Source organism: Telopea speciosissima, chromosome 3, assembly GCF_018873765.1.
Source record: "Telopea speciosissima isolate NSW1024214 ecotype Mountain lineage chromosome 3, Tspe_v1, whole genome shotgun sequence".
NCBI lineage: Eukaryota > Viridiplantae > Streptophyta > Magnoliopsida > Proteales > Proteaceae > Telopea > Telopea speciosissima.
Window position 1 is genome coordinate 25,475,854 of NC_057918.1, and position 72,089 is coordinate 25,547,942.

At 37.8% G+C, this 72,089-nt stretch overlaps 4 protein-coding genes across 4 annotated transcripts; 1 reads left to right on the forward strand and 3 right to left on the reverse strand.

The window, feature by feature from the left end:
* Positions 1–311: 311 nt before the first annotated feature.
* LOC122655972 lies at positions 312–35,286 on the reverse strand. The gene is made up of 10 exons (XM_043850377.1): positions 35,123–35,286; positions 32,890–33,065; positions 27,176–27,307; positions 27,022–27,072; positions 24,093–24,189; positions 22,555–22,601; positions 3,140–3,356; positions 977–1,106; positions 841–883; positions 312–620 (listed from the first exon to the last, which is right to left on the reverse strand). The coding sequence occupies exons 1-10, from the start codon at positions 35,175–35,177 to the stop codon at positions 543–545; spliced, it is 1,026 nt and encodes a 341-aa protein (XP_043706312.1). The 5' UTR covers positions 35,178–35,286; the 3' UTR covers positions 312–542.
* Positions 35,287–44,750: 9,464 nt separating this feature from the next.
* LOC122653926 (ELF3-like protein 2) lies at positions 44,751–54,796 on the forward strand. The gene is made up of 4 exons (XM_043847890.1): positions 44,751–45,027; positions 45,546–46,600; positions 53,533–53,584; positions 53,717–54,796. The coding sequence occupies exons 1-4, from the start codon at positions 44,803–44,805 to the stop codon at positions 54,740–54,742; spliced, it is 2,358 nt and encodes a 785-aa protein (XP_043703825.1). The 5' UTR covers positions 44,751–44,802; the 3' UTR covers positions 54,743–54,796.
* A 5,118-nt stretch (positions 54,797–59,914) lies between these two features.
* LOC122655013 lies at positions 59,915–62,408 on the reverse strand. The gene is made up of 7 exons (XM_043849265.1): positions 62,140–62,408; positions 61,682–61,768; positions 61,303–61,581; positions 61,024–61,185; positions 60,724–60,777; positions 60,383–60,529; positions 59,915–60,301 (listed from the first exon to the last, which is right to left on the reverse strand). Exons 1-7 carry the CDS (start codon positions 62,365–62,367, stop codon positions 59,915–59,917), a joined length of 1,344 nt encoding a protein of 447 aa, XP_043705200.1. The 5' UTR covers positions 62,368–62,408.
* Positions 62,409–65,009: 2,601 nt separating this feature from the next.
* LOC122655014 lies at positions 65,010–67,412 on the reverse strand. The gene is made up of 8 exons (XM_043849266.1): positions 67,171–67,412; positions 66,785–66,871; positions 66,404–66,682; positions 66,125–66,286; positions 65,827–65,926; positions 65,730–65,776; positions 65,522–65,668; positions 65,010–65,432 (listed from the first exon to the last, which is right to left on the reverse strand). The coding sequence occupies exons 1-8, from the start codon at positions 67,330–67,332 to the stop codon at positions 65,049–65,051; spliced, it is 1,368 nt and encodes a 455-aa protein (XP_043705201.1). The 5' UTR covers positions 67,333–67,412; the 3' UTR covers positions 65,010–65,048.
* Between the last annotated feature and the right edge of the window lie 4,677 nt (positions 67,413–72,089).

The following is a 72,089-nucleotide window of genomic DNA, read 5'->3' on the forward strand; positions in this document are numbered from 1 at the left end:
CTGAGACCTTGGCCCAATTTCTCCTATGGGTTGGCAATGGATTATAAGTGGGTCTGGTTAAGGTTTCAACATTGTGTTTCCCACAGGTTAATAGCTAAAGCACAACCTGAACTTGACACCATATGAACCAATACTAACTCACGAACAAGCCATGGGCTCTTATTAAGATGCCAAGAATTACCACTCGAAATTTCCCAAAGAGTGTAACCAGTCAGCTTGATTAAGCTTCTAACTGTAGGGACTTTGGTAGAGTCAAAAATCATTAAGGACCATAACTTGGATTTGATGCAAGTCGAATCAAGCTCTACCCATAACTTGTGAGACAACGCCTGATTCATCATCTGGAAATATGTCCAATAGCATTACCGATATTATCAGAGAACAGCTTCTCTACATGATTGATCATCATTTTACACAGATAATATGGTTGGCTGTGTTTAATCATCAAGCCCTTTATAATATATATAGCGTCTTAACGAAGAACCGAACATTTCAGCGTTAGCATAGATGAAGGGTGAAGAGAACCATTTCACTCGAGGCTGTCAGTACATTTCCAGCATCCTCCCCCTTAAAATAGCTTCTGCTTTTCTCACCTGCTTCACAGGTCCAATGATGAAGACCTACATGAAGCCAGATGTTAGTAACCTGATGATGGAGGATGAACTGATGACGTCGTTTGTGTAAAAATCATAGCAATAACAAAACAGCAGCTCATCATGCACCCACTTTTATAATTCCAAATTTACAGATGAGTCATGCAAGGAGATGAGTTCTGGATCAAATCAGAAAATGGTAGGTGCTATGTGCTTAAAAGTTGTTTACTAGTGAGATAAGACAAACCTTGTCAGGTGGTCCCTTGGCACCTCCGATGAGAATCTCTGCACTGTTAAGATGCAATTGAGAAAGTAAATGAAACGATTAGTCTCAACCAAAATGTGCACAAAATGGGGAAAGAAGAGAGAGAGAGAGAGCTTACTTGCAAGATTCCTTGATTGACATGATAGAAGCTCCTCTTTTTCCGATGACACGTCCCATTTTTCCTGGAGGAACATCTAACACTGACAGGATTTCCTCTTCCAGAACATTCCCTTCCACAATTAGGTAATCTGCCAGGACATAACCACATTAAAAAGAAGTACAACTTCCAGCAAATTGTCTTAATCAACCTAGGCAAATATTTAACAGCATAACCTAAAATCCCCTTGACATGTATTTCAATCACCAAATTTAAGCATGAACACAATAAATGCTATTGTTTTCTAGAAGGATATAATCAATTCTTCCCCAGCTCCATGGATAGAACTTCTATTTCTGGTTCCCCTTTGGCTCTGTTTGTTTCGGCGTAAAATTTTAACTTGAAAATTTTCCTTGGTAAATTTTACTTCGTAAATGTAAAATTTTATATGTTCAAAAATTTTTCAGTACTTTTTTTCATAAAAAAACAAGCATTGGAACACTTTTCAACATGTAAATTTTTACTAGTCAATTTTTTTGAAGTGAAAATTTTCAAGTAAAATTTTACACCGAAACAAACAGAGCCTTCGGAAAAAATTATATTTTAAGGAATATACCTTGACATGTATTTCAATCCCCGAATTTAAGCATGAACACAATAAATGCAATTGTTTTCTAGAAGGATATAATCAGTTCTTCCCCAGCTCCATGGATAGAACTTCTATTTCTGGTTCCCCTTGGGAAAAAAATTATATATAAAGGAATATGGCCACGTATGAAATACGGGACCAGTCTTCACCTGTCCATCCACTATGCCATGAATCAACCTGCTTTCCAGTGAAAAAAAACATTATGGCCGTATGTCTAAAATACGCCAACAACAGCAAAGTGGATATTCTTAAATTCAGAGAGATGTTCCCCTTCTAGTAAAAAAACTTAAGGAACTCATATCTGTAAAAGATTGATAATGCAAGGGAGAGAAGTTAACACTATTTCGTCTACCAAGGTGACTGCAGATATTCCAGGAAAAAGACGATATATTCAGAGCTGCAGTGGAATACTACAAACAACTCCACTAAGTGGATGCTTCCTATAGTTGAAGCTTAATCAGCTCAGTGTGCAATCATATTTGAAGCTTCTAGCATGTGACAGGGAAGGGATTTTGAGAAAGAAGAGTTGAAACCCTTCGGAGAGCTGAATTGAGAGTATGAACCGTGAATAAGAAGATGTCGTGTGAAAAAGACCATGAGACAGCATTTAATCTTTTTTTATATCGCATGGTAGCCATATTCACAAAGCAGAGATCCACAGTGAAGTATCTTGAGTTGACTAGTTATGGACAAGAGACAATCATATAGCCTATATCTCCATAAAATTGCTAATGCAAGTAGATAGCCTTAAAATCTGCTTTTTGAGTCATCTACACTACAACAGGGAATTTCTTTTGATAAATGAGATATCTGACTCATAAAATTTTTACCTTACCCTATGCAAAAAAAAAAATAATAATATAATACAAGTCAACTAATCATTATCCCAACTACTTAAAACTAAGCTACACAAAGTCCTGTTCTGCCATTTCACTCAATTCAGGGGCACAAAACCTGCTTTAGCTCAAAAGTACTCATGTCTTTTCTCACCACCCCACCCAAAGTCATGTTCAGCCTTTCCTTGTCCCTTTAATACCTTCAATTTGCACCATGTCAGGAGAGGTGCTTGCATATAACTTACCGGAAAGGTTCTTGGACACTAATACGGAAAGAGTTAATATTGTCATTTACAGCAAGTGTGAACCTTTCAATAGCGCATGTAAGTCTGAGTAATTTTTAAGGTAAATGGAAGAGAACCAATCAGACCCAAAGAAATAATTAATAGAAACCATATACCAATTAATGTCATGATGAATAATGCTATCAGTGTCCATAAGAGGAGGTTAGACAGAATTTACGAGGTTAGTACCAGACTACCAGTAAAATCCTTTGGTGTTTTTACATGTTTACTCCTGAACTGGAATGTAAAATGTCCTTTACATGCAGGTAACCTATCAGAAAAGTAAAGCCCATATTGACAAGCTTGCACAAAGGTTTCCCATCATTTTGATTTTAAAATATTTTTGTTTTCAGTTTGTGTCGCCAAAGCAAGAATTTCAAAAGTATTGGGACATAAATTTTTAAAAGATTGAGACCTGGAATAGGGGGGATAGGCGGCCAATCCGCGTACTCATTGTTATTGATGCAGAAACATCGGCAATAAAGTGCACCACGAACAGCTAGATGCCACAAGGATCGCTGGCTCAATTTAACCATCATCTTGTTGTAGATGCAGAGAAGAAACCGAACATCATCTGCAGCTGCACGGACCATCAGTTCAGACAATGGCCTGTACGTCCAAAACTCAGGATCCTGAAATGAATATTATAAGACATAAATTCTCATGATTATTCCAGGGAAGGAGCAGCAACCTTCTCATTAATCATTAATACCACAGAAAGATCCCAGATACAAAATAATCACCCACAAATTGGTCCTACATCTGGCTGTGATACAAAATCAATTAAATGGAGGGGGTGGGGGAGAAAGCAAACAAGCGAAAATAATCACCAGACCACAAAGTTCTTGCATTTGGATCAATCAGGACCATTCCAATCCCTTATCCTGATCCCTCAAGTTAATAATCTTGCATTTGGATCTTCTAACTATGTAAGTCAAGTACTCAACAACACAAAGATAACAGTTCTGCCCATGAATTATCAAAGACGGGTTTTAAAACTCATTAGGAATAAATTGGGAAACCCTTTGGTTTGAGGAAGACCAGCATATAAGCAGAATGTTAAGAAGTTATGAAAAGATAGGTACAAACTTTCTGACTCTTTAGTGGACAACCTCAAATTACTAATCTCGGAAATAACTTATTTCCCTCCCAAACATTAATGGAGGAACGCATTGTTCAAAAGATATAGAGATATAGAGGGATTCAAATAATTTATGTCTTTTAAATAAGGATATTTGACATTTTGATCTCCCTAACATTTTCATTAATGCAGGAACCTTTGCAAGTCCTCGTTAGAGACCTCAGAGCTGACTCCCCATTTAATGTCAAGGGATCCACACTCAATTCTCAATAAACAACTGGAGGCAAACAAGAAAATCAAGAAAAACTTTTTAAGTATGAACTGATCCCAATATGTATGATGGCAACCTGAGAGCGAGGCAAGCTGGGAACGAAAATCTCTTCCCATATGCCTCTGCTTTTACATGGATCAAATTTATCTCATCAAGCAAATAAAATTGTTGGAATATGTAATCCAGAATACCATGGGGGTATTCTGGTCTTTTTGGGGTAATTTTATTCTTCTTATATTATTAAGTTTATGTCCGCTATGTGGGTTTTAGTCTCACATCGCCTAGTTTAGTCACTTTGTAATTTTCCCTCTCTTTATAATAGAAGGGCTTACCTATCAATTAAATAATTCAAGTATTACAACTTCCATCTTCTGTTCTCTCTTTTCTCCTCTCTAAAGTTACTAGTTACAGGTCCTAGGTTTTCTACATGGTGTCAGAGCTAGGCAACCAGTGACTGATTCTCTCCAAGATTTGCAGTTTTGAGAGTCGTTTCAAAGTTCTCTGATTTATGGAGAAACCCTAGTTCATAGAAAGAAAAAAAAAAAAAGAACTAGGGTTTCTTGCTCATTTAATCTTTATCGATTTTTTTAATCTTCCACGGTCATTTGTTGGTCTTTCCTGGTTCGAAGAATTGTTCGATGGAGTTGATGGCTACTGATTTGGATTTCTGGTTGAAGAATCCTACTGCTGGTTCCTAATTCTTGTGGAATCGATTTCTGGTTCACGCTAAAGATTTATTCAGTGGATATTTCTGGAATCCTTTCTGGTATCGCTACTGCTATCGTTTCTGGTTTTCTGGAGTCGATTGGATTCCTGGTCTGATAGCTTGATCTGGAGGTGTTTACAAATAGGATTTCTGCCTCTGGTATGTCGTTTTTTTTTAATTCCTGCGTACTAGCATACCTTTAGTTTTCTATCAAGACAACACCGCCAAGGCGGCCTGGTTATCCCCTTGGTTTTCGCCGGATTTCCCTCCAGTTTTTGAAAGTGGGTTGGTATAAACCCTCTTCTCTCATGCTATTTTTCTGCCATTGATCGAGTTTGGGGCAGAAGACGACACTACAGGTGGTGTGGAATTATTTTTCTCCTTATGCGATTCAGCAGATTTGTGATATTATGCCCCTGGTTTGCTGCTGTGCAATCGAACTCTGGTTTCCTACTGTGCAATTTCCGTCTGGTTGCAGATCACCGCCTGTTCTTCTTCTCGGTTGCGAGGAGGAGAGTTTGGAGTTGTGGTTGGGTTTCGTAAGTTACTGAATGGGCTCTCGTTCTCTGCTGTTGGCTATTGACTTCTAGTGGTATCGATCCTTTGCTGGAATTTTGTTGCTGCAACTGCTGAGTCGAAGTGCTGCTGCTATTTGCTCATATCGATGTGCAATTGTCAACCTGCCTTGCTGAGTCGATTTTCTGAATTGAAGGATCTGGTAAAATAATCTCTGGTTTTTTTTGCTGATGGTGTCTGCTGCATCGATTACCCCTGCTACTGCTTAGATGGTTCTTTGCGACCCGCTGCTGATCTTCCCCTAACTTGGCCCGATGTGGCAACGTTGTCGCTGGGTTCTGTTTATTGTAGAAGGTTGGAGACGAATTTGGTTCTTCCTTTTTTACCAGATAATCTCATAAGCCCTCTTTACATATTTGTTCCTCCTTTTACTATTAATGCCCTCACATCCTTTGATGACTTTCAATTCCAAAATTACCCTTTTGCCTTTGGTGGTATTTGCAATTAGTTTTCATCTATATTACAACATGCACATTCTGGTTATTTACTAGAATGCCATTGCTTGCATAATTGGATTTCAATTTCATTGCAATTCTGCCATTCCTCAACCAATAAATGTTAATTCCCTTCATGTCCCCTTGCTTCATTATTTTCCAATAACCCCTCGAAAATTCTGGTTATTTACCAAATTGTCACTCTCCATAGCCATTATTTTACTTATTGCATCCCATTGCTTTTTGTTTACCAAAAAGCCCTTGCAAAATTCTGATTATTTACGGAACTGCCATTACTTTTTCATACATTCCCCTATTTGACTACCCAATTGACCCTTGAAAATTCTAGTTTATTACCAGTTTTCCCTTTGGCTTGGATTGTATTTAAAAGTGGATTTCCACCAAATTACAGCCATGCCATCCTTTTTTCCAACACCGTTCCCTTTCAATAATTCTAATTCCCTTCATATCCCATACATTTGGCATATACCCATAACCCCTTTGGAAGTTAATGGTATTCCCTAATTTGCCATTTCTTCCTTTTCCATTACCCTACGCACCTCTTGGAAAATTCTGGAATATTATGTTTTTGCCCTATCTCTTACATCATCTCTGTTATGTCCACATGTACTACACGTGAGGGGGGGATTATGTACAGTACACCTGCAGACATTGTAGAAGCAGAACTTATAGGACCACTTGGTGCAAAACATAGAAGATTAGAGTTTTCACCATTGCCAATGGGTATCAACTTTGTTATTGGGTTGAGTTTGCCGTAAGGGAGAGATTGAAGTATTGAAGATATTTGGTTGTTGCCTATTTTGTTCAAGTTGGGCATTAGTACCTTGTATGTGCCAACTTGAGGGGGAGTGTTAGCATTATTAGGAATTCTTTTTTCTTTAGTTCAAGCTGGATTTTACTTCTTCTCTTATTTGTATAATCCAGCTTGAGGGGGACTGTTGGAATATGTAATCCAAAATACCATGGGGGTATTCTGGTCTTTTTGGGGTAATTTTATTCTTTTTATATTATTAAGTTTATGTCGGCTATGTGGGTTTTAGTCCCACATCGCCTAGTTTAGTCACTTTGTAATTTCTATTATAAATAGAGGGGCTTACCTATCAATTAAATAATTCAAGTATTACAACTTCCATCTTCTGTTCTCTCTTTTCTCCTCTCTAAAGTTACTGGTTACAGGTCCTAGGTTTTCTACAAAAATCATTTTTATCTCCTGGAGGATATTAGAGCACGGCCCTTGGATCAAAACAGCATTTCCCACATTAACTCTTTCCTCAAATCACTAATCATTGGTAGTCCTTAAGCTTTGCCATAAGAGTAGTTGGAGATCACCAAGCCCCCAAGGACAAAGCCTTCCATTAGACATTGACCAAAAGAGCAACAGTGTATGCAACAAACATCAGCAAGGGCCTCAATCCCAACTGACAACAACAACATAGCCTAATCCCAACTAAATGGGTTGGCTATATGGATCCTTGCTCTCCAATCAGCTCTATTCGAAGTCATACCAGATACGAGACCTAAGGTATGCATGTCTTTCCTCACCACTTCACTTAGAGTTATTTGAGGTCTACCCCTGGCTCTTTTAGTTCCTTGAATCTGAATCAAATCACTCCTTCGACTGGAGCATCCCAAGGCCTCCATTGAACATGGTCATGCCACCTCAAACGACTCTCTCGTAGCTTATCATGTATCAGAGCTACTCCCAACTCAGCTCTAATATGATCATTCCTTATGTTAGCCTTCCTAGTTTTCCCACACATCCATATCAACATCCTCATCTTCGCTACACTTAGTTTATCTATATGATGCTTCTTAATTGCCCAACATTCTACACCATACATCATAGCCGGTCATATCGCAGTCCTATAAAATTTCCCTTTAAGCTTTAAAGGAACACGCCGATCACACAGTACTTCGGACGCACCTCTCTACTTCATCCATCCTCTTCTAATTCCTTGGGAAACATCATCCTCTATATCACCTTCTTTATATACAATAGAGCCTAGATATCTAAAATAATCACTTTGAAAAATCTCCCTCTCATCAATATTGACACCTTCCTTTGTTCTACTTATCTTAAGACCTTTTGATTCCAAAGTAGATCTCCATAACTCTAACTTGGAGTTAATCCCTGCTTTTGTCTCATCCATCAACAGATTCAACAAAATATCATCAGCAAAAAGCATTCACCAAGGAACCTCATCTTGTATGTCTCTAGTTAAATCATCCAAGATAAGCACAAACAAATAAGGGCTGAGATTTTCCTAACTCCCTGGGCTGGGACTCTTTCCTCTTACTTTCATTTCAGTTTTTCACACTTCTCATCTCTTATGTCTTCATTTCTTGCTTTTCTCTTACTTTAATTTCCTAGGATCCATGTAGCCAACCCCATTTAGATGGGATAAGGCTTAGTTTGTTGTTGTTGTATTTACGTGGCACCCTTCTCTTCTCTAGTATATGCCAAATTAGCTCTCTAAGGACTCCGTCGTAGATTTTTCAAGGTCAATAAAGACCATATGAAGATTCTTTTTGCCCTCTTTATACCTTTCCATAACTCCTAAGTAAAAATATAGCTTCCGTAGTAGATCTTTCAGGCATTAAACAATCTCCAAAATAGTAGTTTCCTTTCTCAAGTCGGTTTCAATAACCCTCTCCGATAACTTCATCGTATGACTCATTAGTTTTATGCCTCTATAGTTATAGTAGCTTTGAATATCACATTTATTTTTGTAAACCAGGACCACAATGTTTCTCCTCCATTCATTTGCCATTTTCTTTGAACTCATAATGTTGTTAAACAGCTTGATTAACCAGGCTAAACCACAGAGTCCTAGGCTTTTCCACACTTCTATTGGGACTCCGTTTGGACTTGGTGCCTTGCCTACTTTCATCTTTCTTAAAGCTTCTTTTACTTCAGCCACCCTAATTTTGTGTATATATCTACGAGACTACGACACATGGTGTCTAGATGAGATAGGCAGCCGTGTGGAGCACTATTACTCAAAAAGTATTCATTTAGTAGGCTGTCAAAATACTCTTTCCATCGCACCTTAATTTCCTCATCTCTTATTAGTACTTTACCATTTTCACTTTTAATATATCTAACATGGTCGAAATCTCTACTCATCCTTTCTCTTACTTTAGCTATCTTATAGATAGCTTCTTCCCCTTCCTTTGTATTCAGATTGTTATAAAGATCCTCATATTTTCTCGCCCTTGCTTTCCCACAATCTTCTTAGCTTCATTTCTGAAAAATTTATACCTTTCTAGGTCCTCTACTTTTTTAGTCCTTTACCATGTCTTAAAACTAGTTTGCTTAGTCTTAATGGCTGCTTGAACTTCATCATCCCACCACCAAGTCCCTAGGGGCATAGCTTAAAGTATCGCACCGTATCATATTGTATCGGCCGATACGTATCGGTATCATAGGGTATCGATACGATACGATGAAATACGTATCTTTTTTTTGAAAAAAAAAATGGTATTGATCAGTAACGCATTGTATTGGTCGATACGGCTCAAAACGATACGATACGAATGATTTAAGGTTGAAAAAAATTAAAGTATCGGGGCACACGTGACTTCAATTTTGTGACCTCTTCGTTCTCTTCTTTCAAATTTCATGCTTGGGGCTTTGATTCCTTGCTAAAAAAAGGAAACGAATCAAGGAAACAAACCGCACTTTGGTTGAATCAACACTCATATATTTCAAATTAAAGAGCTCCACAGAAAAAAAAAATTATGTTTCTGAAGAACTTATTTTTTTGCTTAAATCTCTACTTTTAGATGATTTAGGTAAAACTAACACTCTTCATGGCAATAGACTATTACTACAAAACCTCATCTTTTATAACAATTTAAATTTAATGCACTTGTTTGGTTATACCTTATTCTCTATTTTAGTGTTTATGCATGATACATGTTATATATTGCTTCTTTATATTGTTTTTTGCTCCAAAAGTGTATTGCCATGTGTATCTTCATCATTTCCATGCGTGTCTATAGCGTACAATACGTATCTCTAATACGATACACCATCTCTCTTAAAATCACCCCACTGATACGATACGTGATACTGATACTTTAAACCTTGCCTAGGGGAATGACGTTTACCTTTTGATTCCCCTAGTACCTCCTTGGCAACCTTCTTAATACACGTCGTCATCTCGTTCCACATCGTATTGGTGTCTCCTTCAAAGTCCCACTTTCCTTATTTGGCCACTTTGTCAATAAATGGATTCAAGGACTCACCTTTTAAGCTCCACCACCTTATCTTAGGGCAAATAGGCTCCTCCTCCCATCTTATGATTATGCATAATGAGGCAAATATCCAAGACCACCAATCTATGTTGAGTGGTTAAGCTCTCCCCAGGTATAACCTTACAGTCTTAACAAAACAATCGGTCGGACCTTCTTGTTAAGCAGGAATCAATTGGCTGGTATGATGCCCACTTTTGTAAGTCACTAAATGCTCCTGTCTCTTTTCAAATAAAGTGTTCACAATGGATAAATCATAAGCTATCGCAAAGTCTAAAATTGAGATCCTTTCCTCATTCCTCTCTCCAACTCCAACCTCAATGAACGCTTTCATAGCCTCTACGATCTCTCCCAACATGTCCATTTAGTTCACCCCCTATAATAATCTTTTCTCCTTGACTAAAACCTTACACTAATCCATTCATGCAATCCCAAAATTGTAACTTACTACTTTCATCCAATCTTACTTGGGGTGTGTAAACGCTAATTATATTGACAGTCTCTTTCTCCAACACAAGCTTGATGGATATAATCCTATCTACAAATCTTTTAATATCCACCATGTCATTCTTTTAATCTTTATCCACTACTATGCCCACTCCATTTCTTAATGCAAGACCAAATCTATAAGAATCAACTAGACCTAATCTCACAACAATATCTCAAGAACAGTCAAATCACTCAAGTCAACAGAAAAGTCAACCTTCTCAAATGAAGGCCAAACTCTAGGATTCAATCACAAACAATGAGGTTAGACACCGTTCAAAAGATCAGAGAGAGATAACGATTAGTTTGGGAGTAATTGAAGAATTTCAAATCTGCAATAGAAAACCCAGCAGATAATAAATATGAAATTAAATCCAATCCAAGAGCAGGATTGAACCCAAACTATCGAGTTTAGCTCTCAGTAGAATCAATCAAAACCCCAAAATTTGAGACAAATCCGATGGCTGGATATAAAGTAATTAAACAATCATTAAATCTGGAACTCAAAAATAGCAGGTTTGAGAGATTTTTACGTAACAGAAAATTGACTGATCAGAAAACCACCAAACCAAGGTCGAGTGGCACTCTAGGGGGACTCTTTTAAGTCCCAAAGATTGGCCCTGATCTGGCGGTTGGACATACATGGGGGGATCAAATCAGTTCAGGGAAATAGCACTCAAAAACAGAGCAATCGTAGGTATTAATTCAGGCTCTTCTATTGCAGACTGATAAGACTAAATAGAATGGGGATAATAATAATAGACAGAAGGATGATTGAACCAGTTAGAAACCCAGAGAAATAACTCAGCATTAGTATATCAATCAATTAAAAACTCAAAACAGAACCTAGCTGGCGGCAAAACAGAGTAAAGGAAAGAAGAATGAATCAATTAATCACTCGCAGGTCTCAGGTCTCTTACCCCTACCGTCTCTCACAGCTCTTGGCCAAAGGCCCAAAAGGCAACTCAAACTCAATGCATTAATCAAAATACTATGGGTTATTCAGCCTTACAATGTATTTATTGCAATGAAACAAACTGAAATCAGACTACTATTATGACTAGTGAGTATTGTTATTAGCTAAATCAAGGTTCGAGAACTCGCGAGATCTCGCCGAGATCTCGCCGAGTTTCTCGGTTTTGGGCAAAACCAAGTCGAGTTCCTAGTCGGTACAAAAACTACAATTTCTCGACCGAGATCTCGGTGATATCTCGAAGGTGAAAATCATGGTTTTTTTAGTACAAAAACCAATATCTCGCAGAGATCTCGCGAGATCTCGGTTGGGCCCAAAGATGCTAGTTAGTTGTATTTAGCCCAATTTTCACCCAAAAACCATTTCCAACATAAGAGAGAGCAGGAACAGAAGTTCTTAGGCTCTAAACCAAGGGGAAAAAACCAGTCATACATGCCTCAAACTCAATATGACAGTAGCAGTGGATCTTACACCTCATACCAACAGCCTTCCATGTACCCTAAGATAGGGAGATTGGTATATGTTGATCAGAAGACTTATATGGAAGCTGTGTCACACTATTTGCAACACTATAGCAATTCCATGACATGGGAATTATATGTGGATCGATATAGGGATGAATTTCTTGTTCAATCTCATTTTATGTAACAAATTAAGTGAACATTGATGTAATGTACATTTTATTTGAATGTTTTGATTGATGTGTGCTAATTAGAATGTTTTGATTGCTAATTTGCTATGTTTTACTAAATTATATATAGATTATGTTGTTTTAGACTTTTAGTACGACTCTGTCGCCTACCAACCTATGGTCCAAAGTGAAACTCATATTTGGACTTGTTTTTTGGCAAACTGGGCATGCCATTGTGTTTAAATGGCCTCGAAATAGGCTGGATACCAAGTTTCGGACCCAAAATATGTGTACAACCCACCGAGTTGGGGGTCCGAGTCCAAAAAAAAATTGCACCAACTCGCCGAGATCTCGGCGAGATCTCGGCTCGACTCGGTTTCTGGCCTAGCCGAGATGCCACCGAGACCCGAGTTCTCGAACCTTGAGCTAAATAACTACTGAAACCAAATAGGAATTAAATATGCTAAATCCTACTAGAACTAGGACTGATTAAAATAAACTAATAGTTAAAAACAACTCTCTGGACGGCTCCAACGAGCTGGATAATGGGCTGGGCCATTAATCTGGCCCCCTCCTTCTCTTGCGAGTATACTTGAGACCCACCATCCTATCTACATCACTTCTATTACTTTGGTCTCCTGTACACCAAAGTTTAAAGTCATCCAACACCTTAGCTTTTTTACCTTTCCATCTAGTCTCTTGAAAACAAGCAATATTAATCCTTCTTCTCCTAATAACATCTACCAACTCTAGACTCTTACCCATTAGGGATCCAATGTTCCAAGATGCTAATCTAATCCTACGTTTTTGGACTAGTTTCTTTACTCGCACTTGTCCACTATATGAAAACCCTTGCCTACTTGTCACCGCATCCGGGCATCTACATGGCGAGTCGCTTATAGTGGACGCCCTAGTAGACAGTCGATAGGACATGATAAACAATAAAATTACTCATAAAATAAGATCCATGCAAAAGTAATTGGCTGAATATATTACGGTGCCGGCTGCCTACCTGACGCACAACAATCCCAACCGACCCCCCTCCAAAGAAAAATAATTAAAGAATAATCTATATTATGAAAAAAATATATCATATACCTTTATAACAAACCACTTCCTGAAACTTCTAGTGTTTTCCCATTTGAGACAGTTGAGCTGATTAGATGGTGGAACAGGAGGTATTTTCAGAAATATGGCCAACATACTTTGAAAATCTACTTTATGAGCAACTCTTGGAAGCATCCAGGAAGTAAGAAGACCTAAAAGAATCTTAAGCCAAAAAGGTAAAGTGCCAAAAGCATTTGAAATTACATTGTAAAAGTGTCCGCTCTGCTCTAGCCATATAACTAGTGAGGTTGTCAAGCAATATATTTTAACAGGTGGGAGAGTGTTTGCAAATTTTTGAAAAGTAAATCTTGATAAATACTCTCTTAGAGCAATTTGAGCCTATCTAGAAAAGCATAACTTCAGCAGAGAAAGCAATAGTAATTATCCAACATCACTCGGCAAGGTGATGCAGATTCATCACCAAAATAAGCTTGCTTTATTAGGGATAAGTCTAGGGTTGGGTTATATACACGTTGGGCCTTTGATCCCAAGGGTTTTCAATGTAATAGGTCACTTTTATGGACCTAAAGTATGGGTAATTAGGTTGCATATGGGATTAGCTTCTATACTTATTTTATTTTCATGTTTTAGTGTTTTAAATTGAACCAGTCCAAAACTGGTTTGAACCAGTGGTTCAATTTAAGTGACTTGAGTTGCCTTTCTTTTATTTGTTTTGCATTATAATTTTGGGTCCACGCCTCGCCACGAATTTGAGAGGCTGTGATTTTTAATAGAGTCGGCTAGGGGCTTCTTAGTCTCCTAGTCTGATTAGGAATTTGGCTTTAGGCCTTTAATAAAAGCCATTTGTGGGACTCCTCTTTCCCCTATTGAATGTTTGAAAAATTATTCTAAGCTGCTGCTGCAATTTGTCTTCTCCATTGGAGTTTTGTCTTGTGTCTGATCAAGGCTGGTAGGATTGGTGTTTGATCCAATCAACACCTTGCGATGTGAAGCCCGGGTGATTCCTTTGAAGCTCTCTTTTCAAGTTCTGATTTTTATTCAAGTTTTCGCATTCAAACAAGCTGCCAAGGTTCGAGAACTCGCGAGATCTCGCCGAGTTTCTCGGTTTTGGGCAAAACCGAGTCGAGTTCCTAGTCGGTACAAAAAACTACAATTTCTCGACCGAGATCTCGCCGAGATCTCGGTGTCGGTGATATCTCGAAGGTGAAAATCATGGTTTTTTTAGTACAAAAAAACCAATATCTCGCAGAGATCTCGGCGAGATCTCGGTTGGGCCCAAAGATGCTAGTTAGTTGTATTTAGCCCAATTTTCACCCAAAAACCATTTCCAACATAAGAGAGAGCAGGAACAGAAGTTCTTAGGCTCTAAACCAAGGGGAAAAAACCAGTCATACATGCCTCAAACTCAATATGATAGTAGCAGTGGATCTTACACCTCATACCAACAGCCTCCCATGTACCCTAAGATAGGGAGATTGGTATATGTTGATCAGAAGACTTATATGGAAGCTGTGTCACACTATTTGCAACACTATAGCAATTCCATGACATGGGAATTATATGTGGATCGATATAGGGATGAATTTCTTGTTCAATCTCATTTTATGTAACAAATTAAGTGAACATTGATGTAATGTACATTTTATTTGAATGTTTTGATTGATGTGTGCTAATTAGAATGTTTTGATTGCTAATTTGCTATGTTTTACTAAATTATATATAGATTATGTTGTTTTAGACTTTTAGTACGACTGTCGCCTACCAACCTATGGTCCAAAGTGAAACTCATATTTGGACTTGTTTTTGGCAAACTGGGCATGCCATTGTGTTTAAATGGCCTCGAAATAGGCTGGATACCAAGTTTGCACCCAAAATATGTGTACAACCCACCGAGTTGGGGGTCCGAGTCCAAAAAAAAAAAATTGCACCAACTCGCCGAGATCTCGGCTCGACTCGGTTTCTGGCCTAGCCGAGATGCCACCGAGACCCGAGTTCTCGAACCTTGCAAGCTGCTGCCAAGGATTCTCTGCAACAACAGTGAGTTTGAAGCATCCCATCCCCTACAATTCTTCTTCTAATCCTCTCACAGCCCAAACCCTAAATTCCCCCTTATTGTTTTCAACTTTCCCAAGATCTAAAGTCTGCCCAGACCTAACCAGCCATCAAAACCCTCCCATATTTGGATCGAATTCTCCACTCACCAATTGGGGAACTCGATCCAAGTCTGGTTCACTTTTGACCACTCTAAACCCTAGATTCCATCATCTTCCACCTTTCAAAAACCCAAAACCCTAAACCTAACCTGTTGCCAATTCATTCCAACACACTTTCCACCATTAAAACTTAGCGTAACCTTCACTATAGACTCCCGTACATCAACTTGACCTAACCCTACCATCAAACCCTAACCCTAAGTTCACAATTTCACCTATTTTGACCTAGCCAAATTGCCTAGTTCATAGCAGATCCTGGTTATTGGCTTCTCGATGGTCTCCTACCAATCTAATCACTTTTGTGCGCCCATAGCAACCCTCAGTTTTGTTTTGAGATTTATGTGTGGGAAAATGATTTTCAATACATGTAAAATGTGCCTCTCATATTGCCATACTCTAGAATGAATTTTATTAAAATTGAGAAACCTGCTCGAGCCAATCCTAACCCAAGCAAACCCGAGCATAGCTGTTGGCATAAATGATTTTGATTGGCTTGGTATTGGGCTCAACAATCCCAAAACTGAGGTCAGGTTGTGCTCGGACCATCCTTCCAGCCCGCCCAATCGACCTGATGCTCAACCCTCAAAATTAGGGTCGACCATTCGAGTCGAATTGACCGATTCTGCCTATGGACAGATTTAAAATTAGGGAAAGCTTGGATGATCTATTCATCCCAAGCACTCTTTATTTATAAGAGTAATAAAACAGTAAACATCTGTACGGTAGCAATGTGGGACTAAACCACATAATACAAAACTAATAAAATAACAAAGAAAAGAGGTCCAGAATACCCCCACGGTATTCTGGCCATATATCTAACACTCCCCCTCAAGTTGGAGCACATATATCATGCATGCCCAACTTGACTAAGATAGGATGAAACAGCTTGCTACTAAGTCCCTTAGTGAACACATCAGCCAGTTGATCAGTAGACTTCACAAAGGGAACACAAATGAGGCCGCCCTCAAGCTTCTCCTTGATGAAATGTCGGTCAACCTCCACGTGTTTAGTACGATCATGCTGGACAGGGTTATGAGCAATGCTAATGGCTGCTTTATTGTCACAATAAAGCATCATGGGAAGATGGACAGCAACACCGATATCCTGCAATAATCCTCTAAGCCACAGAAGTTCACAAATTCCTTGGGCCATCGCACGAAACTCGGCTTCAGCACTGGACCTAGCCACAACATTCTGCTTCTTGCTACGCCATGTGACAAGGTTCCCACCAACAAAGGAACAGTAACCAGAGATAGATTTCCTGTTAGGAGAACCAGCCCAATCGGCATCAGTATAGGCTTCAATCTTAAGGTGACCCGTGGGAGATAGAAAGATTCCCTTTCCTGGAGCAGACTTCAAATACCTCAAAATACGACGGACTGCATCCATATGAGATGAATAGGGATCATGCATGAACTGGCTCACCAAACTCACAGCAACTGCAATGTCAGGTCGTGTGTGAGAAAGGTAGATTAACTTGCCCACTAACCGCTAATAAACACCCTTGTCAACAGGCTCACCCTCTTTCTCCCTAAGTTTTGTAGTAGCTTCCATAGGGGTATCTGAAGGATGACAGCCTAGCAGCCCTGTTTCAGTCAATAGATCAAGGACATATTTTCTTTAAGAAAAAAAGATGCCCTTTGAAGAGCGAGTACTTCTATCCCTAGAAAATATTTCAGAGGACCAAGATCTTTGACCTCAAACTCAAGGCCAAGGAGGAGCTTCAAATCCCTGATAGCATCACCATCATTACCAGTGACCACAATATCATCCACATAGACTATTAGAAGAGTTACCTTGTCACCAACTCGTCTGATAAACAAAGTGCGATCAGCATTACTCTGCCTATAAGCTGCTGAAATCATAGCCTTGTGAAATCTGCCAAACCATGCCCTAGGTGACTGTTTCAGCCCATAAAGTGCACGCTTCAGTCTACAGACCTTGCCCTTTGTCCTGTCATCAGAGAAGCCTGGTAGAATGTCCATATATACCTCCTCCTCAAGCTCCCCATGGAGGAAGGCATTCTTTACATCTAACTGTTGAAGATCCCACCCAAGATTTACAAAGACAAGATAATAGCACCGGACGTGTTGAGCCGCATCGGTGCAAAGGTCTCCGATAGTCAACTCCATAAGTTTGAGTGAACCCCTTTGCAACCAGGACGTGCCTTATATCGATCCACGTAACCATCGCTCTTCGTTTGACCACGAAGACCCATCTACATCCAACTGGTTTCTTTCCCGGAGGAAGAGTCACAAGCTCCCATGTATTATTTTTATGTAGTGCTCTCATTTCTTCCAACATTGTTGCCTTCCACTTTCCATCTGTAGATGCTTCCTGCCAAGTTTTAGGAATCGAAACAGAAGAAAGAGAAGATACAAAAGCACGAAAAGATGGAGAAAGAGAACTATAAGAAACAACAGGAGATATGGGATGTAAAGTACAAGTCCTAGTACCTTTGCGGTGAGCAATAGGTAGGTCGGAAGAAGAGGGATTACCAGGAGATGGAGGATATGGATCTGGAGCCGGCAATTGGATGGGTATTGGTGCTAAAGTGGATTGCAACTGCCCTCTGCTGGTTCTGCCCCTTGTGTAGGTGCGTATGTTGGAGTTGTCAATTCTCTTCTGAAATTCACCAATAGTTCTCTGGACTGGAGTCAACTCCCCCTGAATAGGAACATTAACAATACTATTTTCTATGGTCTCCCCTTATAAAGGATTCCCATTAGGTGAGGGAGAAACAGCCGGAGGAGGTTGGACATCAACCAAAGGAGGTTAGGCATCAGTCAAAGGAGGCTGGGCAGCAGCCGTGGGTGCCGTCAAAGGAGGCTGGACAGCAGCCAGAGGAACCTCTAGTGGAGGAATCTCAAAGGGCACATCTTCACTAGAACTCTCCCCTTGAAGAGGTGGTGAAGAATAATAAGAAAGGGTCTCATGGAAAACAACATCCATACTCACCAAGGTACGACGGAAAGGGGGATGGTAACACTTATAACCTTTCTGGGTTGGAGAATAACCCAAGAAAATACAACGGAGCCCACGAGGCTCAAGCTTGCCTGGAGATCTGGTATCCCTAGCATAACATACACACCCAAATACTTTGGGAGGGACAATAAAGGAGGAATGGCCCAGCAAAATATCAGAGGGGGTACGGGTATTAAGAACCCGAGAAGGGAGCCTATTGATGAGATAGGCGGCAGTGAGAACAGCATCCCCCCAATATTGAGAAGGAACATTCCTCGCAAACATCAAAGCCCGGGCCATTTCCAACAAGTGGCGGTTTTTTCTTTCTGCCACACCATTCTGGGCAGGGGTATCAACACAACTAGTTTGGTGAATAATGCCATGATCAGCCAAATATTTTTGAAACTGTGATTCAGTAAACTCGGTTCCATTATCACTTCTCAATATTTGGAGAGTAGCCTGGAACTGAGTTTGAATCATCTTATGAAAATGCTGAAAACATAAGAAAACCTGATTTTTAGTGTGCAAAAGATGTACCCAAGTGTTCCGAGAATGACAATCAATAAAAGAGACAAACCAGCAATGACCAGAAATAGAGGGCTTGCGACTAGGGCCCCAAACATCAGAATGTACCAAATTAAAACAAGAAGAACTCTTTTTATTTGAAATAGGATAAGTTGAACGTGTCTGTTTGGCCAGAACATAAGCCTCACAAAAAAAGTCATCCTTAGTATGTAGGGTGACCAAACTAGGAAATAAATGAGCTAAAATTCCTAAAGGGGGGTGACCTAACCGAGAGTGCCACTGGTAAAGTTCAGAAGAGACCAAGGAGTTCTGATGCAGCGGAGAAGGCAATGGTGGTGGAGAGAAGCGACCGTCATCAAGCAGGTACAAGCCACCATGCACTTTACCCAATCCAATCGTCTTCCCAGAGTCCAGATCCTGAAACACACAATGAGATGGAAAAAAAGTGACTTTGCAGTTAAGATCACGAGTAATACTACTAATGGAAAGAAGGTTAGTAGTAAAATAAGGAATATATAAAACAGAAGACAAGGGAAGAGAGGAAGTGCAGTTGATGAGTCCTTTTCCAGATATTGAAGAAAGGGACCCATCAGCCACTTTGACCTTATCTTTCCAGTGGGAGAATATCTGTGAAGCAGGACTAGAGGAACCGGTCATATGATCTGTAGCTCCAGGAATCTATGATCCAAGGATGGGAAGCCACAGAAGCACAATGACCTACAAATGGAATAACTGACCGGGCAAAGTGTGAACCTAAAGGAACCGAGGAATTGGCGATGGCGATGTAGTAGAGCGGCGGTGAAGTCCCGAGCATACGTAGGAGGGCCTCGTAAATCATCCTGGGATAGACCAGTGTCAGTAGTAGGGGCTGCAGTAACAGTCTCAGTCTAATGGGCCTTGGTCTTTGTCTTTATCTTTGTCTTGGCAGCCCGTTTAGCTTCAAAATCAGCCGGTTTCCCATTAAGTTTCCAGCACTTCTCTTTGGTGTGATAGGGTTTGTGACAGTGCTCACAAACAACAGTCCCTGTAGTAGAATCACCAAGAGAAGCAGTGCCACTAGGTGCAGAAGGGGCCGGGGCAGCAGCCTTGAGAGCTGATCTATCAGTAATAGGAAGGTGCAACATGACAGCCCTACGGTTCTCCTCAGATGAAACCAATGCATAAGATTGTTCGAGTGTGGGAAAAGGCTTATAGCCCAACACTTGAACACGAATTGGATCATACTCCACATTCAAGCCAGCCAAAAAATCATAGACCCTGATCTTGTCCACATGCTTCTTATAGGAAGCAATATCAGCAACTGTAGACGGGTGGAAGTCAAAGAAGTGGTCTAATTGCTGCCACAGACTGCGTAGAGTAGCATAGTACTTCGAAACTGAAAGTTCACCTTGAGTGGTATGGAGGACCTTCTGCCTAAGTTCATATACCGGGCATCATTGCCAAGCTACCCGTAGGTTTCCTTGCAAGCAGCCCAAATGCAGGTAGTGTGTCTAGAAGAAGAAAGTTGTGCTGCAAATCTGTAGTCATTGAACCAATTAAGTAGGACATGAGAACACCATTATTAGCAAGCCACCTGTCCTGAGCAGGGCCTGGGGCAGTAGGTTGAACACTAGTGCCATTAATATGGCTGGTGAGACCACGGCCAGCAATGGCAAAAGAGCCAGATCTGGACCATAAAAGGTAATTCGAGCCATCAAGTTTAATAGGATTTGGTGTGAAGTCGTGGTAGTCATCTTGTGGTGACCATCGGTAGGTGGCTCGATCTCAAGTAGTCAAGAATCGAGAGAGTCACCCATACCGCCAATAAAGAAGTCCAATAATGTCTTCAGTGAAGGCTGAACTAACTCCAAAAATCAGAGACAGCAGCAGTGAAGAGTCCTATATCGATAATGTCAGGGTTTTTTTGATAAAACCTGAATTGCTGAAATCGATGAGGATAATAAGGAGTCCAAAATTCTGCAGAAAAATTGCTTCAACTGAGGTCAATTAACCCTCTATACTGGAAGAAACAGCCTGCAGAAAAATCAAGAACACTGGGCTGCAACAACTCCAAGATCGATAGGTGTCAGGGTTTTGCAAAAAAACCCTGTGATAGTAGGATCGATCTCAAGGAGGTCTTCAAATCTGTAGATAAGAACTGAACCAATAAAAAAGGAATCCTGCTGCAGTTTGTGGTCTTCAAAGGAAGGAGTTAATGCCTTGTAGTTGTTGTAGAAGCAAGCTCCAAAAAAAAACTGAAGATGCAATATCGCAGACAGGCTTGGCAGGTCCTTATCGAGCAGAATTATAGTGCATAAAAGAGGTAATGGGGGCAACAACTGGATCGTATGATCACCTCATCAGTGCTGCCCTACATGGGAATGGAGAACAAGGGAGAAGAAAGAGAGAACTAGAAGAGAAGAAGATCGAAAGAGAGAGGGAGAAGAAAACTGAAATTTGAAGGAGGGGTTTTGTCCCTAACTCGAAATCTGCTCTGATACCATGTGGACAGATTTAAAATTAGGGAAAGCTTGGATGATCTATTCATCCCAAGCACTCTTTATTTATAAGAGTAATAAAACAGTAAACATCTGTACGGTAGCAATGTGGGACTAAACCACATAATACAAAACTAATAAAATAACAAAGAAAAGAGGTCCAGAATACCGTGGGGGTATTCTGGCCATATATCTAACACTGCCAATTCTGATCCAATCTTCAAACCCTCGACACTTAGGGCAAGATGCACAGGTAAAGCCAAAATGAAAGCATTCTGACATTGTTACAAATTCCAACCTTTAAATGGAAGGGGATTAGGTAACATGATTACTTGGGATTCGGGGGGCGGGGGGAATGGGGGAAAGCCGAAACAAATGGTGAACATCCCATTATCCTAATCCTATGAGGGAAATAGACAGATTTCTAGGACGCATGCATAAACTGTTAAACCATTTATCCCAAAAGCTCAAGCTGTTAAGGGCAACAACAATGTATATCAACACCCCCAGCATTTGTAGGCCAATACACACGACCCTGCACATGGCACGCACTCACGCAGAAACACCATCATGTGTCACTGAGGGGAGAAAGTGTCAGGAACGGGGAACCCCGTTGCATTTCCCAGGGATCGACCACTTGACCTCCCTGTTGTGATACTATGTTACAACCGCTTATCCAAAAAGCTCAAGCCGTTAAGTAAGAGAAACAACAATGTATATCCACATAAACACTAAACCATGTTTGTCATTGACATTGAACTACATAACTGAGGTTGTATTCTGTTCACCATTTAGGATTCATTTTCCTTCATTGATTAGTAAACTAAAAAATGAAGTTCTCTGACTGCTCTTCAAACTAAATAGAAACCTATGCTCATGGCATTAGTGGAGATTAAAAGGAATAATCACATAACCTAAAAGACTAGAACTCATTTCAACATGAATGACCATTATGAGCTACCTATTATAGTCTAGCAGCAAATCTCCTACAACAGACTCACCGTGATGAGAAGAAAATACTGCTTTGGTTTCCTTGGATCACATCTCAAGCAACAAACTGAACCAATTTCTACTAATATTCTTTTCAAAGATGCACCTTTATGAGCAACAATGTCAAACGTAACTTCCAGAATATGTTAATGCTTACCTGTCTCAGAAGGATGCGTACTTCTTGCTTCTCAAGATATGATACACCTGAAGAGACATCAAACAATGGGAAAAACAGGGATGTTAGGCCTCAACCCTGTGTTTGGTGCATCAGTAAAAAAAGAAAAAGCAAAATTAAAACAGACAGAAAAAGAAAACGAAAGACGTGCAGTTTTAGTCATCAGTCAGCATAAGCTCCATTATGCGATCCCGGGTTCAAAACTCTGATTATGGGTTGCTATGGGCCCACAAAAGTGATTAGATCCAATTAATAAGAAACAGTGGCAATTTCATAATTAAATTGAAGTTTAGAACCCAATTTTAAAGAGTGGTGCCAATTCTGTAAATATTGTGAACAGTGGAAGGTACATTTTGAAGATAAAGCAAACTCAGGAATAAGGTGGAAGAGATTTTTTAAGTGCGGGTATTCTGGGAAATTAACATTAAAGAAGGTCAAATAGCAACAGAATATGGCTAAGGGACCTGATGTAATATCAACAAAAGAAAGGCTTAGTTGCACTTAAAAAGACAAGGTTGTCTTCAACCTCATGATGGAAGAAAAGGGCGGTACACCAGGAACACTTTGATATAGACGACTCCTTCATTGGATCAGCAAACGATCTGAAACTTCAGGCTGAAGGTTTTCACTTCCAAAGCTCTTACAAGCATTCAGCAACAGGTCCAAAAGTTCAGGTAACAAAACAATACTTTATCTGCAAACTGAACTTCATGGTAAACCTAGAACCTGACCTGAAGCTCAATTAAGTTCTCACAATAGGTTTCGTTTTAGTGATTAAGGACCTAGAATAACGTTGCCTGGAATGAGGAAGACCCCTCCTAAACCTTAGGGAGAAAGGAGAATAGGTGAGGAAAATCGACCTCAAACTTGAGGCTGTTACTACCACTGGAAAATAGAGTATGGTAAAGAATATTTAAGAAATTCAGGTAGAAGAGAAGATAAGAAGAAGAAGGAGAAGATGGAAGAACAGTTGCGTACCCAACCTTGAGAGGTAAGACCCAACTCAAGCTTCTCCAAACACTGTTTCGTTGTTGGGTGCATGCAAGTATATAATGAAAATAAAGTCTCCAAACTGGAGTCTAAAGCTGAAAACAAGTTTGAATGTAACTAAAACTCTTCTCCTACTTGCTACTAACGAATCTAACAAGATAAAAGACAGAATGAAAACAAATTACATAATTGTCTCTAACTATCCGTACACCTAGAGCATTACTCCACAACAACTTCTATTCACAAAGACATTACAAACCGACAACGAAAATTAGATGGATATCTTCAACTTTAAGCAAGCTTTAGTAATGCATAGTAGATTAGGAATTTTGAAATTCCTGAAACCACAAGCTATTCTTCTCCTGGAATTTTGAAACTCCATACTGCATCACAAACACTGGTAATTAACTTACAACCATCAAAACCACTTGCACATAAAGGGTTTCATTCGTAGTGCTAGCATTCTTCAAAAGAGGGAAAAAAATTCCACAACAAGAAAAATGAAATCAATATCCCCGCATGAAAAGTACCACAATAACGTGGATCTGCAAGTAGGCTAACAAAAGAAATATAGTCATCTGGTGCTCTTGTCCTTCCTTCTTGCTCCTCTAGCAGAGAATATCCAATCTGCATAAAAAGATATTTCATTCATCTTAGTACACAGCATCTAGGTCTGGGGAAACTATGTATTCAAGGAGAATATATAGAATAAACCAAGAGCGCTTGGATTAGATTAGTACACCAAAGTTTTAGTTAGGCCAGTGTTTTGAAGCTTTAGGATTTTAAGGGTTGCCTCAAGGTCAGCCTAAAGAGAAATACTTCAATATGCAGCCGTTGAGGCTTGCCTTATGTTAGGGCATGAAACTCCTGTGTTAATCATTTGTAGCTAACGTTTTTGTTTTCCTTCTCAATTATTAAATTAGTTAAAGCAAAACTTACAATGATTAATATGTACGGTTTAAAAACAATAGAGAAAAACTAAAAGTCCATTTTATCTAGCATTCTATAGTATACTCCTCTTTTTGCCTTTTTCCCTTTTTCCTTTGTGATGAATATCAAAACATTTCATAACAGAAAAGCAGTACAAAGAAGAAACCACCCAAAACAACAAAAGAACAGGGTTTTAATAATCAGCCCCGACAGAGCTGAAAGTACAAGTATCTTCTCCCAGATGTCTGCAGTGCATTATGTGCATATTTCAGAAAACAAAACCCATTGAATTTGAAACCATATTATGTGTCAAACAATCTACTTGGGCAATTCAGATGATATGATGGAGTCCTGGCAGGGTGTCGGCAATTTTCATCTTTGGTGAATGCAAAAAACTTCTAAATTAACTTTAATGGCTAGCGTATGAAGCATTCGGGTCCCAAATTTTGGGAGGAACATAACTACAGCATCTTTTTAATCAATCCATTAGGAGGTTATTGATGTGATCACCATCAGGGTGACTCATTAGGCATCCACGGCAGGAACCTCAGAGGTATCACCTCAAATGCTATGTTTGATATTGGAAAGTGGAAACCAGTTCTTTTGATCCTATATCTGATGTAGATCAAAACCTAAAGAAGAAGAGGCCAAACACCGTTCACATGAACCACAGCCCCTTATTTTTGGCTTGGTGAGAATATTCCTTGAAAAATTGTAGGGGCAGATCGGTCTTTTAAGTATTAGTTATTAAAGTCCTTAAGTGAAGGGCAATTTTTTCATTCTTCTAAAGCTAATAAGTTGAACTGATGGGAACCACAGGCTGGAGATTTCGGCTGCAACAATTAAGTCATCCAAGTGGGTCCCACAAGGAGATTTGAAGCCTTAAGAAAATTTAGAAGATTTTATTATGTTTCAATTTTTATTTCAGTCCTAGTTAATTAAAGTAGTATCTAATTCTTAACATTGAGTCAATAAGTTGGTTTCTATTTCTGTCTTTTCTTGGGAAGCAAGTATTGCTTCTATTTATTTGTAAGGCTGATATAGCCATCCCCACGATTTGATTATGATGAATGAAAGTTATTTTCCTGCTGCAAGCATGGTTATTCTCAAGTTTGATTGTGAAGCTTGAAGGGCAGAGGGCCCGGCTAAGAGAGCCGAAACCTAAGGGCTGAAGGAGCCTTGCTGGGAGAGCTAAATCCATCTATCCCCCAACCTTACTATTTTCTATTTCTCCATCTTCTCTGCCTCTCCAACGATCTCTGACTGCTGCTGTGTTATTGTGACTACTCCAACCATTGAGAAGACCATCCGAGTGCTACTGCTGCTACTCCAGATCTGCTGCTGTTGCTGATCAGAGACAAGGAAGACCATATACACACCTGTGGCTGCACTTGTTCCTAATTCCCTGCTGCTATAATCGAAAGGCTTAAACTCAGCAACCTTCCTCTCATCGACAGTGATACTTGGAGGACTGCTTCAGGCCCCTAAGGAGCCCACTAGACCTCAGTCTTGAACCCTGCTGCTGTTTCTTTCATTGTATTGATCCTGCTGCAATCGATCTCCGGCTGGTTTCCCTGGTTCGAGGTTGACTTTGCATTAATATCCATCCCACCACCTTAAAGCACCATGAACCTAGACTTATAAAGCTTTCTTCTGGGCAACCCAGGGAATGTAGGGATGGGAATACTTAACTGGAAGGCTCGTAATGGTTTACACTTTTCAAAGGTCCTACAGCAATTGGGGACTCTCTTTACTAAGACTAGCATTCGTCTATTGCAATGTTGTTTTGCCAGATCTTATGGATGGGAGACAGCTTGTCATCAAGGGAGAATGAGAAGTGTTACCACTTGGTTCACCACTTAGCGCTTGTCAATTACAATGTTGTTTTGCCAGATCTTCGGGATGGGAGACAGCTTGACAATCAAGGGAGAATGAGACAGTGTTACCACTTGGTTCACCAATCACACCTGGGGGAGATGTAAGTTATCCCATTTTCAACAAAGGGATCTGTTGCACAGCCTATGCTCATTAAACATCTCGTTCTATGGAAGCCTAGATCAACTAACCAGAAGGCAGAAAGGCTTCTCAAAGATTTTTAAAACTTAGGATGGGCAGGGATCTTACCACAATGAGATCTTAGTAGCGGCTATTAGCGGTGTTCAACATTTTATTTTCTTCTCCTTTGAATCCCTTCTACTCCCCCTTGTACTCTCCATCGCAGCATCTCTAGAACATATAAAGTCAGCTATTTATCATCTCCTCTTTCCTAGAGGGAGGGAAGGTGAGGCATAGCATCATAGGACAAAAAGGCGGGAAATTCTAGAGCAGAATCACATGAAATTTTTAATTTTCCTAGCAATAAAGGTTTTTTTTTCCAACAACTGGCTAAGAAAATTGCACATCAAGCAAAAATAATTAAAATCGAAGCCTCTGACAAAAAGGGGGGGGAAAAGAGAGAGAGAGGTTACATGATGAAAATTACAGCAATTTAACTAGAAATATTGATCACCGTGAGGGCCTGAGGCTCACCTGAGTATCAACAACATTGTTCAGTTTGATGCCAAATTGAAAATATAATGCCTACACATTAAGAATAATAACTTAGAAAATCACCAGAAACATGATCATGTAGCTCGAATTAGACTTGCAAAATTGCAGTTGTGATATAATTGATTAGAGAGACCTCACTATCCCGTTTGCAATCATGAATGACCTTTGTGATGTAACTAGACTCGAGTGCAGGCTTACAAGCTTTCATGAGCATCTCCCCACCCTGAATAGCATCGACCAAATATATGGCATCTGGAAAGGCAAGCTGACACAAACAGAGGCAGGCTTTATATCAAAACAAATAAAGTTCACCGAAGTGGTGAAAACCTGATAATAATATGAAATTAGTGTACAATAGAAGTTCTTAACACAGGATAAAACACAAACAATTGGTAGACAAGGGAAAATATCTCCGTAGCTTTATTGAATTGGCCATTAAAAAACACATAATAACTGATTTTTAGTTCTATGGAATCACCCGCAAGATGAAATTCATTTTCTAATAAATCCTAAAACAGAAATTAAGATAGGGCATTAATTTCTTGATCCTGCTTCAATGACACTATCAAATAATATCAGTTTCTCTTTTTACATCATCAGTCTTTCTTTTACTTGTTTAGGTCTCTCCAATACAATATAAAAGATAGCTTCATGTTTAACCTCATTGAGAGTAAATTTTCATTACATAAAGCCATCACTGCCACGATTTGCAGACTTCATATTGAGTACACAGTTACATGGCAACAAGATGCACTATATTTTAACTTCAGCAACCCCTACCAGTTCTTTTTTAATAAAATTGTCCTGGATATTGTAAACAAAGGTACCCACAAGGAAAGCAGGAAATGTTTTGTGAATGGTGGCTTAGTGATACACGAATCTTTACTCACTAGTCCTTGCCACAATTACTATTGTCTACTCAAGCACATAGAGCAGTATTTTGGGACATGGAACTGTATGACCCAGTCATTACTATGCTAATTTTATTTGCATTAAACCTTTTGACATGGATAAGCCAAATCCCAATAACCTCAGTAAAACTCTGGATACTACATTGAAGCAACTAATTTCAGAAAAGAAATCCAGTAATCTCCTACGAAGGAGCTATTAGCAGCTGGTTTTGCAAGCCTATACCCTTTTTTTTAATGTATAACCACTTTATTTTACATAAAAAGAAGGGACGTTAATATGGACTGTGAACAGGAATAGGGAAAAAGATCAACCAAAAGAAAAGATCAGCACTAAGACATCAGAAAAATAGCTATGTAATAAGATAATGACAAATATATATACCACCCCACAAATCCCTTCCCTCAAGAGGCAAGCTTATCTGCTTGGAAATTCAGCAAGTGCTCCCATTGGAATTAAGCATTCCTTGTAGAGCTTAGTACACTTGGAGCCTACTCAATGGGAGTATTGCCATGGCACATCTCTCCCCAAGCTTTAAACCCTCAACAATCAAAATCGCATCACCCTCTATGATCAAATTGATTGAACACAGATCAGGCTAAGCTAAATTCCAGAAGTGATGCATTCTCTACCTAGGTAACATAGCTCAAGTCCAAGAAAATAAGCTTAGCATCCTCACATAGTTGTCAAGGCAAAGCCTAGGCATCCAGGCACCTTGGATGCCTTGTTGGTGTCGCCTAGCATCCAGGCCCCCTCCAACGTCATGGACTCATGGGTCGCCTAGACGCCATGACAACTATGCTTCCTTGTGTACTTCACAATGAACTTACTAGTAGAACTGAAATGATCATCAATGAGTTTAGAAGAATTACTGCTCCACCAGTAAACAAGATGTATTTTCCATAGTATCAATTCATAATTTACATGATCTGCACATTCATTGATCCACATGTCACTCAAAGCTTCAAAGTTCCAATTTGCCTTTCAAAGCTTCATCTATGAAATCAGAATTGATATATGATAAGCCCAAAATTCACATACATTAACTTGATTTTATTGGCAGCAACAGGTTTGTAGAGGAAGCTTCAAAATCTACTTTAGCTGCTAGTGTTGAGTCTGTTGACTTTCAGTTGACAGTAATGCTCAACAACAGTTGAGAAAATGAAGCACAGCAGCACAATAACCTTATATTAAGACTGTAAGGTGCTTAAACTAATGAAATGTAGAAGCAAGTGTATTGTGTACTTTATTGAGAGGTGTCAAATAATTTTTAACTTTACTTTTTTACCTTTTTGGTATGACATACAATTTTTTTCCAATGAGGGTAATACTGTCATTTCACACGTGTACTCGAAAAATGTGCATGACAATGAAACCTTTTGATAATGACATAATGATATGTCACTTTCAACTTATTTTTGAAAACCCTTTTATACCCCTATCTTAAAAACCTTTTGAGAATAAGACAAGGGGAATTAAAAGGTGTCAAGTTCTAAATACACCTAAAGAGGTGCCATTCAGACACTCCCTTTATATTTAAAACTAAACTTGAAACTTCTATCCTTTCAAATACTTAATCTAAATGCAATAAGTGAAGGCTCTTCTCTTACTTCCAACTTCCTGGCTACTCCTAAAAACTTTAGGATCAATGATGAGATAGTTACTAAATTTAACTCACACAAGAAAACACCAAACAGGAACTAGACAGTGGTTGGACATTAGCCCCCAAATATGTTCTCTTTGGCTCTACACAGGGCCTCTCTTGTTGGGAAATTGACACAATAGGCAGTATTGGCTTAGAAGCTAATTAGTAATTACACATCATTCATCTAGTTTTAAGGTAAAATTAGTTAGTTCAAAAACCCAAACACTACTCTGAAAGTGAACTATCAATTGATTCTATTATAACGGTAAAGTAGGAATGTATCTGCGCAATTTCTTGGTTCTTTTTTTTTTTCAACAACAACAACAACTACAACTCAGCCTTATGGCCCTTATCCCAACTTAATGGGGTCGGCTACATGGATCCAAGTAGAGACAAAATATGAGAAGTAATGGAGAGTGGCAAACAAAATCGACACAAATTCTAAAGCATCGACACTTTTTAGCTACGTACCGCTTCTTAACTTCCCAACATTCTATTCTAGGCCTCGAAAGAGGAGTGTAATACAACAATAGCATCACAACATCATGGTCCAACTAAATACGGTCAACCACATGGATCTTTGCTCTCCAATCAGCTCTATTTGAAATCATACCAGGGACAAGGCCTAAGCTAACCATGTCTCTCTTCACCCCTTCTATGGTTATCTTAGGTCAGCCCCTGGCTCTTTTGGTTCCCTCAATCTGATCAGGTCACTCCTCCGAACTGGGGCATCCCAAGGCCTTCGTTGGACATGGCCATACCACCTCAAACGACTATCTCTAAGCTTGTCAAGAATCGGAACTACTCCCAACCCAGATCTATATGGTCATTCCTTACTTTATCTTTCCTCGTTTTCATACACATCCATCTCAACATCCTCATCTCTGCAACACCAAGTTTAGCTATATAACTCTTCTGTATAGCCCAGCATTCTGCACCGTACATTATATATGGTCTAATGATAGTCCTATAAAATTTTCCTATAAGCTTTACAGGGATACGCTGATCACACAAAACTCCGAACACACCTCCCCACTTCATCCACACCATTTTAATCCTTTGGGTGACGTCTTCTTCTATGTTGCCCTCCTTATTTACGATTGATCCTAGATATCTAAAGTGATCACTTTGCGGGATCTCCCTCTCATCAATATTTACCACCTCATTTTCCGTCTCAGAGCTGCTGAAGTTACACACCATATATTTGGTCTTAGTTCTACTCCTTTAGACCTTTTGATTCCAAGGTTGATCTCCATAGTTCCACTTTGGCATTAATCACTGCGTTTGTCTCATCTACCAATACAATATTATCTACAAAGATCATACCCCATGGGATTGGGACCTCATCTTGTATGTCTCTGGTTAAGTCATCCATGATACGCACGAAAAAATAAGGACTTAAGGCTGATCCCTGGTGCAACCCAATTGAGATTGGGAATTCACTGCTTTGCACCCCCCTCCCGGGTCAATCTAACGCCAATCACCACACATATCTTCATATCTTTAATTACATCTACGTATTTACATGCCACTCTTCTCTTGTCTAGGATATTCCAGATTAGCTCTCTAGGGACTCTATCGTAGGCTTTTTCAAGGTCTATAAAGACCATATGGAGATCCTTCTTTCCCTCTCTACATCCTTCCATGAGTCTCCTAAGCACAAAAATTGCCTCCATCGAGGATCTTCCTGTCATAAGTCTGAATTGGTTTTCCGAAATAGTTGTCTCCTTTCTCAGGTAGGTTTCAATAACCCTCTCCCGTAGCTTCATCGTACGACTCATTAACTTTATGCATCTATAGTTATTACAGTTCTGAATATCTCCCTTGTTTTTATAAATAGGGACCATAATGCTTCTACATTCATCTGGCATTTTCTTAGTGGACATAATCTTGTTGAACTTGGTTAGCCACGATAGACCACAAAATCCTATAGTCTTCCACACCTCAATTGGGATCTCGTCAAGGCCTGGGGCCTTGCCTACTTTCATCTTTCGTATCGCTTCTTTAACTTCATGCATCCTAATTTTGCGTTTATATCTATGCGAGGTAGTGTCCCAAAGAATAATGTCGCTTTCCGCAGCCCAATCACTCGATGAGTCTCTATTAAGAAGCTCATAGAAGTACTCTTTCCACCTCTCCTCAATGTCCTCGTCCTTTATTAGTACTCTACCATCCTCACTTTTAATACATCTAACAAGGTCTAAGTCTCTGGTCATCCTTTCTCTCTCTTTAGCTATCTTATAAATTGCTTTTTCCCCACCCTTCGAATTCAGGTTATTATACAAAACGTCATCTTAATTCACCCTTGCTTTCCCCCCACAATCATCTTAGCTTCTTGGTTCTTTTTTTTATTTGGGAAAAAAAAATTTCCCTCTTTGGGCAATAGTTTTTCTATGGCGGAAATACTAGAGAGTATCCTAGACTGATACCATGTTTTTCCATATGAAAGGGGGATAAAGCAATCTTGACCATATGGATACCTAGAAAATAGACTAGATCGGCCAAATGTCAAATTTCAGACTTAAATTCAACCATATACCCTTCCATTTGTTTCAAAGTTCCCTTGTATTTTCAGTCATCCATTTCTTTTAGAATAATTTCACTTTTTTGCTAGATTTCAAACCTTGTTTTGCCACTTGGCCAACTCTGTTTTGGCTGAAACTTGACATGTGAGAAGGGAACCTTTGGGTCCACCTATCCACAAAATTTCATCTCTACCAAATAACTGCCATGTGGCAGATATTTGTGACAATCTAAAGAAACTCTATATACTTGCTGAACTAGAAAACCTTTATCCTTTCCTTTGTTTTCCTTTTTCTTTAAAGAAACTCAAAAGGCATGCTTAAAGAGCCATATGCTGGACAGAACAATAATGAGAACCTAAAAAGAAAAAAAATGGAAAGCTCAAAATTTACTTCTCTTCATATAGTATACTTTCATGGCAAAGGCTACACTCCTTGTGTATCTAAAAGACAACAACTAGCCATAAACAGCATCCGACATTGTTTCTTAAATTATAGAAAATATAAGTAACAATAAGTAGTGCTATTAATGCAATAAAAAACAATGTTATTGCTATGAGAATCATGAGATACAGCCCATGAAAATTCTGTCTTTATATGTGCTTCATATTCAGACCTTTGTAAGTGCACATTATACTGGTGTTCACTTTTTCAAGTAAGTGACCCAATATATACACTAATCAAAGAAGAGTTTGGTTTTGTTATTCTATGGACTAATCTATGTATGTCACTGGTTTTCAAGGGCAAAGGGAAGTTACAAACATCCTGTACCTGCATGATACAGAGAGTTCCATATCGACAAAGGTCAACACCCTCACAATCAAAACCAATGACCAACTGCCCGTCAGGAGAGGGTTCCAAAAATTCAGGTGGGAGTTGAGATGAATGGGTGACAATATGGATGGGAACAGGTGAAAATCTCACATCAGTGTCTTCACATTTTCCACCTGTAAAGTATAAAAAAGACATCAACAATTAGCTGAATGTCCGAATAAAAAGATGAAATTTAAACAACATATCAACAATGAAAAGAGAGAGAGAAAAGTGATCACCGAACAGGTCAAGAAGGAAAACTGAAGAGCATAATGAGTGTAGACTTAAGTTAATTTCATTTAATTCACTCAATATTGTGCAGTAAAAAATCCGTAAAAGCATGAATTTCAACAATTACAAATGAAACACAACAAAAGCAACCAGAGAGATGGGGACCAACATAAAATAAAGAAGTAACTATGTTATAGTCATTACATCACTCAGTTGTTCATGTTTATTATGTTCAAGTATCCAATTACTGTTAGCAAAAGGAGCCTCTAGCTTCTCTTTGTCTCATTTTTGGTGGTTTCACCTTTCAACCGCCTCCCAGTCTTGTACATCATCTTTCCAGCCAGAGTTTCTCTGCAACCGGATTCTGTTAATAAATTTTTTGATGTTCCCGACCAAAAAAAAAAAGTATTCAACCAAGTAACATTCCTTCCAACTCTCCCCTCCCAGCACTCCCCCATCAAGTATCATCATCCCTTCAACTAGATACCTTGTGAATAAGAGCTAAAGACAGAGAGGAAAAAAAAAGATGAACCTCACAAGTCATTGCATTTTTACTTGTCAAGGTTTACTAATATAAAAGAACACTTTTCCCCCTGTAGTTCCAATACCAATTTCCTCATCAAACTTGGTACTTAGGAGCAATGGTGTATAAGTATGACATACTGTTGTCTCTCCAGCATCCCATCCCTCATTCTTACAGAGGAAAAAGATAAAGGAATAGTAAATAATAAACAAAATATGGAAAAGAATAAACTGTGAATGGAGCAGGGTTTTATGGATGGGCACATCCATAAAGTATCAATGGACAGCACACTCTAGCCGTGCCACGTGGCAGGTCAGAAGGGGTCCCAGGGTCTGCTTCCAACAAGTGTAAGTTTCAGCCCAGATGGATTTAGCCAAATGGCGAAAGAAAGCTAATCAAGGGCTACCAAGAGGGTGTACACCATACTGGACCTCTAAGAGGGTGCATGCTAATACAAGAAAAGGTATATGATCGAATTTGAGCCTAAAATTAGACAGGTGACCTATCCAGACCATTTCCTAAATATCCAACGATAGGAATTGCCACACCACCCTTCCACGTGGTACAACTAGCTGCGCCATCCATTAGACCTTTTACCAACCGTAATAGTTAATAAAGAAAAGTCAAATCTAAGAATCAATAATAACAGGTTGCGTGACATAAAGTCAAATTTGCAAACCTTCAAATCATTCAAAAGCTATACAATAACATTGCAGAGAAGGCTATGATCCACAGACGCCATTTAATCTCCCTGGATAAGAGATAACATTTCCACCTCAATGAGACATTAATTTTCATAAAAAAAACTACTCTTTGTCATGCCACAAGCCAATTAAATCACATAAATCAACAACACTTTGAGCTAAGCTATCAGGAGCAATCAGATGATCCTAAATTATAAAGTCCAGAGCTGAAATGATCACGTTCAGAAGCAAGCTACAGGATCCCAGTTCAAAACAATCAAATGCCAAGTCAATACCCCCACGGCGAAAAGAAAAAAAAAAAAACCCACCTCATGAATAACAGATGATAACTCCAATCCCAAAACCTAACTTTCAACTTAAACCCGAACAAAAAATATATATATAATAACTGCAATAAACAACAGCGCATACATGCCAAATCTTCAAATGGTCAAGGAAAGTGGTCACAATATGCGTAGCAATCAGCAGTAAAACTCATGTCTGAAACAAGAGGAAAACGAGGACAATAAACAGAAATTGAGAAACGATAAGCACACAAGCTCCAACAACACAACAATCCAAAACAGTGCAGCTTTCACATATAACAAATAATCAACAATCAAGCGAAAACCGAAAACAAAGGTAGATAATTAATTAATGGATAAAACCCATGAAACCAAAAAAGTCCAGAATGCTGCAATTTCATAATTTTGATCAGAAGAACTGAAGGAGACAAGCAATAACACACAAGTACCTGGGTCTGAAGGAATAGGAACGTAAGTCTGATGAGAAGAAGGAGCAGAAGCCATGTGATCGCCCCTCTTAGGGGGTCAAAATCTTGTAAGAAGGCCAAGGGAAAAAGGATAAAAATCGGAAGTTTTATCTCTGAGTGTTCTTTTCCCCGTCCCGAATTAGTAATTACACACCCACGTCCCATGTGGCAATGATAGCTTTCAGGCCATGGCTTTCTTTTATCTCGTACTCAAACCAACCGGTTGTCAACGAGCCGAGACGATCAGACGAGCGACCGAAGGCTGACCTTGATCTTACCTCCTCCTAGGATTGTCAACATCCAACCCAAACCAATTGGATAGATCGGAATCGACTAGATAAACCGGATCGAATCCAAACCGAACCGCTATCATAAGATTCAGATTGGGGGTTTGTTAAGACTGGTAAAAACCGAACTTCATCATAATAGACCCAAATTGATTCAATCCAATCAAAATCAGACCAAACCAACCGATTGACCCCTTATCTAATCTATATCTTGCAATATGAACCAAGCCTAAAAAAACAAGCATAGTCATGTGGGGTCGGCAATTTAATTCTATTTTTATTTTTTTTGGGTCAAAAGAGATTTATTCTATGATTCTCATGAACATAATTATATATATATATTTTTTTGGGTCAAAAGAGATTCATTCAATGATTCTCATGAACAAACCGAAACTTAAGATACACAAAGCTCATAAAGTTAATGAGTGTATTGATTCCTTCCTAGCCAAAGAGTCAGCTATGTTGTTTATCTCCCTTGGATTCTTGGAACATAAATCAAAGAGCAATCTACAAAGTAAGAAGTTGTGTATAAAGGACGTCTTCAACAATTGTAGATGCTTCAATTGGGACTCACTACGAATATGATTGAATAAGTCGAATAAGTTAATGTTCATCAGACTCCATGATTTGAATAAAACAATGGAGAAGGGATTTAATGCTTAGCTAGTTGCAGGAGGGGGGGGAAAATATAATCTACAAGGTTGTGTACCAATTACCATATGCTGAAAGATTTTTGGATGAACATGTCCAACTGGTATGCATAGTTGAGCAAACCTAAGTGTATGTATGTCCCATGTGGATGGTCGATGTGGTATTTTTTACTGTAATGACCCCAAACACGGTCAGGATAAAAGGTACTGCCTTCACGGATGTTGATCAAATGATCGTTTACATTTCATACATTTACCACAACTCTCATACACATAACATTTATAGCGTAAGACTTTTAATGGAGTTGAAATATTTTCCACTGGATTAAAACAAATATATATAATATTGGTGGCTTACATCATAAAACTATGTATTCAAAAGTTATTACAATTCCATTACTATTTAAATCATCCTATACATGCATGTATACACAAAAAATATAAAAAAACAATCCTCATTGGTTACCCAACTCTATCCCTAAGGTTCGAATATCTTGGGCACTCGCAACCCACAAGATTAACAATTGTACATATATACCCTCCAACCTTATCATTTGAAAAATCAACATAAATGGGATGAGCAAAAAGCCTAGTGATGTAAATCATGTTAAATACATAATCATACTTATAGAGTTATACATCAGAATACAATTATAAATAACAAACAAGAAAGCAAAACTAGATCTGGTCATCATAGAGTACTGCCACTATGCACAATAATTTGAGGTTTTGTCGATCACCCACAATCTTCTATTCTACTCCTTAATCCAGTCATCACAGCATTGAGGAGGGACAGTGTGAATGTGATTGCCACCCACAATTGTATATTTTACTCCTCTATCCAGAAGCACTTAGGAGGAACGATGTGAATGTGATCGATGATTGCCCTAGATACATGACTATGCACTAGTAAATCACCCGTATAAATATCTGTGATTGATGATTTTCCTATATACATGATCTACTCCCTTGTTCCAGTCACTGAAGTACTAAGGAGGATCATGCACTGGTAAATCACTTGTGTAACATATTACGTATTACAGCTTCCCCCATTCAATACCTATTCCCCTACTAGAAATGGATGGTAGTCGCAAAGGGTTCTACTGTCTTAATTACTCTCAATTATTTTCATATAAACGTATCACATCTCATTCATTTCATTTGTACATGTCCATACTTTGCATTTCTTTTTTCTTTTCTTTTAATTTTTTCATAAATTTCTCATTTCCATTCATCATATCATATTGTGCATCCTATGATGTTCATGAAGCAGTTCATACCATAACTACAATACTAACATACATTCATCCCATAAATTGAGATGTCTACATATATTTCGCATCATAAACTTAAAATGTCAATATTCATGTCATATCATACTCTATAATGTTGGCATACATTTAATACTTGGCAATTCAACAATCAATATATACACCAATGCCTGTTTGCATCATTAAGCATCCACATTCAATCAGTACTATCATTCAATTTAGTAGATAGATATAAATATGATTTATTTTATACATAATAAGCAATATACATTTAGATGTATCTTCATGAATGATTTGGATGATATATTTCCTGTAAGAAAAAATAACATGGGCAATAAATATAAGATTAGAAATACAATAATCAAATCGTAAATATATGATTTATCTGATTGGTATGGTAGATAGTTTCACACCGCATCAACAATAGACGTCCTCTTGTGTAACCCAAACAATAAATGGTAGAGTTGAATCACATCAAACAATGGTCTCCTTAAGGTTTTTAGATGCCCCACTTCTGCAATCTGGGTTGACCATGCATCTATACCTCCAAGATAAAATAACTCTCTAATCACATAGGTTGCAGTTCCAAATGTGATTACAAAGGGTGTCCAAATGCTATATTCACTAACTCATCAACACTGACCGATTACGATGGAAAAGAAAACATAAACTAAAAATACTTCTAAAGCTGTTTTCAAAAGCAATTATTAGAGAATGTGCAAGATCCCCTCTCTTTATATAGGAGAGGAAGAGACACTACTAAGGGAAGGGATGTCTCCAAGAGATATGTCCCAACTCATGTCTTTTCCCATAAAGCTTGTTTGTTAGCCACTCACACAAGTCTTCCAATAGGCATCCATTGGCTATTTAGGTGTCTATTAGAAAAAGACTCAACCCTCCAACAAAATCGCATTTTGAATCTTTAATATTAAAAGCAATTAAAAATCCAACATTTCCTACACCAAGGTTTGTTGACACGGACTTGGATGACACTTGCAGCACCGATGCATCAAAATCAAAAGTCTTTATTACTCCTAGAAAGAAGCCAAATAATAGAGGTTAAAAGAAACCCTTGTTGTGGACTTTCTTCCCACTACCTCGAAGTGGAGAGGATCAAAGCTCTCCCTTCAACAATCATTCCAACCTTCCAAAGACGAAGAAAAGCTTGGTGCAATGGACAGTGTCACTAGAGAAATATGTGATGGTGATAGAAAATGTGTTGATTTTAAAGACCTGTTGATGTCAAAAATTGCAAAGGCAAAAGAGAAAAATCTTTGACATTATCTTGTTTCCCTTTCTTTTCTAAATTGTTCTTTGATATCCTATACTAATTGGTAATTTTGGTTGCATTGTAGATGTGTGTCGTTTTCATTTCAAGAGTTTTTCCCCCTTTCACTTCCCTAGGGAATTTTAACTCATTACCGAAGGTTCAAGTAGAGATCACCGAGGGCTTCCTTAGGGTTTTCAGCCAGAGAAGAAAGCTTCTTTGTCTTTGTGTGCAAATAGGGCGATTGGTGGATCGATTGAATTTGCAGGTTAGGATTGAGTTGAGAGATTCATGAAAGGTAGCAGAGACAAGAAGTCAGAGACGATTGGATTGAGTTAACGTTTCATTAAGGACAAAAAAGTAACTTCCTTAAGAGGCAAATAGATAACATCAATCCCATCAAGAGTAGTATGGTCAATAAAAAATCAATTTTCAAATTAAACTGTTACCTAACCTTAAAACACTAACGGATTGGGGCTGAGTGATACGAAGTTTGTAAAGTAGGGGTGGTTTGAATAATTGTCAGAAATGCAAGGGAAGTTTGCATATTTGTTAGAAAGGTCAAGGGAGGTCAAAGTAATTTCCTCAAAGTTTTATGTACAGTCGTATACGCACACATTCATGCCTTTAACCATTGAATGAGAGAGAGAGATAGATGTAATTATATTTCTACCCCCACTTCCATCGATTGATTAAAAAATACAATTATGTACATACACGATCATGCATAAAAACTACATACTATTGTCCTAATTAGTTTTTCAAAGTCCAATAAATGTTAACAAGGGTAAATGACCGTTGGAAAGTTCACCACTTTACCCGTAAGACATGTTAGATACCAAGTGGGTCCATGCTAAAGAGAACTCATTCGTCATATTTCAGCCTAAATTTAGATATTGGTGGGTTAAAAGTTAAAACTACCTACAAAATGGTGAAAAGTTAAAAAAAAAATAAAAATGCAAGGAAAAGATAACGCCATCAAGTCACGTAAGGCATGCCATCCCTGTGCCTTGACACAAAGGTGCGCAAAATGATCACCGCATTTCTTTGAAACCCCAAAAATGATCAAGAATGTGACGGTCATTTCGTTCACCCTTGTGTCAAGGTGCATGGGTAGGGGTGGCGTATCTAGAGCAACCGAATGGTATTCTTTCTCTCAAAATGTAATTAGCTTCTGTCGTTGCGGAATAGAGGTTAGTGGTATTTCTCTTCTCGCAATTTAATACAAATAAAAGGAGACAACGGATTAGAGGTTATTGGTATTTCTCTTCTCTCAATTTAATACAAATAAAGAGAGACCATATTTTAATTCTTCTTACAAACTCTCATTAGATTGAAAATGAGATAAGTGTGAGATCATCAACAAAATAAATATGCATGTTTCTAACGGTACCCACCATCAGGCGCCTTTTGGACTTTACAAATGTTGACTTTCTGTGAGTTTATTTTAAATTTTTTTATTTGCAATCAACTACTCTTTTCAGAAACATATAGGTCGTTATCATGAATGCTTAAAAAGCAAGGTTAGGAGGACCCAATGCCACCAGTATTTAGAAGTCTTCCAAATGCACTTGCACCAAAATGATATCTTTCCCTATTACATTGCTTTTCTTTTCAGGAATGATTTATTCTATGAAGTTTAATCCAAAGTGGGTCCACTAGATGTCTGACCTTGTCCCCTAGATATTTTCCTCTTTGGAGGGAAAAATGTCTTTGAGCTGGTGGTGCCTATGTCAACACACATGTACACACACACTCACTCTCTCTCTCTCTCTCTCTCCCCTATTGACGAAGATTGCTCTCCTTTATTTTATTACACCCTTTTCATATCCAAACTCTAAATCAAGAAAGTTTATAGTATAAAAAACATGCATCGGTAACTCTTTTAGCGATCATGAAATTATTATTAGGGAGAAAGTTTTCTATCCGGGATTGCGGCCTATGCCAGTATTCCCATGAGTCTATGCTATAGTCGATAAAAATGAAAATGATAAAAAAATGAAATCTTACAATATAAGTTTTAAATAGTAAAAATTACAAACGGGTGGTCAAATAAAATAGTAAACAAAAGAGAACGGTTAAAAACAAAAATTGTTGATACGAATTTTAAACGTCTGTATTTCAAAAAAAGTGAAACAAAAAAAAAAGATACTATTCTCATATAAATTGAGGAATTTCTATTTGAAATACATACTTCTAATCAGTATTCGTGCATTGACCTTGAGTTGAAGGTGATGTCATAAAAAATGTAGCCCTTTGAATCATCTTTACGTTGGTGAAAGAATTAGATCGATCAAAGTTCGGGAGAGAGAGATATGGTCACTTAAGTCCAAGGTCTCAAAAAACGCCAAAAAAAGGGGGGATGTGTTTTAAATACGTTTAAAATGGAAATGCTTGCCTTTGGCCCTTTTTTTCGATACAGCAAAACGTGTTTAAAACAGAGTTTTAAACACATTTTTGCTAACAAACGTCTATCTCTCTCCTTCCCATTTGAAAAGACACCTTTGCCCCTTTATTTTGAGGAAAAGAGAGATAAACACATAAGAGTGCTTACGTAGACCACACTCCTGGACAGAAAACTACTTCCCGTATTATTTTTTTTTTTTGTGCACATAAATATTATTTTTAGCATCAACATTTAGATCATCGTCTTTGGCGTGCCCTGCATATGCAACTTCAAATAATGAGAATGTAAAATTATTTATCCTTATTGTACAAAGCACAAAACTAGCTCATATAATTAGAGAGGTTGTTGAAATGTCAGGAGTAATAGAGGTACAATCTTACATCGGTTATTTAGGATTTTAAATATGTTTTTATATACAATTAAATTATTTCTACCTAATTCCTTAGGTTTTGAATTGAACCCTCAAATGATATTTTGTGAGTTATCTCATTTTATTCAACAGAGATCAAACAAAGAAACTTCACTAAATTCATCATGTATAATAAGGTACTCAGAATATAGTATAAAACAAAACAACTATATTCCACAGATTAACCAAGTACCAAACACAACCTTATTCATATATATATTTTTTTACTATGATGTATTTTATTTGCATTTTCAATAAAAAAATATGTGGTTAGCCATCACTTATCCGGAACAGTCCATGTGACCCAGATAGAATCTGTTACCATTATTTGTTACCAAATAATAGCAAAGATGCAACAACACAATAATCATATTATATTAATTTAATTAGAGCATGACCATTGTTGTGGTTTCTAATTGAACTAACGGTCCCTTTGGGCTGCACTCTGTACTAGGCTTTTAAATCAATGCATTGGTATATAAGTATTGGTGGGTATCAATAGCGATATGGATTGATCATATCCATTCATATCAGACCATTTTGCCTTTGATATATATATATATTCATTGATTTCGTATCGATCGAAACCCTATATTGATACTGATCAATATCAATATGGATTGATCAATACGGTCTACTTGATAGTGTGTTGTGAACCATGGTATGCACCACCTCTCTCTAAGAGATGTACCATAGAAGACATTTTCAGAACCAGTACTACATAATGCAAAAGATCAACAAAAATTAAAGGATACTACTATAAGATGGTCCCAATCGAAAAAGATCCACAAAAAAGAAAAAAAAAAAAAAAGAAAAAAAGAAAAAAGAAAAAAGAAAAAGAAAAGTAAAGTAAAAGGAACAACACGAAGGAAAGAACAAACGTATTTGAAGAAATTTTAAAACAAAGAGATGATAAAAAAACAAATCAATAAAATATGATATCAATCAACAAAAGCACATACTTTTATATTTTAGAAAATGACTTCCCTATTCGTTTCAGCTACGCCTCATTTTCATGGACATTTTAACCCCTTTTAGAATCATTCAAGTTTAGTCCTAAACCAGATGTAATTGGGTCTGTACTTTTTGAAAGGATAATTTATTAAATAAAATTTAATAGAAAAAAAATAAGAAAAAGCAGACAAGATCGACCCTACACTACCTATAGCTAGAATATTTACTACCAATGGAATCTCTGTAAACACATCGAAGTAAGCAAGTCTTCCATGGTCAACACACTCTTACCAGAATTAGGGAGCAGCTTAGACAAAAGATTAGCTGGCTGATTAGTTTCACGATAAATGATTTTAATAGAGCAATGTGAGAAACGATAATGGAGATTTACAATGTGATCTAGCATACACCAAACCTTCTAAGGTGAACTCTTAGCTTCATTGAAATAAAGCACAACATTTTCAGAATCAGATTGAATGATGATTTTTCGAATTCTCCGTTTAATCGCCTTCCTCTAACCCTTTAATTGTTGTTTGCAACTCATGAGAAATCACTGAGGTGAGCTTAACAGAATAGCAAACATAATTGCCCTTATATTGTCCCTAGCCAAGCAACCAAACCCAGCTCTTTGTTGATCAAAAGAACCATCAAAATTTAAAGTAATAAAGTTCCAAGGGAGTTTTGAACAAAAGAGTAACCCCCCATGATTGGCAAAAACTTCTAGCTCGCAGGGAGTCCAACCGCTAAAATTGTTGTATGAACCATACAACAATTTCATTATTTCATATGGTTTCTCTTTGTGGGCTTTGACACACTACGTGAAAATGCAACCGCTAATTGCATGTAGGCCTAATCAAACGGTCTAAATGATTTTACGTGTGTACCACAATGACACATACCAACCACTAATTAAAATAGAGAGAGGGTTGGGAATGCTATCAATTTTCGATAAATTAGCGATACACATCAATCACCGGGCTAGAGACAAGACGGCAACAAGAACTTTTCCAAAGGGGGACAAGAGAGAGAGAGAGATGATACATTTTCAGCATCTTGGGGTGGTGCAAAGCCTTTTCCCTTAAAATCAATATATAATTCCTTCTAATACCCATTTTATTTATTTTCCTGTATATGTATCTGTTGAATCACTAAACAAACCCGATATTGATTGCAATTGATTTGGAGCGACTAATTAATCCATGTTGTTTTTTGAGGATTCAGATCAATTCCAACTGATTTTATTCGAATTGACTGATTCCAAACAAGTTTAGCTGAATCAAAATCAAAATTGGGATCAATATAACCCTGGGTTTAATAATAGAAATATTAAATGAAAAATAAAAAATCCATATTTATTTCGTATTCATATTAAAAAAAATGATTAATAGAAAACTATCGAAACCGTTCAAAAGCTATTCATGTGGAGGCTGATATTTTATCAATTTATGGTACATTACAAATAATTAAATAATAAATTAAAATAAAAAATATTCATTAAGACATTTATATAATTCCAGATGTGAGACTTCAACAGCAACCCTAATCGGGTAAGTAGATTTAGTCCTTTTATCTTCTTAAAATCTTGTCTTATCCAATTTTTTTCGTTGTTGAATATAGACAGTAAAACCATAACACCACTCTCACTAGATTCAGGTATTCATATCCAAATACACATATACGCGGATAATCTTAAATTCAATTTAGTGTTGGATCCGTTCCCATTCCTATTTAATAATCTTTCACTGACCTGTTATGGAAATTATGGAGTTTGAAGATCCTCCCTCCATTATCTTGAAAGATATTTTCATGTGTGATCACAAGTACAGAATTGTTAAATGTAATGCCAACTATGTTTACATGGACAAAAATAGTCCCTTGGGTCGGGATTAACTACTGCTCTTGTAGACAAACCCATTGGGTATTAGATTTTGGAAGGGAGTCCAAATCGTCATATCGCACTTGACTCATCACAGTCATCGCAGAAAAGTTCTGCTTCTAGTTCTGTCCCCTTGGTCCTTTTTATACTTTTTATTTCTTTCAGGTGATAATCTTTAACGTGGTTCCAGTTCCACCTTTCTTTTTACTGAATCTATCTTTGCAATTTCAAACCCTTTCTCCTTGGCTTTTGCAGAGATATACTGCTTATCTTATTCTGTTGTTTTGCTTTTCTTGTTTCTCATCTATTCGGAGTGAAAAGATCTTCCATTTGCAGGTTGGGTGGTATTGGGTTCTTCTGGAATTTGTTAAAGTTTCAGTAAAGCAGTCGACTTTCCATTTGGTTTCGCTAGATTTTGGGTTTTGGGTAGTGGGTTTGGCTGGGGAGGTCTGAGCATGAAATGTTCTAGTGAATTTGATTACCAAAATTGGTTCGTGTAGTTGGGTTTTTTTTTTTGTTGAAGTCGTGAAAGAGAGGGAGGATGAAGGAGGGAAAAGATGAGGAGAAGAACATGAGTCCTTTGTTTCCGAGGCTCAATGTTAATGATACCGAGAAAAGAGGGCCAAGGGCACCCCCGAGGAACAAGATGGCCCTATATGAACAAGTCAGTGTACCTTCTCAGAGGTTCAATTCTTGGTTGGCATCAACTTTGCCCCTCCCGCCTGATAACACTAGCACTGTGGTTCCTTCAACGTCCACCGGTCAGGTGGGTTTCAGAATTTTGTGGGTTTTTGTTATTTGGTCGTGAATTCATGCGGGCAAGTAGTCGGTTATGGTTAATTAAGGGATATTGTCATATTACTTCGCTGAGTTCAAACGAATAGTTATTGGTTTGATTGATTGCGATTGTGTTTGTATGTTACTTTGAGTTTACCATATTTTTTTTCCATTCGAACTCATGTGCTTTCTGTGTGCCTTTATGTGTGTGTTTTTAGGAATGCCAATATCTCTGAGTTGCTCCAGCATCTGTTTATGAATGTCTTTCAAACAAATTAGAGGAATTTTTGGTTTTAGAAGCAAGTATGAGTGTAAATTGTTGTCTATGATTTTCTGCTTCATTTTATTCTTGAAGAGTTTAGGAGGAACAAAAGGAGTGGTTTGTTGGTTCGCTGCGCTTATATATCATGTGAGCAACTTAGATGTTTTTTTATTGAATAACCTTGCAGTTTTATGCATCAGGGCCTTCTGTTATCTCTGATTACTAATTGTGATTTATGACTTAAGGGTGGAGGCAATGAACGGAGTGTTTTTCCCCCCCATTACGTTCCTTCTCCCACACCTACTCATTCGACTGAGAAGCTTCATTCTTATTCTTCCGATGGCGTGAATTTGAATGCATCAATGGCAGTGTTTGAGCGGAAATCCATGAAAAATGGAAATTATCGAACTTCTGATGCTACGGGGAATATGCTGTCGACTCCTGAGTGCAATTCATTCCAACTGCCCAACTTCTCCAACTCTAAGAACTCTGGTCAAAGGAAGCTTGTTGATGAGGACGATGTAAAGGTTCCTACCTTTATCCACCCAGAAGATGCTTCTTGTTCTAATAAGGATCTGCCCAGGATGGAGGGGGAAAGACTTGCTTCCTTCTGCCCCACTAACCAGGGTCGTTCCCCAATGAACAGTCCGCTGAAACCTACGGCTACAACTAGCAATTTGTTAAGACAACCTCAGAATGTTGGCGATAAGAACTCAAAATGGTCCAGCACCACAGACATGAGGTCAAGTCAACAAATACAAAACCAGAGTGAGGAGAATCTAGAAGGGTCTATCATGAGTAGGGAGTGCGCAGAAGTGCCTGCATCGCACCAACTGACTAGAAAAAAGGTTGCCAAGCCCTTAACCTATGCTGATGGATTTGAAAATCTAGAACATCAAAGTAGTCCACTGGATGACATTGGAAGAGTATGTGATACTGGTCGATATGTACAACAGGAATATAGAGCTGGCTTGGTCCGAGGCAACACTGCCTTTGGTGATGAAATTTCAGTCGAGCCTGTGGGGTTGGAAAAGGGAAATATCACTAGGGTGAGAAGTGAACCCTGTTCCAGAATATCACCTGGAAATAGCCACAGAAATCCTGATCAGGATGAAAATGGGAGTGATTACCATGAAGATAATGCACATGGGTCATTACGAGTGGGAGATGTGGATAGAGATGATGATGCCTCTGAGACCTCCATGGTAGACTCTACATTGGCATTTGAGATATCCTCTGATGATGTTGTAGGAGTGATTGGACAGACGCATTTCTGGAAAGCAAGAAGAGCAATTGTCAAGTAAGTACCTTTATTTATTCCCATACCAATGACAGAGTAAGATTAAGAATGAAATACCATACTGTTTCAGTAGTTGGTGATAATGTAGATATTTCAATTAGAGTTCTCCACATGATTGTTAATTTCAAGTACATCTTATCTGTACCAAGTCTAAGAATACTTGCCATAGTTTGTGTGTATTATGATTTGTCTTTTTTTTTTTTTAATTTTTTTTAAAAGCCCAACCTGCACAATATAACTGGCTTAATCTAATTGAATTTGCTAAACTTTAAACTGCAATAATTGCATGTGCATTTTGTGTCATATTTGGTAACTAAATGTAATGTGGGTGTATTGTGATGTAACTCGATAGGGGGAATCTTCCTCTATCGAGATTTGATGTCTTGGAGTCCTAGTGTGTTTCGGAGTTTTAGGTTTAGTCTCTAATTTAGTATTTGAGTTGTTGCTAGCTTCTATTTCTGATTCCTATTTGTAATAGGAATCTATTGCTGTGTACTCTGTTTATTATAAATAAAGACTTTTGGGGGGGGGGGGGGGAGGAGTGCTAGGTATCAACTTCTGCTCTCTAGGCACTCCCCCTTTCTCTCCCATCTCCTCTCCTCTTCGGTTCTCTGGTTTTACTACTCATATACTGTTACATGGTATCAGAGCAGTAACATTAACAAATAGATCCCTTCTTCCATCTCTGTTTTGAGAGTCTTCTAGCATTTCAAGCTTTCTCTGTTCTCAGCGTTCATGCTGCCCTCACTTTGTTGATTCTGCCCTAGTTAATGTGCCGAAGTGAAAAAAGGAATGTAAATTTTTCAAGGGAAAAGGACTCTGTCCGGGAGTGTGGCGCCTGTGCCAGACACAGGATGGGGCGAAATGACCGCTTGGCCCCCAATGAAAGGCGGAAATCCCGCTCCTGTTGATGCTTCCCCCCGTGCTCTCCCAGTGCAGGGGCCACACTCCCGGACAGAGAATTCTTCCCCAATTTTTAATTATAGAGTATTTCATCAGAAGTAAAACAACGAACATAAGCTTCTGCAATAGGACCCACTACTTTCTACCTTAATACTGTAAAATAATGTAGGTGAAGTTAAATATATGCTGTACTTTATTTTACTTCGTGGCATTGCATGTTGACATAAAATGAAGCCTTAATGGCGAATAGTGAAAATGTATCAAATGATTCATATTTCTATGTGTGATAATTTTTGAAAAGGACAGACATATGAAGTAAGTAACAGAACATAGTGAACAAATGCCTCAGAGATGCACATGAAACTAAATTAATAGTATTTTTTTAATGACTGTTACTCTCTCGGGCCTTGGTGCAACGGTAAGATTGCTTCATTGTGATCAAGTGGTCACGGGTTTGAGTCTGGAAACAACCTCTCTGCGAAAGCCAGGGATAAGGCTGCGTACATTATGACCCTCCCCAGATCCCGCAGTGGTGGGAGCCTCATGCACTGAGTACGCCCTTTATTTTTCTTGAAGTTGGTACTGTGTAGAGCTTTTTATCTCTATAATTTTGTTGTATGTTAGTTTGATCACTAGATTAGCTCTACTAAGATGTTCAGTGTCATAGATGAGACTGTTTTTTTGTATAAAAATGATGACAAAATATGTGAAAGTTAAAGGGAAAAGGCACAAAGTACCTGATGATTCCTCACATAACTAATAAAATCTGAACTCCCACCAACCCCCCCCCCCCCCCAAAACAAAAAAAAGAAAAAAAGAAAAGGGATCAGAATTCAGAAACAAAAAAAGATTGTTTCCTTTCTGTGTTTGATTTTTATGTTTTTTGAGTGACCTTAACTTTCAGTATAGGGGAAAAGCACAGGTGGTAGCGAGATGGCAAATTGCTCATCAGAAACCTAATAATTATCATCCATACAGTTGCATACAGAATGCTAGTGAAAGAGTCTGTTCCCAATCACTTCCAAAGCATGGAACTAAAACTCGCGAGATCTTGCAAATATCTCACTTTTTTAGGACCTCGAGATGAGATGGAGATCGATATGATATTTTACCCCAACTCGAGCGAGATCTCGGTCGGGTCGAGATCTCAACCCAAACTCCTTTATATGAGTACCAGATCTCGACCGAGAGGCAAGATTTCGATGGTTTTGGTCATCTCGGTGGGAAATCTTGGTATACAGACACCTATCTATGCAAACCTTGGTATACAGACACTTATTTATGCCAGAAACCAGGACAGACACTTATTTGTGCCTAATATCATTTAAGTAAATGTTTTTGTATTTACTTAAGATATTATTCATAAATAAGCAAATACCTCCTAGTTCAAGATCAATAACTGGATTTTCGGCGGTAGGTGCAATTTTCAACTTTCTAATGCAGGATTTTTTCTCAAATCTAAAAATTCCATAAATCTTAATATGGCAAAATATTGTTAAAAACCAAAAGTGAGGTAAAATATTCCTTTGTTTTGATGTCCAAAAAAATATTTCCATTTAGAGAGATTTTGATAGCATTCGCGCACACCAAATTAAATTTGACCGGTACATAACTCCTGCAATATAAATCAAATTTAAGCAATCTTGGACATGTTGGAAAGCTTTTTGAAACAAGTCCAAGATTGCTTAAATTTGATTTATATTGAAGGTATAGTTGTCAAGGCGTCGCCTAGGTGTCCAGGCGTTTTGGCCAACTTGGGCACCTTGGTTGCCTAGGCGGGCGCCTTGGACCCCTTGGCTGCCTACTTAGTGTTGCTTTAATTTTTTACCCTCTCCACAGCCTTGGGTCGCCTACCCGCTGTGACAACTATGATTGAAGGAGTTATGTACTGGTCAAACTTAATTTGGTGCTCGCGAATGTTGTCAAAATCGCTCTAAATGAAAATATTTTTTTGGACATCAAAACAAATGAATATTTTACCGCACATTTCATTTTTAGCAATGTTTTACCATATTAAGATTTATGAAATTTTTAGATTTGAGAAAAAACCATTAGAAAGTTGAAAATTGCACCTACCGCTGAAAATCCAATTTTTATTTTTGAACTGGGGGGTTGACTTTTTTTCCTTTTGGAATTTGATTTTTTAACTATTTTTATTGGATTCAAATAGGGGGTGTTTGCTTATGTATGAATAATATCTTAAGTAAATGAAATTCAAGATATTAGGCATAAATAAGTGTCTGTCTGGTTTCCCACTAAGTGAAACTTCTATTTGGACTTTCAAAATCTGATAGTGCTATTGTTATTAAATGGCCCAAAATAGGTTGTATACCAACTTTCATGACCAAACTAGGTCTAAAACCCACCGAAACCAGCCATCGAGTTCAAAAAAAAAAAATAAAAAAATAAAAAAATACCGCAACTCACTTTTTGGTCAGGTTGAAACCTGTACTCGAGACGAATTCTTGATCTATGTTCCAGAGGAGACTATGCTTACATCCATGCAATGTGGGATTGGCTGCTCTATATTTTTACATCCATGCAAATCTGAGGGCGGGCCTTGGTGCAACGGTGAAGGTTGCTCTATTGTGATCAAGTGGTCACGGGTTCAAGTCTAGAAACAGCCTCTCTGCAAAAACAGGGGTAAGGCTGCATACATTATGACCCTCCCAGACCCCACATTGGCGGGAGCCTTGTGCACTGGGTATGCCCCTTTTTTTTTAATCTTTTCCTACCCTATCATAAAGGGGTCTTCCAGATTATGTTTTCCCTCTCTAGATGACTCCATGGCTAAAAAGAGGAAGCCTACTTTACTGATAAAGGATAGATTTGGGGCCTGTTGAGGAAGGATGGGATTTCCTCTTACAAGTCAAAAGCAACTTTGAAGCTTGAGCTCGCTGCATGGCCTGGGAAACTGACCATTCTGAGCCTCTGTTTGGTTTTGTACGCAAACTCAGTAAATACTGAAATATGGGGAAACTGTGCAGAGGGAAGGGAAAAATCACCGTTATTTTGTGAAGTAAATTGCAGAGATGGAGAAGAGATGGGATTTTGGTGATGGCATAAATGGTTCTTCGGTTCTTCCATTCTATTTTCAATATATTCTTATTTTTTAAATTATCATATCTTTTTCTATTCTATGTATGTAGCTGGATTGTCTCAACTCTCAACCTGCCTCGTGGTTGGTATCTATGATCTTGGTTTTGAAACAATGCCATTAAGTCCAAATACTGTGACAAACCAGCAGGTATACTGCAAATCATTTAATATTGCCACCAGGTTATGTTGCTTCTAATTTTCAGTTTTTGCTTTAGATCCCGTTTTTATTGGGCCTCCTCAAGCCGTTGTGGGAGAGGTCAATTTTCTTCACTTTGTCAGAGTTGGTCTAGTTAATATTTTTTAGCTAAGAAGCCATGAAGAACTGTATGCTGTCTTCTTCTCACCCATTTCTTTCTCCCATCTTCTTTTTCTTTTTCTGAGCTCTAACAACTAGTTGAGAATTGAAATAAGTCTGCATTTGGGGGAGATACATTGTTATTCCCGTGACTTACGTTTGTCATCACATTCAAACTTACACAAGTTTATGTCAGGCGGCATGCTGGGGGGAAAGGATTTAGGGCCATATGCCTTTTCCTTTCTCAAGTGTCATCTGACCACACATCCATGTCATCTCGGACAATATTTTATTCCTTGGCCATTGCAGGAGACATTCACAATTGAGAGTGAGGAAGGGACTACTGACATGTTCAGATTCTGTAGCATAGGCATCAGGAATTGCTGTAGCATTCTCACTACTGGGATAGAATTGGTGGATATTTATTTTCAAGCTTTATCAGATGTTTGGTTTAAAATATGAGTCTGACAATCTGTATATTGGTGTTGCTAATGGGTAGCCTAGTCAATTGAGCTTCACTTGTATGTGAGATTTATTGATGATCTTTTGTGTTTATTTTGTTCAAGGATATTCTAACCCTTTATCAAGATGTTGTATTTTCCCATTATTTTCTGTGCAATGATTGAAGAAGATAAATAGAGTATGTGGCAATGTGCACATTGGTGTAGCTAAAGGGTTAGCCTGGTGGTCATAAACTAGTTGTATGTATCTATGTGATTCGTTGTTGATCTTTATCTTAATGTTAAAATTCTTTAAGGGCATTCTCATATTTTTTCGAAATGTTGTATTTTGTCATTTATTTCTGTAGAACAGTGAATGAAAAAGATGAAAATTTCCTTGTCTGTACTGCTTGATGCTGTTTCTGCATGTTGATTGCTATATGAGAAATTGAAGCAATTAAGTGTAGATAAATGATCACTTAGCTTTATTTATTTGAGTGATGCATTATGTGAAACTCCATTTCTGAAGCCCATTCCCTATTTTCTAGAAATGGATCACCCTAGGAGGTTTTCTGTTGGTTGAGGCTATAATACATGTTACAGTTGCTGGAACCCGCAAACACAGTATTAGCAATTTAATGCTACTACCTTTTGGTTTAGACCACTGAATCAAGTCTTGGATCCTTCTGATATGCCATATTACCTATTATACCTTTCTCTATTATTTTCATTTTCTTTCCAACTAGTCATTCACCCTTTAGGTTCGGAGATATCTCATCATATGAGGATGGCTATCATTTTGTAGTTGGTGAGCCATCAGTAGGTTGATGATATTTTCATATCTCAACAGTACTGAATGTAATGATACATCATTTCAGACTGCTGCATGTGAGTTAGCATTCAGTCCAGAATTGTGATATTTTTGATTTGGTGATCATGTTGAAGTACACAGACTACAAGTGCTCATGTAGTCATCAAAGATTGCAATTCTGTTGGTCCTGACAATGTTAATTTTCAGGGGAAACTTGTGAAAAAGAAACAAAAGGAAAAGGAAAACACTCGGGTGGAATCCATTGTTCTATGAGATACAGTAAAGCATTCTATGGAGGGTGAAAAGCCGAAAGAACAGCAAACACCCTGCCCGGGGGGAGTTGGGGAGGTTGTGGGTTACTGCATGAGTTTGCTGTTTGATTGCAACCAGTCATTTATGGATGCAGGATCCATGAAATGCTTTACATGAAGTTAGTCTGCTTTTGTAACAAGCCAATGATGAAACCCATTGGATAAGATTCAGATCATCACATTATATTATAGAAATACCATCCACATTCCAGAATGATTGGTTTTATTTTTATTTTTTCCATTATGTATTCTTTCTTAGATTTCTTTGTCAGTGAATTTTCTTTTGAGTAGGAAATTATTTTTGTTTCATGTCTTCTTAGGTATCAATCATGGAACAGTTAGATGCTTTGTCTATAAAAACAGTATTTCCAGTGAAGTGATTAATGGGAGCACATTTATTTGTGTCACATAATCAACTGTTAAGAATTGATTAAGCAGCGCATTATGTTTATTGTTCATAGGATTTGCTGGTATTTTGCTATTTAATGGTCCTGGAATTCATAATCATATTTTTCGGCTAGTATGGATATTTTCTGGGAAGAACAATTGGTTCTTCATTTTCTCCAGCTACTTGCCCCTTGAAGCTTATGGTTTGCATTAACTCATATTGCAGTACATCCGAATGCTATTTAGAATCTTCCTTTTGCAGTCAATACTGCATCCAGAGGAGATGTGCTTCCTTGTTTTGCTGAAATATTATTTCTGCTGCCAGGTTGTTCATGCTCTATTTGCCCATAATGTTGAGGTTCTGTTGTCAAGAATTATTGTGAATCCCTTTGGAATGTGCCTTCAGCAATCTTAATTGTTGTGCTTCATCTAATCTTAAACATGCATCTGCAAGGGAATGTTTTGTTTTATATTCTTCTTGCTCTTTTTTGTTTTTGTGTGGTGTCTGACTTATAGATTTATGATTCTGTAGTGCTTCAAAGTGTGTTAAATCTTTGTCTTGCCCATGAAATGCAACTGATTTGTTTTTGAATTACCTGTATATCATAGCTTTTGGTTCTCCCCCCCTCTTTTTCCAAGAGTTTCATGTAAAGTTTTTGATGTGACACTTCTCTTACCACTTTCAGTCAACAAAGGGTGTTTGCTGTTCAAGTGTTTGAGTTGCATCGATTAATAAAGGTAAGCTGTTATTGACCTACATAACATTCTACTACCTCCTTTTCTTTACTGTGATGCATGCATTTCAGATTCATAAAACGTTTTAGGTTAGTCTAGAAGAAAAGGAAGTTTTAATCCTTGATATTCAAACAGGTTCAGAGATTGATTGCTGGTTCGCCACATCTGTTGCTTGAGAATAACCATTATCTGGCCAAACTTTCTTTAATGGTGTCTCCAACAAAGAAGCTGCCTTCTGAGCATGTTCTGAAACCACCACAGCAGAATGTTGAGCCAAAAGCTGATTGTCAAAAGCCAAACTGTAGTACTGAATGTGCTGAGAATGCAGTTGGGGAGCCTACTGTTCCTTCTCTAGACAATGATATCAACAGGGGAATTGTTAGTCAACATTCCAGCTTTGGGCCATATTCTAGAAATCCACCAGTAGTACCTGTGGTTACTGATAGTATTATGGGTCCTTGGTGTTTCCATCCACCTCCAGGGAATCAATGGTTGGTTCCCTTTCTCTCTCCGTCTGAAGGTCTTGTCTACAAGCCATATACAGGGCCTTGTCCTCCTCCTCCTGGTTTCATGGCACAAGTATATGGAGGCTGTGCGCCTCTAAGCCTACCTCCAGTGGCTGGAAAATTCATAAATTCTGCATATGGAGTTCCAGCTACTCACCAAGGGAAAAGTATTCTTCCTGGCACTCCTCCAGTTGGTCAGACCTACTTCCCGACGTATGGTATTCCAGTCATGAGTTCAGTTATGTCTGCCGCAGCTGTTGAACAGGCAAGCCTAGGTGCTTGGCTGCATGGGCAAGCAGAACAGTTAACAGGGGAGGCCAACTTCAACATGCACCAACAAAGATCAGCTGTTGATAGTGGTATGTGGAAGTTTGAAAGATCCAAAGATAGTGAATTACAAGGGAGTACGGCAAGCAGTCCAAGTGAGAGGGCACCAGGAGCAGGGCCAGGACATGTAGATGAAAGGGATACTCTCCCGCTCTTTCCCATGGCTCCAGCTGTGCAGATTTCTGATCGACATCCCCAGGTTCACAGAAGCGACCAACAGATCCGAGTGATCAAGGTTGCACCATACAACTCCAGATCTGCAACTGAGTCGGTGGCACGGATTTTCCGGTCCATACAGAAAGAAAGGCAGCAATATGATTCTGTTTAGTGCATGATCTGATATTTATCTCCAGCCCAAATCCCATGACCCCATGACTAATCATTGGCGATAAAGAAAAATCTTGAGCTGATCCAATTTGATTTGGCGCTTGATCATGTTGTTGATTCCTTTTTGAGGTGCTTGGTAGTTTGATGACTGGGTTTTGTTTATAATCTGATAATATTTTATATTATTGTAAATATTCCTTCTGAAAGATTGAAAAAACAAAACTGGTATTTTTCCCTTTTGTATCTTAATGTTTAGATGGTCAATCAAAGTGTTGCCATAAGGACAGCATTTAAATGTAAAATCAACAGTTCGTTGCACATAGTTTAAGTAACTTATTTTTTTAGGCAAGAAACTGTTGCGTTTGTCATTTTTTTGGGGGTCATTTTCTGATGTCAGGACGCTATTACATGAACAGGTTTATACTGAGAAAACCATTGTGGGTTGTATCAATTGATGTATTTTTACGGGGAAAAGCTACCTTGAGCTCCTTTATTAATGAAGTAAATGTTCATTGTTACCTGAGAATTTACTGCTAGAGAGAAGTAAATAAACAATGCAACCCTTCTTTTTGACGACTACGAGCAGTGACTGTAACCTCTTCAGCTCTTCCCAACTCCTGAACTTCACCAACTGGAAAGGCAGGTCCTTATTGAACTTAAATACCTAATTAATCTTGAGCTATCGGCTATGAGATGTGCACTACCTATATGAACTCATGTTTTAGGAGCCTTTTATATTTAGTTTCAAATTATGGAATGACATGCCCATGTATTTTGATGATAGAAGGATGAGTGGGCTTACCTCTTTCTGTCAGTCTGATCATGAGCAAGTCCCCAAATGTAATAGACTGTCATTGGGTCATTAAAATCTGTCACTGTCATTAGTAACTGTCTTACAAACAAGAATATCTGAAGTCTTTATACTGAACATTTATTTCATCTAATGGTTATGTTGTTAATCTACTGTTCTTCATGGCTCGTCCTTTATTACCATAAATATCCAGAGGTTAAACTAAGCCCACCTGAGTTGTATGATGGCCTTCTGAATGTGTATTTATGATCTCTCTACTCCAATACACCATGGAGGCGGATTATTATCCTCTCCAATTCCTAAAGCTCGGCAGTGCGAGGTGGAGATGCCGACAAGTGGCAGCTAGGACATCCAATGGTCCGAGCTCAACATAGTCAATGAGCTCGGACCGTTGGATGTCCGAGCTGCCACATGTCGGCATCTCCACCTAGCACTGCCGCACTGCCGAGCATTAGGGAATTGAAGAGGATAATTTTCCCCATGGAGGCACCATCTGCTAAACCTGTTAAAGCCAGGTCAGTATCTGCAAAGCTTGTCTTGCAGTTGGATCCACTAATTTGCTGCTTCATTTGTCCTGAAACATATCATTATTTGTTATTACTATTTTAACGTAGAAATCAATTTTTTTGGCCATGAGGATATTAAATTTGAGTTGGAGTTGAAATTGAAGACATTTAAACACAACAAAAACAAGGTTTCAAAATCTGCTTGAATTTGTGAACAAATGTGAAATCCATGTCATCTTGAAAATGGTAATAGTTATTCAAATCAATGATTGAAAAACAGGACTTATGCAAGTGTACATTTTGGTAGGTTTTGAGCCATGAAATATACACGTTTTTCTTCCCTTGCTGTTGTAACTTTTCTTTCACATACTTATGAGAGCTCAATTAACTCTATTCTTGTGAGTAATTTCAATTGCTTAATTTTCTTAACTGGTTGTTATTATGTTAAATTTTCTTCCAACTGTGTTTCTTTTTGGTTTTCAGAGAACTTTAAAAAAGAATTACTGTTGCAAACATGCCTTGAACTCTTGAAGATATTGACATACACAAACTGCCACAACAAGAAAGAAGAAAAATTGCTTAGACGACACCATGATCTACAAAGATGCATGAACATGAAAATAAGGAGGTCTACCATCCATCCAGCTTCAGCAATGGCATGTCTAATTCATTAGAAACAACACAGATTTGAGAAAGGCTGAATTCACCAGTCCTCACTTTTGGGTGCCATATGTTTATGCCGGCATGTGCTCCATGGTATTTATCTCCAATCAGATAAACTATCACATGCTAGTCCATATATACACACCAAGAGAAGAGAATAAATTGGAGTTCCCTGATTAAATCAGATACATTTACTGAGAATCTATACAAATGGCAATGAACAAACAGTTTCAATAGCTACCTCATGAGCGAAATCTGGTAAACCTGGAAAGTTGCAGGACTTGTGACTTCTGTCACTTCTTAAGTAGGTTGAACTAGGAAGATTGTATGGTTGAATCTGTTAAAGTGTATCATAAGGGGGGGGGGGGGTGTCCCTTTGTTGAGTTGTGGGGTGAGTCTTAGAGTTTGATGTTGAGTTTTAGTTTTGCTTTTAGTCTTTGTTATTTACAATAAGTTGTCCTTGTTGTAATTAGACTTAGAGAGTAGGTAATGTAGTCCTAGAATAGGAATTAATCCCACTAGGAACCAAGTAGAACCAAGCTTAGCGTAAGCCTGCTGTTTAGGGCTGATTAGGGGCTGTTTTAGGGCAAAATTAGGGTTTAGGATGGGAATTTGGGAATGGGGTTTATAGGGTTTTAATCTGCAGGTTTAGAGGGTCATTATGATATAAAAATATCTGGATTTGGTTAGGTTTCAAAATTCTGCAGATTTAGGGTTAGGGTTTCGGGTTTTGTAATGAGGAAAAACAACTAAAATTATGGTTTAAAGTAGGATTTAGGGGCAGGGGTTAAGGTCGACTGTTAGAGGGGCTAGGGGGAAGATTCGGTTGCAATATGGAAGGTTTCTGATGGCTGAATGTGTCCCAGCAGAAAATTAGGGTTTTTAGGGTCAATGGAGAAGAGGGATCTTAGGGTTTGGATGGACAGAATGGGCAGCAGCTAGGGTCGAGTGGAGATGGTGATGAGGGAAAGTTATGGTCCAAATCTGATCAGATTCCAATGGAGGAGCAGATCTGAATCAGAGTTTAGAGTCTTCTAGGGTTTATGAAAATAGGACAGAAGAGAAAAGGAATTGATTGGGGAAGGGAAGAAAGGATAAACAGAAAATAATAAATTCAAACTCACTCTCGAATCCTCTAACAGCAGTTTGAATGGTTGAAGGATGAAGCCACCTTCGAAGAAAAATCCTCCCAGCCGTCCCGGCGTAAAGAGTCGCAGGATTCCACCCACCCTTCCACCTTGATAGAACCACAAGGATGCATAAACTCTTGAGAGCAAGGAGCAGCAGCAGTAACCAGTCACGAAATCAGTGTTTTTAATTCAAATCTATTGTGGGGGAGCCTCCCACGATATTCTTATTTATAATAAAAGCCTAAGGCCAAATCCTATTGCAACTTAAAGGCCTCTCCTTCACAAAATCGTGGAAGGGAGAGGTTTAAATCTAATTGGACTAATTTAAAACTTAAAATGTCCTAACTACCCCTACTTAACTTAAATTAAAAGACTCTAACTTAAACAATTAATTTAAAAGAAGATTTCCCATTAGCCAATAGGAGCTCTTCACTTAAATTAAACCCATTGGACCCATTGAACCAATTGGATGCAACCAATTTCAACCCGGTTCAATCTAAAAAACATAAAAATAAACTAAGTATGAAAATATAACTCCTAGGCTACGGCTCCCTATTCAAACCCTAAGTTCAAGGTTTCTTCTTCTTCTTCTTCCTTCTTGGAGCTGCATCAGTAGGTTTCATGATACGATATAAGTGGTGGGACTAGACCACGATAGACTTCATTCCGAATCCTATTGTGGCCTTAGCTCTCTCGTCTTCTTCTCCATTGTATTCTCCTCTTTCACCTTCTTCTTCTTCTTCTCCCCTCCTATCGTAGGTGATGGTTTTTCAGGTTATAGTATTATTACAGAGTCCTTTGAATGGGTATTGATCCTTCTGGGCATCTTACTTATGTGATCTTGACTGGAGAGTTCTCCACTTTTTTCATATTCGGGTGTGATGTGGGTCTGTTAAACCAGAAAAGAATTATAGTTAAGTAATTTTAGTTATGGTAAACAGCAAAGTAGCTAGAGTTCACAAAAGATTCTTATAATGAACCATTGGTCTAAATTTTTTTTTGACTTAGTGCAGGTAACAATACTGATTCATATATAGTAGATAAAGTCCAATGTGAATCAAGATGGTACTTTTGAGACCATGTATGTAGCAGCAACTTAAGAACGTGTCATAACGAAGAAAGGGGAAACCTGTATTATGTGGCTCCTAAGCAAAGGATGATAAATGTAGGTAGCTTGTAGATATCAACACAGTTGATTACAATGCTGTCTTCACTCTGTCAAATCTTCAAGAAAATTTGCCAGACTCAATAAAACCTTCAAAAAATTTAATCAAATAAATAGATTCATTTCCAGTTGCAACCTTAGTAGTCTTTCTGAGATGCCTAACCATCTTGCAGTTGCAAGTGGCTAATAAAAACATAGGATGTAGGACAGAGAAGAGTAAGTTGTACATTAATGCCTAGGATTTTGAGCATAGGTAGCATTGGAAGTTATAACACCCCCTAATTAACTAGGACACTTAGAGAAGAAAATTAATTGCACACAAGCTACAGCTCTCTCCTTAATGCTGTTGTGTCTGAGGTGTGAATAATTTATTGAAACTACCAAATATAGTCCAGAGGTGTACATTATGTAGCTTGGCGATGGAATGGAGAAACCTATAGAATCATTCATTAGGAAAGGTAGCTATGGATTTATAATTAATTACTAATCTTTCAAGTCAATTAACCAGCTTCAAAGGAAGGAGATTTACTCAATTATTAGAGGTTAAACGTAATATTTCTTCTGTATCCTGAGTTCAGGTCTATGGTGGGATAAAATGCGACGGGAGAAAGAGCAATAGAGAGAGGCTCTGCAACCCATTTGGTCATTCGAACGTGACAAATTTCCATTTGCAAGAGAGAAGGCCTGAGCTTTGATCACCATGTCCATGAGATCATCAACTAATAATATTTAAGGGAAAATGTATGTTTAATAGTTTAAAGTTTAACCCCACTCCACAGAAACTGCAGAACAAAGAAGAAATAGTGAACCTACATCAAACAAGCTTCCTATTCCATAGCATCAAAAGTGGAAATTTTGAGACTGAAAAACTATGAACGTCTTTATATTTTTCATCATTTCATGGACATAATATGGGGTTCCATCCAGGGCCTCCAAAATAGAACTGTGGCTCCATTATGTACCCCCTTTGATAAAATAGTGCACTATAGCAATACTCTTCCTCTGAAGAAGCATAAACCCATAAAGGGTACTTCAGTGACATTGAGTAGTCTAGGATCCGAATATGTGTAATGTAGCTCGCAGAGCCAAACAGATCCCAAGCAAAATGTCCACTCCCCATGGCTGTGGTTGTGTGATTTGGGTTCCCTATCTTAGAACTGTAGACTTCACCACCCCATTCAACATATGTTGCACTTTGCTTCAACAATCCGAGTATCTCAGCAGGCCAATATCCTATGTTGATCTTGTCCCCATATTGCAGCCACCAATTGTTAGTGTTTGTATCCTAAATCACATTAAAAGTGGAAGAAAAATGAGAGAGAGAGAGAGAGAGAGAGAGAGAGCAAAAGGAAACACCATTCCTTACCTTGAAGATGTAAATACTTATATAGTATTGGGGACCATGTTCTACAGATATAGGATCAACGCTGGCACCAAGCGCTATCTCATGGCTTGTTTGCACAAACCCAGAGCAGACGAGGTCAAAGCAACCTGTTTCTTTTGATGAATCAACCTTAAACAGAAAGCAAATCAACATGAAGCAAATAAATTAGTTTTAGGAGCTTGACTTTAACCTCGTGAACTATGATATAAAAGCTTGCAGGTTGCGAAGCCATCCATGCTTCAACACATCATCCAAAGAGTTCTGTGATGGTAGCAAAAAGGAGGATTTTTTTCTTCCACTTAATTATGTTTAAGGAGGCTTACAGTCCAATAAGAAAATAATCGTGTCTGTCTGTCTCCATATAAACTTGGATTCACCTGAAAACATTCAAAAGAATTTGCAGATTGATAATTGTATCTGGTTTACCTGTTAGGAGATAAATACAAAACTTGGAATTATACATTAAGACGGTATAAGGTAAGCAGGCAAAAAGAGAGACAAGACAAGTTGGTAGAGTTTCTCTACTGTTGTTCTTTTTCACCAACTTTGGTTGCAACAAGATCTTCCTTATATATATATTTTCAATCTAACTGAAACAAACTTATTAAGTAATGTATACTGACCACCCAGCCAGACTCTATGCTTTCAAAACATGAAGAAGGGCCAGTTTTAAGCCATATTTGGGCTGTACTGTACTCATCATCAGATTCAACTTTTGGATTCCAAACATTAATGTCTCCCTTAGCCCCTATACAGTGGTAACCTTGAGTAAGAAGTAGTGCATCCTGATCCACAATCAAGGACACAGGTAGCACAAAAATTAGATAAAAAAATTGATTTCAAAGTAAAACTCTTCTTAAACCATCAATGTTCATGTCTTTAGTCATAGGAGTGTGACGTACTGAGCGATTGACGTGTGGATAATAAGAGGTTCTTGTCTTGATATGCTTAATATCTTGGTTCTCTGTTTTGTTAGAAGCACGGATAACATACGGATTTTTTCGGCCGTACTTTTGGATAGAATTAGCCCCGAGTAGGCGGTCACGTTTCTGGATCCTTCGGATGGGGACTGTTCCAACAGGGCAACTTCCACTTCTCTGCCACAACTGAGATATTGCAGCCATAGAAGATTCTTCCTTCTTCATTGTTGTATCTATAATTGGATCATAACTAGGTTTCATCTGCATTGTAAACAATATAGTTTTCACCATTGCATAATGACAACAATGCATTTTTAATTTAGATTTAAATTTTTGTCCTCTCAATTGGCATTATATAGACCTGGATAATGTGATTCTGCAGGGAAGGATGATCAAAAGCAGGTTGCTTGTGCATGTCAATGCAGTCTATTATATCTCCATCTTCACTCTGCAACAAGAATGAGAGTTGCAGCATTACTTAGGTAAAAAAAGGTTTTGACTTTTAAGATGTGTGGCTTGATTTGAGTGCATGGATGGCATATATTTTTTGACTTATCTTAGATCTCCACATATCCCAAGTCATCAACAATGAAGAGAATGGAAGCTAAGTTTGTGCATTTTATCTCTCAATATATCACACTAAAGGAAAATTTTCACTGCACCCTTGTGAAAGTTGGTGATATTTGATTCATAGCCTACCATTTTAATGTGCAATACCATGATGACAATGGTGAGTTTTTCAGTTATGAACAATATAAAATACTAAAACTACTAGAATAACATTGAAAATAAAAATTTCGTGGGACAAAAGACCTGTACCTGAATGCTTTTGATTGGAGGTCTATTGAGAAGCTCCGCCTTCTTATCATCTTCTGAATTTTTCTTTGTTGGTTTGATATTTCCATCAACTCTATCAATGAAAACAATAAAAGCTAGTGCCAAGAAAACCATTTTTCCTTTGAGCCCTAACCTGCCAACCCCTTTTCCCATTGTATAAAAAATTAATGCTCTGCCTGCAATAGAGAACAAACTAAAGCATGAGTACATTAAAATCAACACAGTTCACAAGTAGAACTTTGAGCAAAACAAGGAAAATAGGAAGACTGACATAAAAAAAAAAAGAACAATGGAAGACTATGACCACTAGGAAAAACAAAAGGAACCCAAAAAAAAAAAAAAGAAGAAAAAAACCCAGAGAAAACAACATATGGGTTTTGATATGCCTTATATCATAGCTTAGAGTCCTTTAATCTGAAGGACTTATTTAAAATGCAATTACGAGGAGCTATGCACAAAATGTAGCAATGAGGTTTCCCACCATAACCAGAAGTTCGGGCCTAAAATCAAATAAAAAAAGGTTGTAGCCAAGGAAAAAGTTTTAAAGTGATTGAAAATTTTCCTTTGTGTCAAGATGTTTGGAGTGTAGTCTCTGTAATATGAATTTTATTTGGTTATTATATGAAACGAAATATGTTTGAATTTCAATGATTTTTATATGTTTGAATTTCTATGAATTTAATATTGTATTCATACATAAAATAGCTATGAAAAACATAAAATATTCATATTTATATTGATAAATAATTCAATATACAATGATATGTTTTTCTTATGAACAATAGTAGAAGTCAAATAATACATACATTGTACTCAAAGCTATTAGATTTTGTTCCAATATAGCCAACTAGAAGGAAAAATGACCACATAGCCAAAAAATTTCAAAAATTTTAGTCAAATTTGATTTTCAAACTTTAAACCTTGTGAACCAGACTATGGATAAGTTCATATTCTACCCAAAATATGTAAACAGTATAAAAAATATGGAGGAATTAGTAAGCTAAAAACAGCACCTATAGCAATAAGACAGGACTTATATGGTTTACTCATAAATCCATGAGAAAGTCACAAGTAGAGATTCCCTGTGGAAAGTACAAAAATGGAGTTTGATTAATACTACCTTTTCAGGATTAGTGAGAACCACCAAAACTACTTGCTCTACCTAACTCAAGCAAAAGAAAAAATACTAATGCAATGACAAACTGCCCAATTTCACATGCGACTTACCTTTATTCTTATTGCTATAAATTCACAAGAATAATGTGATGTGATGCCCAAAAAACCTGTTTCTTCTAGGCTTTCAGCTAAAAAGAAAAGATTAAGTTTTCCTTCACCCGTTGACAAGAAAGAATTCCTTCACCACTGGTGATGTGACCCTGTGATTGGACTCCGTCTTATCATTTACTCTCAGCCCTTGCTGTATAGTGTCAATAATAACCTTTACTATGCTAATCAAAGGGTCAGATCTCCATGATGAGGATAATCTCTTTTTACCATGGGTTAAGTAAAACTGGGTTAAAAAAGAAATGCTAGATCCATTTGGATGTGAAAACACTTGTGTACAGTATCGGACAAGAAATCCACAACAACCACCTTAAGCTATATATTGGGCTTTAACGCTCCGCACTCTACCAAGAGGCTTGAACCCAAGACCTCCTGGTAGGATGGGCTTTAACGCTCCACACTCTACCAACTGTGGCTCCATACTCTACCAAGTGCGCTAGGCACTTACTCTCAAGGGGCAAGGATATTACATGCCCATTGTAGGAAATCCTCCTTACATGCTCTCTAAGAATGCCACCTAGCAGTTAAGTTAGCAATCAAATAACACGTTATCGACGTTATCACCTATTTATGCATGATATTGTAGATCGATTTGATTTCTCCATGTTGTTAGGGCACTATGAAAGTTGTTTGAAAAAGTCGGACTGGTTGAACTACAAGACCATGAAAAAGGCAAGGGAAAACCCATTATAGTCGAGATGAACCCCAAATTTGAAATATAGTTTGTCCAGAAATTTTCTATCAAATGGTCAAAATACCTTGTTATCTTTTCCATATATAGCTAAAAATAGTGGTTGTAGGGGAAGAGACTACTACAACGCGCTTGAAAGGGTGTAAGGGAACAATGAAGGACAATTCAGACCGCCAACAAATAAAGAGAAGTAATAATGATGATAGATTCGTGGATGTTTCCTTTACCGTTGGTGAAGAAAATCTTTCTCCTATTCTTATGCCTTCCAAACTTTTTTTGCTCCATTAGAGAACAAAATCAAATTTTGAATTGGGCCTGTAAAGTTTGGGTTGGCTCAAGGCCAGCTATGGAATTTGAACCCAAGGGGTTGGGCTAAAGTCAGATCCATGATCAACCCTAAACCCCATTTTCTTTGAGCAGGCATAGGCGGCACTGACCTAGGATCAGCCCATCATGAAGCTATAGTGAAACCCTTTTTATACCTTTCAAAGATTTAAAAGTTCAGTCACCATTGCACCCAACATTAATATTCACCATGAAAGAACAGCAAGCATTTGCAGGCTTGCAACCTAGAGATGTCGATATTACTGGTTCGATTGTCTTTGGGTTTTTTTTTTGTTTTTGATAAGAAAAACCAAAACATATTGTAAAAACCTAAATAAAACATCCATCACCTCCACCATGACAAACACCCTAATCTTATCTGTTTTAGCCTTCCTGACTAGAAATTAAAAAAAAAAATAGTCATCCATTTGTTCCTTCCAAGCAACACTACTAAACTTTTTATACAACCTGTCCACATTAAATAAGATCTGAAACATCCCCCCTCTCAGTATCTATCTGGGAACAATTTCAGCATCAAAGGTGGAAATTTGGGGACTGAAAAACTACGAACGTCTTTATATTTTTCATCATCTCATGGACATCTAGGGTTCCATCCAGGGCCTCCAAAATAGAACTGTGGCTCCATTATGTACCCCTTTTGATAAAATAGTGCAGTATAGCAATCCTCCTCCTCTGTATAAGCATGAACCCATGAAGGGTACTTCAGTGACATTGAGTAGTCTAGGATCCGAATGTGTGTAATGTAGCTTGCAGAGCCAAACAGATCCCAAGCAAAATTTCCACTCCCCATGGCTGTGGCTGTGTGTTTAGGGTGCCCTATCTTAGAACTGTAGACTTCACCACCCCATTCAACATATGTTGCACTATGCTTCAACAATCCGAGTATCTCAGCAGGCCAATATCCTATGTTGATCTCGTCCCCATATTGCAGCCACCAATTTCTTGTGTTTGTATCCTAAATCACATTAAAAGTCGAAGAAAGATGTGTGTGTGTGTGAGAGAGAGAGAGAGAAAGAGAGAGCAAAAGGAAACACCATTCCTTACCATGTAGATGTAAATAGCTATATCGTATTGGGGACCAAATTCTGCTGATACAGGATCAATGCTGGCACCAAGTGCTATCTCATGGCTTGTTTGTACAAACCCAGAGCAGACGAGGTCAAAACAACCAGTTTCCTTTGATGCATCAACCTTAAACAGAAAGCAAATCAACATGAAGCAAATAAATTAGTTTTAGGAGCTTGACTTAAACCTCGTGAACTATCATATAAAATCTTGCAGGTTGTGAAGCCATCCATGCTTCAATCCATCATTCAAAGAGTTTCAGTGATGGTAGCTAAAAGGAGGACTTTTTTTTCTCCATTTTTTCATTTCATTATGTTTAAGGAGGCTTACACTCCAATAAGAAAATAATCGTGTTCGCCTGTCTCCATATAAACTTGGATTCACCTGAAAACATTCAAAAGAGTTTGCAGATTGATAATTAATATGGTATAAGGTAAGCAGGCAAAATGAGAGACAAGACAAGTTGATAAGAGTATCTCTACTGAAAAAGTAGTACTTTTTCACCAACTTTGGTCATAACAAGATCTTCTCTATATATTTTCAATCTAACTGAAACAAATTTATTGAGCAATGTATACATACCACCCAGCCAGACTCTACACTTTCAAAACAACAAGAAGGGCCATTTTTAAGCCATATTTGGGCTGTACTGTACTCATCATCAGATTCAACTTTTGGATTCCAAACATTAATGTCTCCTTTAGCCCCTATATAGTTGTAACCTTGAGTAATAAGTAGTGCATCCTGATCCACAATCAACGACACAGGTAACACAAAATATTAGATACAAAAAAATTGATTTCAGAGGAGAACTCTTAAACCATCAATGTTCATGTCTTTAATCATAGGAGTGTGACGTACTGAGCGATTGACGTGTGGATAATAAGAGGTTCTTGTCTTGATATGCTTTATCTCTTGGTTCTCTGTTTTGTTAGAAGCATGGACAACATATGGACTTTTTCTGCCGTACTTCTGGAGAGAATTAGCCCCTAGTAGGTGGTCACGTTTCTGAATCCTTCGGATGGGGACTGTTCCAACAGGGCAACTTCCACTTCTCTGCCACAACTGGGATATAATAGTCATAGAAGAGTCTTCCTTCTTCATTGTTGTATCTATAATTGGATCATAACTAGGTTTCATCTGCATTGTAAACAATATAGTTAATTTTCACCATTTCATAATGACAGAAATGCATTTTTAGTTTAGATTTGAATTCTTGGCTCTCAATGCCATTATATAGACCTGGATAATGTGATTCTGCAGGGAAGGATGGTCAAAAGCAGGTTGCTTATGCATCTCAATGCAGTCTATTATATCTCCATCTTCACTCTGCAATAAGCATGAGAGTTACACCATTAAAAAGGGAAAAGTTTTAAGATGTGTGGCTTGATTTGAGTGCAATATGGAAGCTAAGTTTATGCATTTTATCTCTCAATATATCACACACTGAGGAAAAATTTGACTGTACCCTTGTGAAAGTTGGTGATATATTGATTCATAGCCTACCATTTTAATGTGCTATACCATGATAAAATGGAGAGTTTTTCAGTTATGAACATTATAAAATACTAAAATAACATTAAAACTAATACTTTGGTAAGAGAATGGGAAAAAAAAAAAACCTGTACCTGAATGCTTTTGATTGGAGGTCTATTGGGAAACTCTACCTTCTTATCATCTTCTGAATTTTTTTTTGTTGGTTTGATATTTCCATTAACTCTATCAATGAAAACAATAAAAACTAATGCCAAGAAAACCATGTTTCCTTTCAGCCCTAACCTGCCAACCATTTTTCCCATTGTACAAAAATTTAATGCTCTGCCTGCAATAGAGAACAAACAAAAGCATATGTACATTAAAATCAACACAGATCACATGTAGAACTGTTGAGCAAAACAAGGAAAATAGGAAGACTGACATAAAAATAAAATAAATGAACATCGGAAGACTATGACAACTAGGAAAAACAACAGGAACCCTCCCCCCTCCCCCCCAACAAAAAAAACAGAAGAAAAAAAACCCTAGAGAAAACAACATATGAGTTTTGATGTCTTTTATCATAGCTTCGAGTCCTTTAATATGAAAGACTTATTTTAAATGCAATTACAAGGAGCTATGCACAGAATGTAGAAATGAAGGTTCCCACCATAACCAGAAAAATATGAGAAGTTTTAAAGTGATATGATTGAAAATTTTCCTTTGTGTCAAGATATTTGGAATGTACTCTCTGAGTGTTATCATATAAAAAAAAATATGTTTTGAATTTTAATGATTTTTATTTTTCAATTTATGTTAATTTAATAGTGTATTCATACATTAGAAAGCTATGAAAAAAATGATTTTTTTTTGGGAGATCTAGTCAAATTTGGTTTTCAAACTTCAAACCTTGTGATGAATAAGTTTATTTTGGGAACCAATATTCTACCAAAAATATGTAAACATTATAAAAATATGGAGGAAATAGTAAGCTAAAAACAGCACCTATAGCAGTAAGATAGGACTTACATGGTTTACTCATAAATCCATGAGAAAGTCACAAGTAGAGATTCAATATGGAAAGTATAAAAATGGAGTTTGATTAATCCTTACCTCTTCAGGACTAGTGAGAACCACCAAATCTACTTGCTCTACCTAACTCAAGCAAAAGAAAAAATACTAATGCAATGACAAACTGCCCAATTTCTCATGCTCCTTACCTTTATTCTTATTGCCATAAATTCACAAGAATAATGTGATGTGATGCCCAAAAAACCAGGTTCTTTTGGGCTTTCAGCTAAAAAGAAAGGATTAAGTTTTCCTTCACCAAAACTTCACCTGTGGAGAAGGAAGAATTATTTCATCACTGGAGATGTGACCCTGTGATTGGACTCTGGTATTTTCATTAATTCCAGTCTCTGCTGTACAGTGTAAAAAATACCCTTCTCCATGCTAGTCAAAAGGGCAGACCTCCATGGTGAGGAGAATCTCTCTTTACCATGGATTAAAAAAGAAATGTTACATCCATTTGGATGTGAAAACACTTGTGTACAATATAGGATAAGGAATCCACAACAACCATCCTTAAGCTGTATTTTGGGGTAGGAACTTAAACAGCCCAAATACCTCCTACGCTAAGAATGATGCGTGTTGTATTGACTAAGTTTGCATTCACCCATGGTGAAGAGAGAATCTCTTCATTAATGGTGACGTGACACTCTTATTGGACTTTGGGTTTATCATTAACTTTACCTCTTATTATTCATGGTCCTAAATATCCTTCTCTAGTCTAATCAAAGGGTTAGATGGGATGGATGAAGAGATTCTCTCTTCATTATGGGTGGAGATATTCTAGGTCCTTAAATTGTATGGGGACAAGGATATTACATGCCCATTATAGGAAATTCTTCTAACATGCTCTCCAATGATGCCACGTAGCAGTTAGGTTAGTAATCAAACAATATGTTGTACATGTTATCACCTATTTATGCATGAAATTCTATATTAATTTGATATCTCCACTTGTCGTTAGGGCACTATGAAAGTCGTTTGGAATAGTTAGACTAGTTGAGCTACAAAACCATCAAAAAAAGCAGAGGGGAAAGTCCATTATGGCCAAGATGAGCCCCAAATTTGAAATGTAATATGTCTAGAAGATTTTCTATCAAATGGTTGAAATACCTTATTATCTTTCCAATTAGGCTCCGTTTGTTTCGATGTAAAATTTTACCTGAAAAATTTTACTTGAAAATTTTCACTTCAAAAAATTTTAGATGTAAAATTTTAAATGTTGAATAGTGTTCCAAGGTTTTTTTTTTAATGGAAACAAACATTATAAGTTTTTTTTTCAACATGTAGAATTTTACATTTACTTAGTTAAATTTGTCGCATAAAATTTTACCTACGCCGAAACAAACGGAGCAATAGGTAAAATAACAGTTGTAAGGGAAAAAAACTCCGCATGTAGGCAAGGGCCACACTCCCCCACAGGAAATACCCCCCAATATTAATTACAAAAGAAGATACTTTTTCCCTCATAAAAAATTGTATCTTTTATGCGTAAAAGTGTTCTATTGGTTAAAATCTTGTACATGATCTATTGCTTGGAGTCACATGCGGAGTAATACAGCCATCCTAGTGGATATATACGATTTTTTTGGGGAGGGGGGTGTAAAAGGTGTAAAAGGATTAATAGGATATTAGCAACATGTCAAATTTGGTCCAAGTCATTGACATGGTTCATCAAATTTTTATTTTTTTGGGTAGAACATGACTCATCATTTTATAGCTCGAAAAAAGAAAGAAAGAAAGAAAGACGTGCAGACCTTTACTCAGAATAAAACCAACATATTGATATATGCACATACTAGTACTTAATCTTATAATTATGCTTGGAAAACTAGATTTTGGGATTTTTTTTTTTTGTTTTGATGAAAGATAGCTCATATATATTGTTGAAACAAGAAGGGCCGTACAATTTTGTGTTCGTAATATCAAACCACCTAAAGGATAAGTTAGAAAAGTTTTTTGTAAGTTCTGCAAGATCCAAAAAGTAAGGTAAACCGTTCCACGGTATCAAAGTAAAGGCCTGAGTAGACAAAAGGTAAAAAAGAGTCTTATTGTAGCACCATATCTCCCTTAGATTGATATGATCTGCAACCGCTGTCTTCCATCCATGTAGAATGCCACAAAGCTCTGCCACCAGTTCATCCTTAGAAGCTGTTTGATCGAAACTGAGATATTTCAATTTTCAATATGATATCGTTTTCCTTAAATTAGTGAAACTAGAATATGAATGTACAGAGAGAAATATCTTGGTTAAGTTAATAAATCTATTAACTATGTGGTCAGCCACTCTTTTTAGTTTATTGCAGCCTTGATACTTAAAAAAGGAAACATTCTTGACCGTTGATCAGAATCCACAGCCTGAGATTGATGAGATAAAGAGGAGGATGCTGTGTCTTCTATCATCTTGATGAGATAACAAGAAGACGCCGTGTCTTGTATGCTGTCTTTGATTTCATGAGGGCTTGGTTGCAAATTTGAGGCTCATCTTGGCCAAAATGGACTTCCTCTATGCTTTTTTTTAATCGTCTCGTAAGTCAACCAGTCCAACTATTCCAAACAACTTTCGTAGGGCCCTAATGACAAGTGGAGATATCAAATTAATATAGAATTTCATGCATAATTTCTATTAGTTTCGGTTTGAGGTAAAGAAATAGAACCGAAATAATTTTCAAACCAAAATAATGTACAAATCAAAACCAAAATGAAATATAATAATTTTCTTTACCTCAAACCGAAATTGAACTGAACTAGTTCAAAATTTTTTTCCCCCAGTTTCTATTAGTTTTTCTGTATTCAGGTTCATTCGGTTCGTATATGATTTCAGTAATTTAATTTAATTTCATATTTTTGAAATTCACTTCTTTGGTAATGTCTCGTACAAGCCTTGAAGAAGCAATGCATGAAAGAAGAAATGAGCTATAGTGCATAATTGTAGAAGAGAAGTGATGAGAATCGATTGTTGAACACGGAAACGGGAGGGATTTAAGGTTTATTATGAGTTAGATTTGGTTTCGATTAATAGAATCTACACTTCAATCCAAAACTGAACCAAATTTGAAGCTTTTAGCCCTTAAACCTATATGCTGCCCCTCTTTAAAGCTATTGTGAAAATGTCTTTAACGTTGAGAGAGGTATTATATATATAGAGTTAGTTGTTACATGCATGGATCAAAAATTCGATCGGAATCTGTCAAAATCATCGAGTTGTCTCGGTTTCAATAGGTTTCGATATGTTGGAGTATTAAAAATCCCCTAATTCGACCGGGTTTTACTGATTTCAACCAGGCTTCAGTCATAACCATCTACCAATATGGATGGATCGGGCACGGTAAAGACATTGACCTAGCTTCTAAAATCAGAGGCTCCAATTAGAACTTCGATGATGTCGCTTTTGTTCTGACATCTCGTATGCAACTGGAGACGAGGTGCGCGTTGCGGTGACGAGAGCCAGAATAGTAGAAATGATGACGAAGATGAAGATAGACTTGTTTTCCATCGCGAATCCTAAAAGAGAAACGAAGCAAGAGAAAGAGAGAAAGAGAAGAACTGAAAATATCTGTTCTTGGTTGGTTTCTTTCCCGCTCAAAAGAAGAATTGGAAGACGAAAAGTTGCAGAGGATTGAGTAAATCACTTACTACCCCACTCCTATTTGTTTTTATAGTTGATCACGATATTTTCATAAAATTTTACCAAAAAGAAGAAGAAAGATATTTTCATAATCTAAAGGCTGTGATTTAAATAGATTATAAACAGAGGAGGCACTTTTAATTCCTATGCCGTGCGGGTATTACAATATTTGTCATTAGGCTTAATGGTTTATGAGGTGGGCTTTGGTGTGTTGAGCCCACAAGACATGACAGCCCAAGTTGTAAAAACAACATATTAGGTTATCTGCTGATGTTATAAAAAAATAAATAAATAAATTTGCACAGTGTTATATCAGCGTGTACATTAGTAAACTTGGATCAATAACCACAAATATTATTTTTCAGTGATTTTTTG

Coding starts and splice junctions, on each gene's coding strand:
- LOC122655014 (XM_043849266.1), bottom strand. CDS start 67,332: ATGGTTGGCAGGTTAGGGCTGAAAGGAAACATGGTTTTCTTGGCATTA. Junction 66,287..66,403: donor ATCCACACGTCAATCGCTCA/GTACGTCACACT, acceptor ATTGTGGATCAG/GATGCACTACTTATTACTCA. Junction 65,433..65,521: donor TAGCTATTTACATCTACATG/GTAAGGAATGGT, acceptor AATGTGATTTAG/GATACAAACACAAGAAATTG.
- LOC122655972 (XM_043850377.1), bottom strand. CDS start 35,177: ATGGCTTCTGCTCCTTCTTCTCATCAGACTTACGTTCCTATTCCTTCA. Junction 27,073..27,175: donor ATTGCAAACGGGATAGTGAG/GTCTCTCTAATC, acceptor CTTAATGTGTAG/GCATTATATTTTCAATTTGG. Junction 22,602..24,092: donor TGCAGATCCACGTTATTGTG/GTACTTTTCATG, acceptor ATGTCTCTTCAG/GTGTATCATATCTTGAGAAG.
- LOC122653926 (XM_043847890.1), top strand. CDS start 44,803: ATGAAGGAGGGAAAAGATGAGGAGAAGAACATGAGTCCTTTGTTTCCG. Junction 45,028..45,545: donor CTTCAACGTCCACCGGTCAG/GTGGGTTTCAGA, acceptor TTATGACTTAAG/GGTGGAGGCAATGAACGGAG. Junction 53,585..53,716: donor AGTTGCATCGATTAATAAAG/GTAAGCTGTTAT, acceptor ATATTCAAACAG/GTTCAGAGATTGATTGCTGG.
- LOC122655013 (XM_043849265.1), bottom strand. CDS start 62,367: ATGTACTCATGCTTTAGTTTGTTCTCTATTGCAGGCAGAGCATTAATT. Junction 61,186..61,302: donor ATCCACACGTCAATCGCTCA/GTACGTCACACT, acceptor ATTGTGGATCAG/GATGCACTACTTCTTACTCA. Junction 60,302..60,382: donor TAAGTATTTACATCTTCAAG/GTAAGGAATGGT, acceptor AATGTGATTTAG/GATACAAACACTAACAATTG.